The 72,089-nt window shown below is 42.9% G+C and overlaps 3 protein-coding genes across 11 annotated transcripts in view; 2 read left to right on the top strand and 1 right to left on the bottom strand.

Moving 5' to 3' along the window:
• Positions 1-12,137, bottom strand: part of LOC109898897 (phosphatidylinositol 4-kinase type 2-alpha) — a 12,662-nt gene extending 525 nt beyond the window's left edge. Inside the window, exons 1-10 of one of the 4 annotated variants that reach the window (XM_031835472.1) lie at positions 11,582-12,137; positions 5,412-5,612; positions 4,817-4,948; positions 4,170-4,323; positions 3,967-4,028; positions 3,722-3,821; positions 3,491-3,624; positions 1,472-1,531; positions 1,169-1,274; positions 1-243 (exon numbers count right to left, since the gene is read on the bottom strand). The exon at positions 1-243 is cut by the window's left edge and continues 525 nt beyond it. In XM_031835472.1, coding sequence (XP_031691332.1) covers positions 167-243; positions 1,169-1,274; positions 1,472-1,531; positions 3,491-3,624; positions 3,722-3,821; positions 3,967-4,028; positions 4,170-4,323; positions 4,817-4,948; positions 5,412-5,612; positions 11,582-11,905 — 1,350 coding nt within the window. In that variant the 5' untranslated portion in view covers positions 11,906-12,137 and the 3' untranslated portion in view covers positions 1-166. Of the gene's footprint in view, positions 1,275-1,471; positions 1,532-3,490; positions 3,625-3,721; positions 3,822-3,966; positions 4,029-4,169; positions 4,324-4,816; positions 4,949-5,411; positions 5,613-11,581 lie in introns of all 4 variants that reach the window. The other 3 variants (XM_031835474.1, XM_020493955.2, XM_031835473.1) reach the window with 3 other exon arrangements.
• A 19,975-nt stretch (positions 12,138-32,112) lies between these two features.
• LOC109899844 (phosphoglycerate mutase 1) lies at positions 32,113-42,523 on the top strand. The gene is made up of 4 exons (XM_020495431.2): positions 32,113-32,391; positions 33,846-34,120; positions 39,738-39,918; positions 40,301-42,523. The coding sequence occupies exons 1-4, from the start codon at positions 32,253-32,255 to the stop codon at positions 40,468-40,470; spliced, it is 765 nt and encodes a 254-aa protein (XP_020351020.1). The 5' UTR covers positions 32,113-32,252; the 3' UTR covers positions 40,471-42,523.
• A 1,622-nt stretch (positions 42,524-44,145) lies between these two features.
• LOC109899845 (SMC5-SMC6 complex localization factor protein 2) lies at positions 44,146-62,744 on the top strand. Of its 6 annotated transcripts, none has more exons than XM_031835469.1 (17): positions 44,146-44,326; positions 44,778-44,849; positions 45,527-45,564; positions 48,043-48,563; positions 49,696-49,753; positions 50,218-50,380; positions 52,318-53,920; positions 54,306-54,385; positions 54,636-54,758; positions 54,939-55,106; positions 55,234-55,336; positions 55,524-55,753; positions 55,836-56,100; positions 57,523-57,843; positions 58,161-58,325; positions 58,489-58,557; positions 60,201-62,739. In XM_031835469.1, exons 4-17 carry the CDS (start codon positions 48,117-48,119, stop codon positions 60,939-60,941), a joined length of 4,536 nt encoding a protein of 1,511 aa, XP_031691329.1. In that variant the 5' UTR covers positions 44,146-44,326; positions 44,778-44,849; positions 45,527-45,564; positions 48,043-48,116; the 3' UTR covers positions 60,942-62,739. The 6 variants fall into 6 exon arrangements, with proteins under 6 accessions (XP_031691329.1, XP_031691328.1, XP_031691326.1 ...); XM_031835468.1 differs by having other exon boundaries at positions 44,778-44,885; XM_031835471.1 differs by having other exon boundaries at positions 44,147-44,326; positions 44,778-44,885; positions 53,176-53,920.
• The last annotated feature ends 9,345 nt before the right edge of the window (positions 62,745-72,089 follow it).

Raw genomic sequence — 72,089 nt, 5'->3', positions numbered from 1 at the left:
TTGACAATGGTGAATGCAGTGTTCAGTCTGGTCCAACCAGGCTACTGCAGTCAGGTTCTTCTGTATCAAAGAAAGAGACTCATTAAAATAAGGCCACAAACGCTGAATGTCTGACCACAGCATTCATACACTACAGGGTTGCAAAATTATTGTAACTTTAGGTTTTTCAAGTTGAAAGAATCCCGGAATCAGAAGGACATAAGCAGGGAATCCGTAATTCTCCAACCAGGATTTCTGGAAAACCTAGGATTTTGGGAAAGTTACTGGAATTTTGCAAACCAAATGTCAGGACACTTGACTTCATATCTGCTTGCTAGCTACAAGCCATGGTAATGCCGTACTTCCATAAGAGACGCTACTAAATCTGTAACTTGGTAAGGAAAATGAAGAGTTGGGGCTGAAATGTTTAGCCTTAGGTAAAAACTTTTTCTGTGCACTTGGATGGATTTGATTGGACTACCATATATTGACATTTTGTACATTATGTCACTGAAGGAGAATGCTACCATAGAACCATCAATTGGGAACCTCTACTATAGTTGGAGCCTTTCACAGTTTTTAGTCTCTATAATCATATTTCAGCCAGCTACCAGTGTAGGGCTACCCAACTGTCTTAATATACCATACTTCTCTTCTTTCCCCCCCCCCACCCCCCCCCCCCATTCTGAATATTGACACTAGACAAACTAATCTCTTTACTCAATGTAACTCCATCTCTCTTTCTCCACCCTCCCATCTTTCTGGTGAATGTCTGTAGTTAAAGCACAACTGTGAATGTGATGGATTCCAGGGAAAGTGTAAACATACCTGGCTCCCTATTGGCTATGGAGCGGGAGAGGGGAAGAGCTTTACAGGCTGATGAAACAGGACTACGGCAGAGCTTTTTGGACCAAGCTCTTCTCCTCCTCTTTCTCTCCTTTTATACCCTTCTACTTGGCCTTTGTCTCTCTACTCTTCAGTCTCTCAATCTGGTTCATTCCTCCTATCAATTCTCCCTTTCTCATCTTCCTCCCCCCTCTTCCTCTTTCTGATCCTACCATATTCATTCTTCCTCCCTCCTGAGTCTCCTTCACTCCCCCTCTTGCCTCCTCTTCTACTTGGCCTCCTCTCCTCTACCACCAGGTAAAGAAGGGTTTCCTGCTCTGGAAGCTCTGTGTGTAGGACTCACTGTTGGCTCTCTGTGGTGCTCTGGCTGTCTCCACTATGACTGGGGGCATCTGAACCAGGTGTAGCGGGGTCCTACTCTCCTTCAAGGCCTGGCTCAGGTTCAGGATCTGGTGGTAGAGACAGAGTTTCAGCATAGGTTTACACAAACAGACAGACTTACATAATCAAGTTCTGGTGACAGAAACATACAGAGCTTCAGCACAACTTAGCATACACACACGTACAATTTCACACACTCAGGGTAACAGTCTGACAATATAAAGACAAATACTGACACTGTCCAGGTATTCCTCCAACCACTCACCTGTCCCCTCATCACAGCTATCTGTTTGTGAAACTGCCCTCTGTCAAAACCTGGATCCTTCTGTAGGATACACACAACAACTTCAATAACGCTGGCATGATTCATTCAGTGCTGTGAGGATGACAGAATAGAGTAGAATATAACTTTGTTGTGACGTTAAAAGGCCATTAAAAAACACCTTGGTCCCAGATACAGTGGGGCAAAAAAGTATTTAGTCAGCCACCAATTGTGCAAGTTCTCCCACTTAAAAATATGAGAGAGGCCTGTAATTTTCATCATAGATACACTTCAACAATGACAGACAAAATGAGAAGAGAAAAATCCAGAAAATCACATTGTAGGATTTTTTATGAATTTATTTGCAAATTATGGTGGAAAATAAGTATTTGGTCAATACCAAACGTTTCTCAATACTTTGTTATATACCCTTTGTTGGCAATGACAGAGGTCAAACGTTTTCTGTAAGTCTTCACAAGGTTTTCACACACTGTTGCTGGTATTTTGACCCATTCCTCCATGCAGATCTCCTCTAGAGCAGTGATGTTTTGGGGCTGTTGCTGGGCAACATGGACTTTCAACTCCCTCCAAAGATTTTATATGGGGTTGAGATCTGGAGACTGGCTAGGACACTCCAGGACCTTGAAATGCTTCTTACGAAGCCACTCCTTCGTTGCCCAGGCGGTGTGTTTGGGATTATTGTCATGCTGAAAGACCCAGCCACGTTTCATCTTCAATGCCCTTGCTGATGGAAGGAGGTTTTCACTCAAAATCTCATGATACATGGCCCCATTCATTCTTTCCTTTACACGGATCAGTCGTCCTGGTCCCTTTGCAGAAAAACAGCCCCAAAGCATGATGTTTCCACCCCCATGCTTCACAGTAGGTATGGTGTTATTTGGATGCAACTCAGCATTCTTTGTCCTCCAAACACGACGAGTTCAGTTTTTACCAAAAAGTTATATTTTGGTTTCATCGGACCATATGGCATTCTCCCAATCTTCTTCTGGATCATCCAAATGCTCTCTAGCAAACTTCAGACGGGCCTGGACATGTACTGGCTTAAGCAGGGGGAGACGTCTGGCACTGCAAGATTTGAGTCCCTGGCGGCGTAGTGTGTTACTGCTTTGTTACTTTGGTCCCAGCTCTCTGCAGGTCATTCACTAGGTCCCCCCGTGTGGTTCTGGGATTTTTGCTCACCGTTCTTGTGATCATTTTGACCCCACAGTGTGAGAACTTGCGTGGAGCCCCAGAACGAGGGAGATTATCAGTGGTCTTGTATGTCTTCCATTTCCTAATAATTGCTCCCACAGTTGATTTCTTCAAACCAAGCCGCTTACCTATTGCAGATTGAGTCTTCCCAGCCTGGTGCAGGTCTACAATTTTGTTTCTGGTGTCCTTTGACAGCTCTTTGGTCTTGGCGATAGTGGAGTTTGGAGTGTGACTGTTTGAGGTTGTGGACAGGTGTCTTTTATACTGATAACAAGTTCAAACAGGTGCCATTAATACAGGTAACGAGTGGAGGACAGAGGAGCCTCTTAAAGAAGAAGTTACAGGTCTATGAGAGCCAGAAATCTTGCTTGTTTGTAGGTGACCAAATACCTATTTTCCACCATAATTTGCAAATAAATTCATAAAAAAATCCTACAATTTTTATTTATATATTTATTTAACTTTTATTTAACTAGACAAGTCAGTTAAGAACAAATTCTTATTTTCAATGACGGCCTAGGAAGAGTGGATTAACTGCCTGTTCAGGGGCAGAACGACAGATTTGTACCTTGTCAGCTCGGGGGTTTGAACTTGCAACCTTCCGGTTACTAGTCCAACACTCTAACCACTAGGCTACCTGCTGTACCTATGATGAAAATTACAGGCCTCTCATCTTTTTAAGTGGCAGAACTTGCACAATTGGTGGCTGACTAAATACTTTTTTGCCCCACTGTATGTTTGTGCTGTCCATAGGAATTGGTAGAACTGACAAACAGATCTGTGACCAGGCAAATTAAATCCCCTACTAACCTTAAAGAGTTCGTAGAGGTCTTCCTCCAGGTCTTTGATGAAGTTGGGGTCAGCCAGTTTGGGCAGAACCAAGTCCCTAATCTCCTGAGAGAAAGGAACCTTAGCCTGGGACAGCCACACCCAGTAGAATGGATCTACACAGAGGAGGAATAAAGTTGTTTTGTGTGTGAGTGTGTGTGTGTGTGTGTGTGTGAGAGAGAGTGAGAGAGAGATAGAGAGAGTGAGACTCACAGGCTCTCCAGGAGTCAGGGTGTTTGATTGGGAAGGCCAAGCCATTGTCTATGGCTGCCAGTCTGATGATAGGCTCCTTTACCACCACCCAGTCTGTGTCCTACACAAACAGACAGAAGGATATGAAATGTGACATTCTAGTTTACCATTTAAAAATATATTTTAAAAAAAATGGAGGTTCCTATAAAAGTAATGCGGCAGATTGAAATCTCTAGGTTTAAATAAGGTTTTATATGTCTACTCACCCGTTTCCCTTCCGTGTCCATTGAACAGTCGTATTTTAACAGCCAGTTGTCATTCCCCCGATCTGCAAGCATCAACAGCATCATCATCATTAAGCAACAATAAATCAAATTCAGTCATACATCCTCCCCACCACAAACACACACGCCTTTGTTCCTGATGATGAAATACAGAACCACCAGTTCTTCTGTGCACGCACACACACCTGTGTTCCTGATTATGTAATCGAGGACCACCAGTCTCTCAAACTGAAGTTGCAGCTGCCGATTGGTGTTCTCTGGAAGAGGCTCCACCTCAAACCGTCTCAGCCAATAGTCCGCGTCTTTGTAGCCCTCCACAAACAACTGGAATGATCCCACCTGAGTCAAATGTATTATGTATAAGCATTATTCTAAGACATTATAAAGGATCATACATGCTTATAAGAAGTTAAACCCTGCAGGTGTAATAATTTAAGTGTTACAATAGTATTTACTTTCAGGGCAGTGTTCTTCAACTCTGGTCCTAGGGACCCATGGAGGGTGCAGGATTTTTTTTCTAATCCAGCACTAACACACCTGATTCAATTAGCCGTTGAGCCGTTGATTGGTTGAATTAGTCAACACTACATGAGGCATGAAGTGCTGTCTAAACTTTAAAGCAGAGACAGAAATCACCCTATCACAGGGTCGTGTTCATTAAAACACTGTAGCAAAACATTTCTAAACATTGTACAATGGAAAACTAAATGAGTGTTTCTTATTGGACAAGTTCAGGTAGTACTTTACTGTTTCGGACTGCTTTCTCCAGTTTCATGCCTAATGAACAGGACCCAGTTGTAGGTTCTGAACCCTAGGCAGAAGTTGTACCTACCTTAGGAGGGAGGCCTATTCTGTGGAAGCGCTGTCCCACTTTGGGAACTTTCTCCAGAGCTAGCCTCTTTCCCCGAGACTTGACTCGGTCTATAGCATTGTAGTTAAACGTATCACTGGCCAGGTACACCACCTAGAAAAGAGAGAGAGAGAAAGAGATGGTGGTGAGAGGGAGGGAGGTGGTAGAGATAAGATAAGAGTCAGAGAGATCAGTCAATTATCAGTGCATACCCTTGTGTGTGTGTGTGTGTGTGTGTGTGTGTCTGCTAGAACTGGGCGATATGGACAAAAATCCATATCACAATAAATTGCCTGAATTATCAAGATAACGATACATTGAACGATACTTATGAAATGAATAAGCACCAGTTACTTGTTTATATTACCCTTAAAACTATTCCTACTACTTTGAATGGTATTATTGTCCTGTGAGCAATAACCCCATATGAGCAAACTTAGGCATACTTCATTTCAAACTTTACATTCCTCTAGTCAAGGCTACTTGACTGCGTTATCATTGATAAATTGTTGGTTTGTTCGGTGTAGATAATTGTCGGTTTATCGTCCCAGCTCTGTCTGCCTGTAACCCTTCTTACCTTGGTCCGGGGCACGATATTGAGCTCTAGTTTTTGGTCGACCAGACTGGCCCCGGCCTCAGACAGATAGCCCTGGTTCAGGACCAGACAGTCCCGTCCGAAGCAACAGGGACAACACAACTTCTGGAGCCACTTGGTCCACTTTGGGTTCAGCTGACCGTACGGCTCCTCAGTTTTAGGCTTGAACACACCAATGACCTTCTACACACAGACAGATTATTATTACTGGTATTTGTTACACGCAATTAATATTCTTTATTTGTAGCGTAAGAGAGAGAGAGAGAGAGAGAGAGTGTAAAACGCACCTAACATTATCCTATAGCTATGAAATATTAGATTTTTTTGCACAATAAAATACAATCTCGTCTGAAACCACACTACAGTTTTACAGCAGTACAAAGTTGGACAGAGCACAGTGGCTCACTCATCTACTATTTTTAGATTAACCCAAATCTTCACGACAATCTAATGTTGGTTCAGGCACACTGTTACTGTGTACAAAGACTGCTCAGGAGGATCATATGATAAACAAAGCATTTGCTTGATAGAAACCTAGGTATCAAAATACTGCCTGTGTTTCGCTGATTACCTGAGGCCTGCTGATGACCCAGAGTATCAAACTGACACTGATCTTAAGATTTTTTTAACATTTTCCCTGTAAATGGTTAAGTTTACAGTAAAGGAATGAAAATCTGACCCTTGATCTGTGCCTACAGGCAATGTCTACCATGTCATTCTTCTAACCATGACTCAGTCCCCTCAGTCCTTAATACATCAAATGTGAGTGGTGATGTCAGAGGAAGTGACATCACACAACATCTGCCATCAGAGGGTGATTCATGGTACAACAGAACCTGCAGGCTGGGGCTAACGAGCTGGAATGAGAATGGTTTCGCAACCCATTAAAGTCAATCAGATTAACTTAAGTTTCCTCACATGATTGACTGTGGAAGGAGAAGCACAGGAGGCCAAGTACAGAGACTGTGGCTAGCTTTTTAATTCTATGGGCACGTTCCAGGTAGTCTTAAATGTAGTCACGCTGTCTGTGTCAGATGATCCGATAACACCTGGATAAGTGTTAAGGCATTGTGGTTCCAGAGATGCTAAACTATTAGACAAAGAGTAAATTCCCTCTTGGGCCGAGGGTGACACTGATTTGTGTAGCAGCAGGCAGAGTTACCTCAACATGAAAAAGTGTCAGTCCGTCTCGCCTCCACTTCATATGGGTGATTCCTCATGAACAAGATTTAATCCATAGAATGGTCCTTTGGAGGAAGGATTGTTGACATAACTTAAAGCATAACTGAGAATTAAATAATTGAAGTTGGAGTTTTGGCAGATTTGGAAATCACAGTTGGGTCACCTGCTACAGTCCTCCCTTCCACAAGCATATTGTTATGTTCCGCTCATAATGTTTTTTTTTCTATTTCTGTTGTCTGGTGGTCAAAGCAAGACTGAAAACAGTCTGGACAACCCCTCCCTCTTTCCAGTTAATGTCACTTCTCCCGGCTCATACTGACACCTACCACCTTTCCATTTACTATACGGAACAAAAATATAAATGCAACAATTTCAAAGTTTGACTGAATTACAGTTCATACGAAAATCAGTCTAGGCAAATAGATTCCTTGTACATATATTTGTATATTTGTTAAACTTGGGAATCAATGTTTATTGTTTGGCAAACATTTTAAAAAGTAACAAATCTGAGTTAGAGCGCAAATCCGTTAACGTTCCATGACCATTTAAGTTGACATTCGACAGAGGGTGGACTGGCAGTCATCTTTGTGGTAGTAATTATAAGTAAACATGTTTAATTCATTTTTTTTGTTGTCAATGGTGTACTAGCTAAATTTCAGTCTTCTGAAGGGGTAGGTCCAGTCTATGAAATCTATATTTCTATGATTGAATACAGGGTTGGTGTCATTTCAGTAGCATGCTGTCTCAACCGATGGCGGGCACAACACAAAAACCTCAGATGATGTGAAATAGGGTCTGAGCTACAACATATGCGAATATGGAAGAAACATTACGTGTTTTTAGATCATTGAAGGTTTAAAAATGACATTGTGATTTGAAACTTTTTTTTCAATAAATAACTTTTGTTGACAACACTGTTGTGTGTGGACACCTGCTCGTCGAACATCTCATCCTAAAATCATGGGCATTAATACGGAGTTGGTCTCCCCTTTGCTGCGATAACAGTCTCCACCCTTCTGGAAAGGCTTTCCACTGGATGTTGGAACAATGCTACGGGGACTTGCATCCATTCAGCCACAAGAGCTTCAGTGAGGTTGGGCACTGTTGTTGGGCAATTAGGCCTGGCTCGCAGTCGGCATTCCAATTCATCCCAAAGGTGTTCGATGGGGTTGAAGTCAAGGCTCTGTGCAGGCCAGTCCATTTCTTCCACAACAATATCGACAAATCACTTCTCTATGGACCTCTCAGTGCACGGGGGCATTGTCATGCTGAAACAGGAAAGGGCCTTCCCCAAACTGTTGCCACAAAGTTGGAAGCACAGAATTGTCAAGAATATCAATGTATGCTGTAGCGTTAATATTTTCCTTCACTGAAATTAAGGGGCCTGGCCCGAACCATGAAAAACAGCCCCAGACCATTATTCCTCCTCCACCAAACTTTACAGTTGGCACTATGCAGTCGGGCAGGTAGCATTCGCCAAACCCAAATTCCTCTGTCTGACTGCCAGATGGTGAAGCGTGATTCATCACTCCAGAGAACATGTTTCCACTGCTCCAGAGTACAATGGCGACAAGCTTTACACATTTGATGAACTAACTTGTTGGAAAGGTTGCATGCTTTGATGGTGCCACGTTGAAAGTCACTGAGATCTTCAGTAAGGCCATTCTACTGATAATGTTTGTCTATGGAGATTGCATGGCTGTGTGTTCAATTTAAAAAAATGATTTTAAAATCATTTAAATTTAAATTTGCTGTCAAAAAGTAATTGAATTCCAATGGATTTACCCAGAGGAAACATTATGTTAAAGGACGCCTGGATAAAGGCAAAAATGTCAGAAATATTCCAAATGATTTCTCAATTATACTGTAAAATACAAATGTCAATAATCCTTCCTCAGATTACATTTTGTGAAAATCCCCCAAAAGAATCATGGTATTGTTTTGTCCCATGACTGCAGTAAAGACACCCTGGAACACAGCCTATGTAACCTTGGCTGAGACAGTGCCTGGATAGAAGGTTATATCTGTTGCCTTTAATAGTTCACTGGTCCATAGGAGAGTAACAGAACTGTGTTAATTGAGCATGTGGAGAGGAGAGAGAGAGAGAGAGAGAGAGAGAGAGAGGCTAGGAAATGGAAATGAAGTGGCCATCTTCAGAGAGTGTGAGGATGCTTATTACTAGGCATACCTCTGGAGAGAAAATGGAGACTTCTACCTTTAGCAATTCATATTGCTAATACATGACCTCTCCTGAGTTACGACATCTTCACACAGATAGTAGCCTACATGGCACCCAAACACACAGAGTAAGCTAAATTGATTTTCTATGGGTTCAAAAAAAGACTGACAGGTCTAGGGTTGATCTAACTTACATGTGAACAATGCATAGAATGTCTGTACAATTCTCTCCCAGCCTGCTTCATTTAAAAAGGAACTAACAAGCTGTATAACAGGATATCTCAACCTTTTCGATACAGGAATGGCAGCAAATTACAATTGTTTTAGGCCTGAGAACTGATAGTGACAGCTAATCTCAGAGATTGGGCCTGTGTGCACTTCGCACCACACTTTGCCCAAAGGCACGTCTAGGATCTTACAATGTCTCTATCCTTAGACCAGTGTCTGGGGGCAACTTCTTTCTATTCTATGCATTATGCAGGGCTGGCAGCCCACAGATTTGTTTTTCCTAGCCTGACTGCCAATGACCCTGAGCTTTGAGATGCCACCTTGTCACACCCCCAGCCTAGCATGGTTGAACTACACTGAACAAAAATATAAAATGCAACAAGAAACAATTTCAAAGATTTTACAGTTCCAGTTCATATGAAGAAATCAGTCAATGTAAATACATTAATCAGGCCCTAATCTATGGACTTCACATGACTGGGAATACAGATATGCTCTCTCCAATTCTCTCTTTTTTTCTCTCTCTCAGAGGACCTGAGCCCTAGGACCATGCCCCAGGACTACCTGACATGATGACTCCTTGCTGTCCCCAGTCCATCTGACCGTGCTGCTGCTCTAGTTTCAACTGTTCTGCCTTATTATTATACGACCATGCTGGTCATTTATGAACATTTGAACATCTTGGCCATGTTCTGTTATAATCTCCACCCGGCACAGCCAGAAGAGGACTGGCCACCCCACATAGCCTGGTTCCTCTCTAGGTTTCTTCCTAGGGAGTTTTTTCTAGCCACCGTGCTTCTACACCTGCATTGCTTGCTGTTTGGGGTTTTAGGCTGGGTTTCTGTACAGCACTTTGAGATATCAGCTGATGTACGAAGGGCTATATAAATAAATTTGATTTGATATGCGTTGGTTGGTCACAGATACCTTAAAAAAAAGATAGGGGTGTGGATTAGGAAACCAGTCAGTATCTGGTGTGACCATTTGCCTCATGCAGCGCGACACATCTCCTTCTCGTAGAGTTGATCAGGCTGTTGTCCTACTCCTTTTCAATTGCTGTGTGAAGTTGCTGGATATTGGTGGTGAATGGAACACACTGGAGTACAAATTTGGGATGCTCTGGATCAACATGCTCTACAGGTAACATGTCTAGTGAGTATGCAGGCCATGAAAGAACTGGTACTTTTTCAGCACCCAGCAATTGTGTACAGTGACATGGGGCTCTGCATTGTCATGCTGAAACATGAGGTGATGAATGGCACGACAATGGGCCTCAGAATCTCATCAAGGTATCTCTGTGCATTCAAATTACCATCGATAAAATGCAATTGTGTTAATTGTCTGTAGCTTATTCCTGCTCATACCATAACCCCACCACCACGGGGCACACTGTTCACAACGTTGACATCAGGAAGCCACTCGCCCACACAACGTCATGCATATGCCATCTGCCCAGTACAGTTGAAACCAGGATTCATCGGTGAAAATCACACTTCTCAAGCTCGCCAGTGGCCATCGAAGGTGAGCATTTGCCCACTGAAGTCAGATACGATGTTGAACTGCAGTCAGGTCAAGACCCGGATGAGGACGACGAGCACACGGATGATCTTCCCCGAGACTGTTTCTGACAGTTTGTGCAGAAACTCTTTGATTGTGCACAGCCAGTTCCATCAGCTGTCCGGGTGGCTGGTGTCAGACGATCCCGCAGGTAAAGATGCTGGATGTGGAGGTCCTGCGATGGCGTGGTTACACGTGGTCTGTGTTTGTGGGGCCAGATGGACGTACTGCCAAATTCTCTAAAATGACACATTGGAGGCAGCTTATGGTAGAGAAATTAATATTAAATTCTGGCAACAGCTCTGGTGGACATAACTGCAGTCAGCATGCCAATTGCACACTCCCTCAAAACGAGACATCTGTGGCATTGTGTTGTGTGACAAAACTGCAGTTTAGAGTGGCCTTTTATTGTCCCCAGCACAAAGTGCACCGGTGTAATGTCCATGCTGTTGAATCAGCTTCTTGATATGCCACACCTGTCAGGTGGATGGATTATCTTGGCAAAGGAGAAATGCTCACTAACAGACGTAAACATATTTGGTCACAACATTTGAGAAAATTGTACATTTCTGTGGTATTTTTCAGCTCATAAAACATGGGAACACACACACACACACACACACACACTGATCTACTATATGGCAAGGTCTACCATGGCTAGAAACAAGCCACAATGTGAAAAATGCTCACCTCAACTCAAAAATCAACACTGCAGATACATGCTGGAACTCAATACAGAACATGATGACATCACTGCACAGTCAGTGCTAGAATCAGCAACAGCAGGTTGCCAGAGCAGACAGACAGTAAGCAAAATCATGTGATGTTGTTGCTGCATGAAACTGAATTATATGATTTACTTGAAAACAAAGGACATTTTCAAACATGAGAGATGGCATCCTCTCCCTATTCGTCTCCCTCCCTGTTTATCGGACTGTGTTTTTTACATCTCTCCCTCTCCCTCTGCCCCTCTAGAAAGAAAGACCATAGAAGCTTGTCTGTCTCACCCCTTGAGAGTCTTTGACGAAGTAGCTACCACTGGATCCTTGGCAGATCCTCTCTGGAAATATTTCTTCTTCTATGGCTTGTTCTGCTTTCCTCACGATCTCCCTAAACTCCGGGTCGTCCGGAAACTCATTCCTGTGTGGATCCCGCGGAGAATTCCCTCTGTCCCGGTCCAGAAGCGGCTGTCTCTCACGGCTGCGTCCCGGGCTCCCAGCCGACACTCGCACAACAGAACCCGGCGTTCTCGGATTGGTGGCTTCGCTCTGGCAATAGTTGTAATCTATGGAGTCCTGGAGAGTGGAGACGAGGGGGCTCGTTTCGTCCATCCCAAAGTGGGATGTGGGGTATAACAAGCGTCGGCGAATGGACAGATAAGAGCCAGGACGAGGGACACAGACGAGTTATTTCTACGCTGTCGTCTCAACGCTGCTGATTCTGGCCTACCGCAAGCTTTCAAACAAAACAGTGTCGTCTTTCCGCGTAAAAACACGCCCACTTGGAATAGAGACTCGCGATTGGCGCTTTCCCTGCCCAACCTCCTAGATGTCTAATGCTGCATTTATAAGCAAGTGAGAAGGTGGCAATTACCAGTTGTGAAGGCTTAAATACCAGTTGGATGCATTCACTTGTTATCAACTTGTTATGAAACGCTGCGTCAACCATAAACTACAAGTGCAGCTTTCATGCTTGTAAACAAAGCGTTCAAAAACCATAATAATATATTTTTATAAATAATGTTTTGTAAGTTGCAATTAACTGCCGAAAATGCTGTTATGAGGTAATTTACTTAGTAGTTGACCTCAGAGTTCAGCATGTGTGAGAAGTCAGAGCTCAGGCTTGACCCCTCCACTAGTAATTGCCAGTTGGAGGGGAGTTCAAATGGATTTATCCCAGTTGTATGTGGTTATGGACCAACTATGTTGAAATGTGGTTGGGAGGGGGGAATCTGGTAATACTGAACTTTTACAGCCTGTGAAAACTGATCAGGGTTGTGGTAAAAAATACTATCTTGCTGTAGCTGTTGGTTTGAGTTAAGGCTATTGTGGTGGAGTGACCATTCAAACACAGATGGTGGTTAGCAGTTCAAATGGCAATTATCTGGTTTTCTTATTTCAGTTTAATTGTTGAAGATAATGATGACAAGGTTGAGGATGTAAGGATTGATGGTTAACTAGGAAACAAAAACATACATGTTAGTGATTTCATATAAATCAAGTGCAGATCCACAAATATACTCATGAATCTCAATAATATTACATTGAAAAAACATTAGGCTACAGGTTTAAACATGAGTAAAAGATGGCGTAGCAGTAAGTCGTCCTGTCGTGTCGTGTCCCTGTATATTTCGTTTATTTTTCGTTTTTTACATATTTTTCGTTTTTTACATAGCTATCCCTTTAAAAACATTTTGCTAAACCTAAGCTTCCAAATACTCTCCTGCTACCCGCCTCACCCAGTGTAGCTATTTTTCCTAAAGTATTTATATTTATTTCGGAACCCCTCAACTGAAGCTAGCCAGCTAACCACCAGCTATGCTAGCGGTCTTCAGCTAACCGGTCATCAGCTAACCTGTAGTTCGGAAAGCTCTCGCCAGTTCGAACAACGCGACTCTAACCAGAGCATAACGGACCTATTTATTTTTCATCCCCGGATTCATCCCCGGATTCCCACCGCAAACGGAACATTTTTCAGCTGGATTTTTCAGCTGGATCTTCACAACTAGCTATCTAGCTAAACCGCAACCCCGGATGATTACCCCTGGCTAGCGTTTCCACCCACTTAGCTTGAAGCTAGCCCGGCCTGCGCTACCACCGTAGCATATTCCTGAGCTACAATACCCGGGCCCACGACCGGTCTATCGATGTCACCGCATGAAGAGGAATAAACAGACTCACCCCATCGCGACGTCCCCCAAAGGCTTACTCTCTAGCCCTCGCTATCTCCCTGCTTGCTAATTCGGCCTGCTAACTGCTAGCTTGTCCAGCTCCGGTCCGCTAACTGCTACCTTGTCTAGCCCGGGCCTACAAACTGTTAGCTTGTTAGCACGGGCCTGCTAACCGCCTGAATCGCCGCGTCCCAAACGCTCACCGGACCCATATTTACTTTCTATCTCTTTTGACTTTTAATTTGTTTATACCTTCCGGAAACCTGCCTCACCCAATGTGATACGGAATCTCTATTATTTTTTTTTTAAATTCGAACACACTCAAGAACCTCCAGAAGCTAACCAGCTAACTAGCTTCAAGCTATTTAGTCATTGTTAGTTTTTTTAACCTGGATAACACTCGCCAGTCCAGCTTCCCTGCCCCATCCACCGCTGCCCCCTGGACACTGATCTCTTGGCTACATAGCTGATGCACGCTGGACTGTCCATTAATCACGGTACTCCATTCTGCTTGTTTGTTTTATCTGTTGGCCCCGTTGCCTAGTCTACGCCATTTTACCTGCTGTTGTTGTGCTAGCTGATTAGCTGTTGTCTCACCTACTGTTTTAGCTAGCTTTCCCAATTCAACACCTGTGATTACTGTATGCCTCGCTGTATGTCTCTCTCAAATGTCAATATGCCTTGTATACTGTTGTTCAGGTTAGTTATCATTGTTTTAGTTCACAATGGAGCCCCTAGTTCCACTCTTCATACCCCTGATAACTCCTTTGTCCCACCTCCCACACATGCGGTGACCTCACCCATTACTACCAGCATGTCCAGAGATACAACCTCTCTCATCATCACCCAGTGCCTGGGCTTACCTCCGCTGTACCCGCACCCCACCATACCCCTGTCTGCGCATTATGCCCTAAATATATTCTACCATGCCCAGAAACCTGCTCCTCTTATTCTCTGTCCCCAACGCTCTAGGCGACCAGTTTTGATAGCCTTTAGCCGCACCCTCATACTACTCCTTCTCTGTTCCGCGGGTGATGTGGAGGTAAACCCAGGCCCTGCATGTCCCCAGGCACCCTCATTTGTTGACTTCTGTGATCGAAAAAGCCTTGGTTTCATGCATGTCAACATCAGAAGCCTCCTCCCTGAGTTTGTCTTACTCACTGCTTTAGCACACTCTGCTAACCCTGATGTCCTTGCTGTGTCTGAATCCTGGCTCAGGAAGGCCACCAAAAATTCAGAGATTTCCATACCCAACTATAACATCTTCCGTCAAGATAGAACTGCCAAAGGGGGAGGAGTTGCAGTTTACTGCAGAGATAGCCTGCAATGTAATGTCATACTTTCCAGGTCCATACCCAAACAGTTCGAACTACTAATTTTGAAAATTACTCTCTCCAGAAATAAGTCTCTCACGGTTGCCGCCTGCTACCGACCCTCCTCAGCTCCCAGCTGTGCCCTGGACACCATTTGTGAATTGATCGCCCCCCATCTAGCTTCAGAGTTTGTTCTGTTAGGTGACCTAAACTGGGATATGCTTAACACCCCGCCAGTCCTACAATCTAAGCTAGATGCCCTCAATCTCACACAAATCATCAAGGAACCCACCAGGTACAACCCTAACTCTGTAAACAAGGGCACCCTCATAGACGTCATCCTGACCAACTGGCCCTCCAAATACACCTCCGCTGTCTTCAACCAGGATCTCAGCGATCACTGCCTCATTGCCTGTATCCGCTACGGAGCCGCAGTCAAACGACCACCCCTCATCACTGTCAAACGCTCCCTAAAACACTTCTGTGAGCAGGCCTTTCTAATCGACCTGGCTCGGGTATCCTGGAAGGACATTAACCTCATCCCGTCAGTTGAGGATGCCTGGTCATTCTTTAAAAGTAACTTCCTCACCATTTTAGATAAGCATGCTCCGTTCAAAAAATGCAGAACTAAGAACAGATACAGCCCTTGGTTCACCCCAGACCTGACTGCCCTCGACCAGCACAAAAACATCCTGTGGCGGACTGCAATAGCATCGAATAGTCCCCGTGATATGCAACTGTTCAGGGAAGTCCGGAACCAATACACGCAGTCAGTCAGGAAAGCTAAGGCCAGCTTCTTCAGGCAGAAGTTTGCATCCTGTAGCTCCAACTCCAAAAAGTTCTGGGACACTGTGAAGTCCATGGAGAACAAGAGCACCTCCTCCCAGCTGCCCACTGCACTGAGGCTAGGTAACACGGTCACCACTGATAAATCCATGATTATCGAAAACTTCAATAAGCATTTCTCAACGGCTGGCCATGCCTTCCGCCTGGCTACTTCAACCTCGGCCAACAGCTCCGCCCCCCCCGCAGCTCCTTGCCCAAGCCTCTCCAGGTTCTCCTTTACCCAAATCCAGACAGCAGATGTTCTGAAAGAGCTGCAAAACCTGGACCCGTACAAATCAGCTGGGCTTGACAATCTGGACCCTCTATTTCTGAAACTATCTGCCACCATTGTCGCAACCCCTATTACCAGCCTGTTCAACCTCTCTTTCATCTCGTCTGAGATCCCCAAGGATTGGAAAGCTGCCGCAGTCATCCCCCTCTTCAAAGGGGGAGACACCCTGGACCCAAACTGTTACAGACCTATATCCATCCTGCCCTGCCTATCTAAGGTCTTCGAAAGCCAAGTCAACAAACAGGTCACTGACCATCTCGAATCCCACCGTACCTTCTCCGCTGTGCAATCTGGTTTCCGAGCCGGTCATGGGTGCACCTCAGCCACACTCAAGGTACTAAACGATATCATAACCGCCATCGATAAAAGACAGTACTGTGCAGCCGTCTTCATCGACCTTGCCAAGGCTTTAGACTCTGTCAATCACCATATTCTTATCGGCAGACTCAGTAGCCTCGGTTTTTCGGATGACTGCCTTGCCTGGTTCACCAATTACTTTGCAGACAGAGTTCAGTGTGTCAAATCGGAGGGCATGCTGTCCGGTCCTCTGGCAGTCTCTATGGGGGTGCCACAGGGTTCAATTCTCGGGCCGACTCTTTTCTCTGTGTATATCAATGATGTTGCTCTTGCTGCGGGCGATTCCCTGATCCACCTCTACGCAGACGACACCATTCTATATACTTTCGGCCCGTCTTTGGACACTGTGCTATCTAACCTCCAAACAAGCTTCAATGCCATACAACACTCCTTCCGTGGCCTCCAACTGCTCTTAAACGCTAGTAAAACCAAATGCATGCTTTTCAACCGGTCGCTGCCTGCACCCGCATGCCCGACTAGCATCACCACCCTGGACGTCTATAAGTACCTAGGTGTCTGGCTAGACTGCAAACTCTCCTTCCAGACTCATATCAAACATCTCCAATCGAAAATCAAATCAAGAGTCGGCTTTCTACTCCGCAACAAAGCCTCCTTCACTCACGCCGCCAAGCTTACCCTAGTAAAACTGACTATCCTACCGATCCTCGACTTCGGCGATGTCATCTACAAAATGGCTTCCAACACTCTACTCAGCAAACTGGATGCAGTCTATCACAGTGCCATCCGTTTTGTCACTAAAGCACCTTATACCACCCACCACTGCGACTTGTATGCTCTAGTCGGCTGGCCCTCGCTACATATTCGTCGCCAGACCCACTGGCTCCAGGTCATCTACAAGTCCATGCTAGGTAAAGCTCCGCCTTATCTCAGCTCACTGGTCACGATGGCAACACCCATCCGTAGCACGCGCTCCAGCAGGTGTATCTCACTGATCATCCCTAAAGCCAACACCTCATTTGGCCGCCTTTCGTTCCAGTACTCTGCTGCCTGTGACTGGAACGAATTGCAAAAATCGCTGAAGTTGGAGACTTTTATCTCCCTCACCAACTTCAAACATCAGCTATCTGAGCAGCTAACGGATCGCTGCAGCTGTACATAGTCTATTGGTAAATAGCCCACCCTTTTCACCTACCTCATCCCCATACTGTTTTTATTTATTTACTTTTCTGCTCTTCTGCACACCAATATCTCTACCCGTACATGACCATCTGATCATTTATCACTCCAGTGTTAATCTGCAAAATTGTAATTATTTGCCTACCTCCTCATGCCTTTTGCACACATTGTATATAGACCCCCCCTTTGTTTTCTACTGTGTTATTGACTTGTTAATTGTTTACTCCATGTGTAACTCTTTGTTGTATGCTCACACTGCTATGCTTTATCTTGGCCAGGTCGCAGTTGCAAATGAGAACTTGTTCTCAACTAGCCTACCTGGTTAAATAAAGGTGAAATAAATAAATAAAAAAGAAAAGCATGAAGTAAATGTTCTTCAATTGGTAATATAAAAGAAGAAATAAAAACAAACTTGGTCATAAACATCCAAAATACACAAAGGGAAGGTTTACAAGAGAAAAAGTGTCTTGTAACAAAACACTTGCAAACTGAAACAGTGAGGTCTGGCACACTGATTAGTGACTGGTGGGGGTATTTAAAGGTGGTGAAGGAGCTTGAGTCCCAACTCTGCTTGAGGGGGATTGGACAGGCTATGGTGGTTGGTGATAGTGTGAGGGGACTGTTTGTATTTATTATTGATCCCTATAAGCTGCTGCTAAAACATTACAATACATTAACAGATTTCACAACGTATTAAGTGTGTACCCTCAGGCCCCTAAACTACTACCACATTTCTACAACACAAAATCCATGTGTACGTGTGTGTATAGTGCGTATGTTATTGTGTGTTTGTATGCACGTATCGTGCCCTCTTCATGACTGAGTGTACATTTACATTAGATGGCGCATTAAGTATATATATATAAACTGTGCAAACAGATCACTGTACAAACAGACTGGGTTAGATACTAATAGAGCCGTTTGGTGTGTGTGTTGCCCATAGTTGTCCCGGTGTCGTGTATCTGATGAAGTCCGGGTGGATTATGAGTTGTAAAGTAGTGATTCAATTTCTAGTACTTGGATAATGATACAGTTATATAGAAAATTGACAAATAGACATGTTTCTGTCTCTCGTGTTTCAGAACCGGGTAGACTCGGTCATTATTTATTTCTCGAGCGAGGACAAAGAGGCAGCCGATTGAATTTTGAGGACATATTAGCAGACCAAGCAATAATTCTCGTTTCCCTGCATTTTCAGTAGTATGGGTAGGGCACAGGCGTATCTTTATCCTAAAATTACTGCGAGTTCCGGTAACTTAGGGCTAGCAAAGAAAATCGCTGAGAAAGGGTTGAATGTAAGACGTTTCTAGTAAAACCGTTCCCTTGTTTAAGGGGATCCTATGTTATGCTTGAATGTGTACAAAGTAGGACTCGCTTGCACGAGATGCTAGAACTAACAAGTTGAGCAGCCATTTTGTTTTTCCTGTTTCATGTTGAAATTCCTCCGTCTTGGGCGACGGAAGTCCCGCCCTCTGTATTTCTGTTTGATTTCAGCTTTTTGCAATCACTGACTCCTGGTGGTGAAGAATCGCCAGTAATATTTATTTTTAAATAATTAGTTCTATGTGATATCGACCATATGCTCACGTGTATTGAAATGGGGTACTGACTTTAAACTGTTTGGATATGTCTCATTCATTCTATTTGCCTAACAAAACTTTTCAGGTGGAACTTTTAGATAATATTGGTTTCTACATTAACCTAGATCAACAATGCTGTCAGGTTAATTAAAGTTGAATTCCCAAATAGCCTATACAGGTTTGATTTATCATTAACACTGATTAATCAATTACATTTGTGTTTGCAAGCATTAAGCCAACTCCTACATTACTGACCAGTATTGATGAAAGTTCCCCCTTTGCGGGAATCCCATTCAGCCCTCAGGGATAAGTGATCCCTGGTGTAACAGAATCGATTAAAAAATATATATATTCCATTGAGGTCCACCGTTGTCCTACAGTGCTAACAAGTGGTTACTCTTCTGATATCCAGCCAAACTACACGGATTGGATATCGGTCTCATTCAATTTAACTAAGAAATTAAAATTGCTTAACTTTTTCAAATGGACATTTTAAATCATTTCCAAATTGATTGGTTTCTACAAATGAGACCATTTAAACTCTTCCACATTAACCTTGATACAGCTACTGGTTCATTAAAGTGTAAATCCCAAATAGCCTATATTGGTTTGATTTATCTTTAATTTTGATTAATCAGTCAAATTTGCTTTTGCAAAGCTTATTCGGGACTACCCAGTACTGAAGGAAGTACCGCCTTCACGGAAATCCCATGTGGCTTTGGCGTTAGGGAGAAGTGAACCTAGTTTTGAATGTACCAACATTTGCTCTACTGGTTACACTTATGATAATCCAGACAATCTCAATTGACATCATCGTCTCATTCAATTTAATAAGTTAAATTGTCGAACATACATTTTCAGGTTCTTCCAATTAAAGGAGACATTTTAAACGTTCCCATATTAACATAGATGAACCAACTTCTTAGGTTAATTAAAGTTCAGTTGCCTATACAGGTATGATTAATCATTATCATTGATTAATCAAGTCAATTGGCTTTTGCAAATTCATTCACCTCCAACTCCCACATTACTGATACAGTACTGATGATTTATTAACATCTATAAATAGATTAAAATTGTCTTTGCAGCTTCCAACAAATTACCAACCCAAACTTTAGAGAAAAAAATGAAAATTTTTCAAATAATGTGCAAGCTATCAGAGGGGGTGGTCCCCACTCCTCCGTTAATTAGTGAACCTCCACCCATAAAAGGATTGATTTCTGACCTCAGCAGTGATACCAACCCTAACTATGCCATTAGTGGAAAAACAGCAGAAATTGCGAACGCCCTCCAAAATCAACCATCGAACGCAGGCTTTGCAACGGTTCTATCCACTTCAGCCCTTATGTATCGCCATCAAAGATTGGCATCGGTACAATACCGCAATGCACAACTGAAGCACGTGCAAGATATGGCTGACATGAAGGGACAGGTGGAGAGAACCAAGCAACTATTGACAAAAGCAGGAAATGAAAACATTCTGCTCGCCAAGGAACTGCGTTTGAAATCTGAACAATTAAAAGTAATTGAAAATACTCATGATGATGAACGAGCACAAACTCTTCAACAAAATCATTGTCTACAGGAACAACTAGATTTAGCCAAAACTACGATGTAGTCCACTGCAAACTAGATACATCTGTGGAGTTATCTACAGACAGGAGCGCTCAACTTGATAACATGCAGGCAGTTTTGTTGAACGTTACTCAAAGTAACAATGTTCTACTCCAAACGCTGCAGACCAAAGACCATCAGTTAATGAACACAATGACTAAGTTGGATGACAAATCAGCAGAACTCATTGATGTCGCTGACCAAATGAATGATGAGAGAACGCAGGTGATGAGGATGGAAATATGGATTTCTAAGCAAGCAGAGGAAATCTCATCACTGAATCTCACGCTCTGTACTCAAGACCTCTTTCTGCAAACCATGACAGATAAGTTTGAGACCGAAAGGAGCAAGTGCAACACTCACGTGTGCAAAATTAGTATTCTAAGCTCTCAAGTGGACTCTACAATGCAGCAGAATAACACCCTTAGGTACAATCTGGTGGAATTCCAGAAATGTTACGCGCTACAGCGTGACTACCCAACCAAGCAACCGGAGCCCGGTACTCAAAGGAGTGAAGAGATGGAAGGTTTCAGACATTGCCTCCATCATGTGTCCCTCAGTCTTCTCCGCTTGGCCATTCAGCACTGAGTAATATGGCACCTCTTCGCCAACAAAGCCAAAGCTCGGCTTCTCCTCTTGGCCTTTTGCCCCAATTTCCCCATAAGATGAAGCCAACCCTCTCTGCCCACTTGGTGCGGAACGCCTTGACAAATTCGTCAAAGATTTCCTCACCTTTGAGTGGAACATAGAGGACGCATTGGATGGCTACCCGAACACTACAGGTTCTGACAGGGTTTACCTATGGAAGCGAACGTCAAATAAACACGTGACGAGGTCCATTCGTCTATAACAGCAACACGTGCTAAACGACCACGGTAAACTTGCCACAGCTTTGAAATTAGAATTCAGTGGTTCTGCGAAACACAATAGCTCACTGGCAAACACTGTCAAACAAGCTTGGAATGAACACGCACAAGCTTACTATCATAGGCTTCGTTCAACTTATTCACTACTCACTGAAACAGGAATGGAAGAGCTGTTACCATTCAAACAAATGTTTCTGTCGAACATGTATCCCACCTTCATTACCTACTTGGGCCCTACAGCCAATGTTGGTTTGCCTATCTTACAACTCAGAGAGCTTGCAAGCACAGCTTTTGAGGCATCAACAGCTTGCAACGCTAAGAGCCCTGACCAGGAGCACTCAAGTTTGACCAGGAGCACTCACTCCAGTTAGAGGGTGCATTATCAGGTATTGGAGCGTTGAGAGATGACGCACAAGAACGGTTTCTACCACAAAACCATGAATCCAATAACCACCGCAGTCGAAATAACTGTAAAGTACTTCGCCATCGAAACAACTACCGTTACAATCGACCTGTTCGCTACGTTCCTGCACCCAACCCACAAAAAGTGTTAGAGCACAAGGGTAACAAAGGGTTGAAGGATGATCAAAACGTAGACCAATGTTCTCTGGAATTTCCACTAGGTGAAGAACCTAAGCGAGAACAATTTGAGTAAAGGGTAAAAGAAAAGTCACAAGAACTAGACAGGAAATTGCCGGACACCAGGTCGGCAGGAATTAACACCCTTAGCAAGGAAGTTAAAAATCTAATTTTTTATCCAGGGCCCGCTTGATCAAGAAACAAGCCCACAGACTTTGTCTATAGACTCTGATAGAAAGGTTGCAAAGAAAAAGGCCAAAAGCTTCATTAATGCCAAGCCCACTCAAAATCCGAAAAGTCGATCTGCTTTCACCTTGAACAGGAATGGCACTACCACTCCACCATGGGGAATATGTCCACTAAACGCGATTCTAAATGGCCGTACCTGGAAACAGTCAACTAGTCAACTAAACGTTGGTTAAAAGTGGAACGATGTGACATTACACTTTGAGGTTTCACTCAGACTACTGCGCCTCTCACAGTGAGAGTCATGCTGAAACACTTCCAGGACGTAACGCTCGTTCACCCTGTGTATGTTACTAACCTCGAATCTGATTGGAAAACCAACCATGTATGGTCACAGGTCCCAGTGCCTTCTCCACTGACCACACTGTCCTCTCCTAACACTAGCTGCAATGCAGTCATCCACGAGGGGTATCTGTCGAAAGCACCCCGTGGGAAAAATACATTTTGAAACCTCTTGGTGCAGAATCCTATCCAAGGACATATTACGATATCTCGACACATTCCATCAGCAAACCCGATTGACCATTCTTTTCATGATTTTGAGCCAGCTGTATCTGTGAATTACCAACTTCCCTCCTCCTTGAAGTCGTGCAATACTGTAATTGAGATGAACTTCTCTTGCCCTTCGGACACTTCCGCAAGCACTGCGGCCATCTCAGCAAGAAGAACATTGATGAGCAGAGTGTACTCTGCTTCCGAGGATACATCTCCGCTTTGTGGGGACTGTCACCCCTTACAATGACACTAATGGCGTCAGTCCAAGGTAAACCACTAGAGGGGGACCACAACAGGGATCACCAACTGGACATCCACTGCCCATCCTTGTGTTGGATTGCTCCGCTTTCAGAGAGCCTACCAATGTCAACCACCAGAGTGGGGACCGCAACAATGATCCCCAACCAGGACATCACGTGGTCATAATTGTTTTTTTAGTTTGCAACCTGCAGGATAATCACAAGATTCAACCCACCAGAGGGGGACTGTCATGATGTGCCCTGGGGGAAGGATCAGGACCACCACCCCCCCCCCCTCTCTCCACAGTTTTATGACTTTACGACTGGTCATAAATACCTGGTAGAAACTGCCATGCAGTATTGAGAGAGTCTAAGAGAACAAATAACCTCTCTTGGCCAAACTCTAAATCCCCAAAATGGGAGAATTAAACAATATCTCTACTTTTGAATGTGGAAATGGTCCATGGACACTTAGGGGACAGTTATGATGAGTGTGTTTCATTTGGTGATCTCATGAAGGACAGGAAACACACACATAACGGTATCTCTTAAAGTGTACAGGTTTACATCTAAATATTGAGAAACATATGTGATTAAACATGAAACTATTTGTGAAAAGATGTAATGTGATGTTAACCTTCTAAATGAGGGTTTGGGATTTTCATATAAAGTTAACCATTTCAATGGCCACGCAATAGACATTACGTCGGCATCATGGGACCGCCATTTTCTCTGAAGTGTATAAAACCCACTCGTGATGCAATTCACACCAGACCACGCAAACCACGGTGTAAACTAAGGTTGCAAACGGTTGAATTTCTAAGACTAGAAAACATGCAGATGAAGCTACGTGTGAAATGGTTTAAAACTACAAGACCAGAAGACAATACCATGTCAACCATCTGAGACTATCGATCACTACAGAATAAGTGAGAAATTCTAGATGACGAATTACTAGTCTGCAGCTAGAAATTACGTAAACCTTGGACAAGAATACCGACAACCGCCGAAAACACCTAAGAACATTCCTGAATGGTGCTCTGAAGTATCCATTCTAACCACCTACAACTTTGATCTTCTAGAGAAACGCAACCAGAGACTTTTCTGTCAACTCTCTCCAGCAGATGGACCAGCGACCACAGAGAGAGACAGCAAGCCATACACTCGTAAATATGTAAATTGCATTTTATTTTTGAATGAGCGATCGTTCATGTGAAGTATTAGCAATTTCTATGAGTGTAGTTATCCATTCTGTTCTCCCGCTCTTTCTCAGTCGCTACCCCTTTCCTTTGTCTACCAAGCCGTCATATCGGCTTAGCCCACTAGGGACTTTTCTATCATGTTATCAATGCATTGTGTTAGTAACCAATATCTCATGTTTGTTTGTTATGCATTTCTGTGATTGACTAAGTTAGTTAGTAAATAAATAATTAAGCCAATTTGTATTTCGCTGATTCATAATTTATGCTAGGGTTCGTGCAGATAACCAATAATTTTACGTTTGGAATGAGACTAACAGAAGGTAAAGATTAATAATCATTAATAGAAGACTGTACTCAATAAGATATGAAAATATCTGAAGAGTCAATTCTGGTAATAGAGACTCTATAAAAAAAAAATCATGGTGCCTTGACTTCCTAGTTAATTAAAGTTTACGTTATTATTTTGATTGGTAATAATAATTACACCAAGAGAATTGATTTGAAAAAATAACGGTCTTCATATTTGACTATAGTCCAGACACAACAGTACATCCAGAAGACTTGGATTATAGGAAACATCTGAATCGAGGTAAAGGCTAGAGCTGCCGCTTTCATGTCTAGGACCAAAAGGCTTCTTAACTGCTTCTACACCCAAGCCATAAGACTGCTAAATGGCCACCAGACTATTACATTGACCCCCTTTCCATTTGTTTTGTACACTGCTGCTACTCGCCGTTTATTATCTATGCATAGTCACCTCACCCCTACCTACATGTACAAATTACCTCAACTAACCAGTACCCCCTGTATATAGCCTCATTATTGTGTTACTTTTTATTATTTTATTTTATTTTTTACTTTAGTTTATTTGTTGAATATTTTCTTAACTCTTCTTGTTGATTAAGGGCTTGTAAGTAAGCATTTCATGGTAAGGTCTACACTTGTTGTTTTTGGGGCATGTGACAAATAGAGTTTGATTTGATGTGTGTGTGGCTATGTTTGTATTGCTTCACAGTCCCCGCTGTTACATAAGGTGTGTTTTTATCATAAAAAAATTTGAATTTTACTGCTTGCATGAGTTACTTGATGTGGAATAGAGTTCCATGTAGTCGTGGCCCTATGTAGTACTGTGCGCCTCCCATTGTCTGTTCTGGAGGACTGATGAGACCTCTGGTGGCATGTCTTGTGGGTATGCATGGATGTCTGAGCTGTGTACCAGTAGTTCAAACAAACAGCTCAGTGCATTCAACATGTCAATACCTTTCACAAATATAAGTAATGATGAAGTCAATCTCTCCTCCACTTTGAGCCAGGAGAGATTGGCATGCATATTATTCATGTTCTATTCTGTGTGCATTCAAGGGCCAGCCGTGCTGCCCTGTTCTGAGCCAATTGCAATTTTCCTAAGTCCCAGTTTGTGGCACCTGATCACACAACTGAACAGTAGTCCAGTTGCGACAAAACTAGGGCCTGTAGGACTTGCCTTGTTGATAGTGCTGTTAAGAATGCAGAGCAACACTTTATTATGGACAGACCTCCCCATCCTAGCTACTGTTGTATCAATACGTTTTGACCATGACAGTTTATAATCCAGGGTTACTCCAAGCAGTTTAGTCTCCTCAACTTGCTCAATTAACACATTATTTATTACAAGATTTTGTTGAGATTTAGGGTTTAGTGAATGATATGTCCCAAATACAATGCTTTTCGTTTTTTTTATATTTAGGATTAACTGATTCCTTGCCACCTATTCTGAAACTATTTGTTAAGTGTTGCAGTCATTTCAGTCACTGTGGTAGTTGATGTGTATACTGTTTAGTCATCCGCACACATAGACACTCTGGCTTTACTTAAAGCTTGTGGCATGTCGTTAGTAAAGTTTGAAAAAAGTAAGGGGCCTAGACAGCTGCCCTGGGGAATTCCTGATTGTTGGAGAGGATTCCATTAAAGAACCCCCTCTGTATTATGTTAGACAGATAACTCTTTATCCACAGTATAGCAGGGGGGGTGTAAAGCCATAACACATATGTTTTTTCAACAACAGACTATGATCGCTAATGTCAAAAGCCGCACTGAAGTCTAACAGCCCCCACAATCTTTTTATCATCAGTTTCTCCCAGCAAATCATCAATAATTTGTGTAAGTGCTGTGGTTGTTGAATGTCCTTCCCTATAAGTATGCTGAAAGTCTGTTGTCAATTTGTTTCCTGTAAAATAGCATTGTATCTGGTCAAACACATTTTTTTCAAACGTTTACAAAGGGTCGGTAACAGGCTGATTGGTCGGCTATTTGAGCCAGTAAAGGGGGCTTTACTATCCTTAGGTAGGGGAATAACTTTTGCTTCCCAACAGGCCTGAGGGCACACACTTTCTAGTGGACTTAAATGGAATATGTGGCAAATAGGAATGGCAATATCGTCCACTATAATCCTCAGTAACTTTCCATCCAAGTTGTCAGACCCAGGTGGCTTGTTATTGTTGATAGGCAACAATATTTTTTCACCTCTTCCACACTTACTTTAAGGAATTCAAAATTACAATGCTTGTCTTTCATAATTTGGTCAGAAATACTTAGATGTGTAGTGTCAGCATTTGTTGCTAAATTTGCTAATCTTGCCAACGAAAAAACAATGAAAGTAGTTGGCAATATCTGTTGGTTTTGTGATTGTATTTTTTATTTATTTTTTATTTAACCTTTATTTAACCAGGTAGGCTAGTTGAGAACAAGTTCTCATTTACAACTGCGACCTGGCCAAGATAAAGCATAGCAGTGTGAACAGACAACAACACAAAGTTACACATGGAGTAAACAATAAACAAGTCAATAACACAGTAGAAAAAAAAGAGTCTATATACATTGTGTGCAAAAGGCATGAGGAGGTAGGCGAATAATGACAATTTAGCAGATTAACACTGGAGTGATAAATTATCAAATGGTCATGTGCAGGTAGAGATACTGGTGTGCAAAAGAGCAGAAAAGTAAATAAATATAAACAGTATGGGGATGAGGTAGGTAAATTGGGTGGGCTATTTACCGATGGACTATGTACAGCTGCAGCGATCAGTTAGCTGCTCAGATAGCAGATGTTTAAAGTTGGTGAGGGAGATAAAAGTCTCCAACTTCAGCGATTTTTGCAATTTGTTCCAGTCACAGGCAGCAGAGAACTGGAAGGAAAGGCGGCCAAATTAGGTGTTGGCTTTAGGGATGGTCAGTGAGATACACCTGCTGGAGCGCGTGCTACAGGTGGGTGTTGCCATCGTGACCAGTGAACTGAGATAAGGCGGAGCTTTACCTAGCATGGACTTGTAGATGACCTGGAGCCAGTGGGTCTGGCGACGAATATGTAGCGGGGACCAGCCGACTAGAGCATACAGGTCGCAGTGGTGGGTGGTATAAGGTGCTTTAGTAACAAAACGGATGGCACTGTGATAAACTGCATCCAGTTTGCTGAGTAGAGTATTGGAAGCTATTTTGTAGATGACATCGCCTAAGTCGAGGATCGGTAGGATAGTCAGTTTTACTAGGGTAAGTTTGGCGGCGTGAGTGATGGAGGCTTTGTTGCGAAATAGAAAGCCGACTCTAGATTTGATTTTAGATTGGAAATGTCATTCAATGAATGATGGAGTGGAGTTTGCCTTTTTGCCCAAAAGTTAATTTAAGGTGCTCCAAAGCTTTTTACTGTCATTCTTTATGTCAATTGTCTTTGTTTCATAGTGTATTTTCTTCTTCTTTTTATTCAGTTTAGTCACATGATTTCTCAATTTGCAGTACATTTGCCAATCGGTTGTACAGCCAGACCTATTTGCCTTTTATTTTTCCTCACCCTCTCAACCATACCATTTTTAAATTCCTCGTCAATCCATAGGGATTTAACAGTTTTACAGTCATTTTCTTAATGGGTGCATGCTTATTAGTAATTGGGATAAACAATTTTATAAATGTGTCAAGTGCAGTGTCCGGTTGCTCCTCATTACAGACCACGGACCAACAAATATTCTTTACATCATCAACATAGGAATCGCTGCGAAACTTATTGTATGACCTCTTATACACTATATTATGCCCAGCCTATAGAACATGGTTTTCCTAGATATGGCTACTATATTGTGATCACTACATCCAATGGATTTGGATACTGCTTTCAATCTAATTTCTGCATCATTAATAAAGATGTGATCAATACATGTTGATGATTTCATTCCTGTGCTGTTTGTAACTACCCTGGTAGGTTGATTGATAACCTGAACCAGTTTGCAGGCAGTAGTTACAGCTTGAAGCTTTATCTTGAATGGGAAGCCTGATGAAAATCAGTCAATATTTAAATTGCCCAGAAAATATACATCTCTATTGATATCTCATACATGATCAAGCATTTCACACATATTATCCTGATACTGACAGTTAGCACTTGGTGGTCTATAGCAGCTTCCCACCAGAATGGGCTGTAGGTGAGACAGATGAACCTGAAGCCATATTACTTCAACAGTATTTAACATGAGATCCTCTCTAAGCTTTACAGGAATGTGGTTCTGAATATAAACAGCCATACCTCCACCTGGCAGTTCCGTCTTTTCTGTAGATATTATAACCATGTATTGCTACCACTGTATCATCAAACGTATTATCTAAGTAAGTTTCAGAGATTGTCAGAATATGAATATTACTAGCAAATTATTGATTTCATGAACCTTGTTTCTTAAGCTACATATGTTAACATATGGGATGCTTGAATGTTTTTCTTGCTTTACTGGGAAGCTTCGCAGAGGTAGACATGCTCAGGTTATTTATGTTAGTGCAGGATGAACTACACACAGTGATTACTGCATGCAATAGCTGTAGGATCAGCAGAGGCATTGACCCAGTTAATGGGATGGATCTGCTTTGGCTCTTCCTCTGATCTCGAGTTCATTGGCAGGCAGATGTAATTGGGAGGTTTAGGAAGAATCTACAGGGGTTAGTGATCCCTACCCAATCATGTGTTCTGTAGGAATGAGGGTGGAAGGTACAGCAGATTGCGTCGTCTATGGATCTGCTGGGATGGTATGCAAATTGGAGTGGGTCTAGGGTGTCTGGGATGGTGGAGTTGATGTGTGCCATTACCAACCTTTCAAAGCACTTCATGATTACATGATTACAGATCAAATCAAATTTTATTGGTCACATACACATATTTAGCAGATGGTATTGCGGGTGTAGCGAAATGCTTGTTTTCTTAGCTTCAACAGAGCGGTAGTGTCTAACAATTTTCAACAATACACACAAATCTAAAAGGAAAAAAATAGAATTAAGAAATATATAAATATTAGATTGAGCAATGTTAGAATGTTAGAGAGACTAAAATGCAGTAGAATAGAATACAGTATATACATATGAGATGAGTAAAGTAGTATGTATGTGAGTGCTACAGTGTGGTAGTAGTTGTGGCTGAAGCCTTAGAGTTCTTGGGAACAGAAATAAAAGTAGTCATTTTAAGACATGGGGATTATAGGCTGGGACAAGGAGAGGATGAAAATTACATTGATTATGCCTGCCAGTTGACCTGTGCATGCTCTGATAATCTGTCCTGGAATATATTCCGGTCCTGCGGCCTTGCGAATGTTGACTTGATTAAAGACCTTACTCATGTCGGCCTCGGAGAGCGCGATCACCCAGTCCTCTGGGTGGGTGGGGGCCCTCACGCACAACGTTATTGCCGAAGCATACATAAAATGCATTGAGTTCATCTGGAAGAGATCGTTGGGCAGATCATGGCTGGGTATTCCTTTATAATCCGTAATGGACTATAGCCCGTGCCACAAGCGGCGGGAGTCAGAGCCCACCTTATTCCTATATTGTCCTTTGGCTCATTTGATGACTCTGCAGAGATCGTAACAGGACATCTTGTGCTTTTTCCTTTCCTCGGCCATAGCCTCAGGGTTATCTGCGATAGCACTGCATGTGGGAGCACTGTCCTTTATTTTAGCACCAAACTCTGTGTTAATCCAGGGCTTTTGACTGGGAAAGCAGCTAACCTTCACTGTGGGGACAACGTCGCAGATGCATTTCCTTATGAAGCCGATGATGGAGGATGTTAGCTCGTCGATGTTATAGGCGGAGTCTCTCAACACTTTTCAATCAGTGTTAGCAAAGCAGATCTGTTGCATAATCTCTGATTCTGATTACCATTTCTCAATGGAGTTAGAAACCCAGTGTATTCAAAAAGTATTTAGACCCCTTTTACTTTTTTCACATTTTCTTACGTTACAGCCTTATTTTAAAATGGATTACATTGTTTTTTCCCCTCATCAATCTACACACAATACCCCATAATAACAAAGCAAAAGCAGAGTTTTTGAAATTTTAGCATACAAGATCCCCAAAATTTTCCATACACACAAAAAGATACTTTTTCGCAACTTTTGTGAACAAATTTGTTTACATCCCTGTTAAATAACATTTCTCCTTTGACAAGATAATCCATCCACCTGACAGGTGTGACATATCAAGAAGCTGATTAAACAGCATGATCATTACACAGGTGCACCTTGTGCTGGGGACTATAAAAGCCCACTCTAAAATGTGCAGTTTTGTCACACAACAAAATGCTACAGATGTCTCAAGTTTTGATGGAGTGTGCAATTGTCATTCTGACTGCAGGAATGTCCACCATAGCTGTTGCCAGATAAATTAATGTTCCTTTCTATACCATAAGGCGCCTCCAACGTTGTTTTAGAATTTGGCAGTACGTCCAACTGGCCTCACAACCGCAGATCACGTGTAACCACGCCAGGGCCTCCACATCTGGCTTCTTCATCTGCTGGATCGTTTGAGACCAGCTACCCGTACAGCTGATGAAACTGTTGCTTTGCACAACCCAATGATTTTATCAATGGCAATTTGAATGCACAGAGATACCGTGACGAGATCCTTAGGCCCATTGTCATACCATTCATCCACCACCATAATCTTATGTTTCAGCATGATAATGCATGGCCCCATCTTGCAAGGACCTGTACACAATTCCTGGAAGCTGAAAATTACCAGTTCTTCCATGGCTTACATACTCACCAGACATGTCACCCATTAAGCATGTTTGGGATGCTCTGGATTGAAGTCTACGACCACATGTTCCAGTTCCCGCCAATATCCAGCAACTTCGCACAGCCTTTGAAAATGAGTGGGACAAACATTCAAGCCACAATCAACAGCCTGATCAAATCTATGCGAAGGGGATGTGTCGCACTACATTAGGCAAAAGGTGGTCACACCAGTTACTGACTGGTTTTCTGATCCACATCACTACCTATCACTACATTTTTTAAAGGTATCTGTGATCAACAGATGCATATCGGTATTCCATGTCATGTGAAATCCATAGATTAGGGCCTAATTTGTTTATTTCAACTGACTGTTTTCCTTGTATGATCTCAGTAAAGTCTATGAAATTGTTGCATGTTGCGTTTATAATTTTGTTCAGTGTAAAACGGAATCATAAATGAAAAAAATGTATCAACCCATTTGACATCAAAGATGGTTGAGAATGCAGTGATGATTACTTAAACTGTCGCGATGACTCTGAATTATTCTGAATTATCCGTATTCTGAATGATCCACCCAATTGATCAAAGGAATGTGACAAATCAGGCGAGATTGGGGTGCTGGTACTTAAGTATTCTTTCATAACATTTACAATCCTTCATCATTTTCAGTCCAAATTCAGTGGTTGTTTTTGATGCCACTGAAATGTGGTAGTAGTCACATTGTAGGTATCAAACTACAAAACAGCTATAAAATACCTGTTCCCTATGAAGGTCATGGGACCTTGTGCCCGCCTACCTTTATTTCATTGGTCGAGAAATATTCAGGAAGTAGGTCTACTGCAGCGGGATCCCATTGGATTGGTGTGAAACACAGAGTGAGAAAACATCCAATCGTATCACTCATATCCTCTAGCGTCAAACGTAGCTAGCTGGGTCCTGCCATTCTATTGCTTCTTTTCAACTTGAACAGCGGCGTTTCCTCCTTATATACGGAGCTTGTTCAAATTAAGATACTTCTATCACTATGGCCGCCTACAAGCTGGTGTTGATCCGCCACGGCGAGAGCAACTGGAACCAGGAGAACCGATTTTGTGGTTGGTTCGACGCCGATCTGAGTGAGACTGGAGAACGGGAGGCGAGGAGAGGAGGACAGGCCCTGAAAGGTGGATTCTAGTTCTATTTTATTTGACCAGCTAGTTACTTACATTGTATGACGCTATACCAGACACAACACATAAAATGTGTCCTCACTAATGCAATTGACTGATTGTACATTTCCATTTTCTGTTTATCGAAAGTCCTGTGGCAGCAGCGACTACAGCAATTTCAAAGGCTGAGTGCCTGCACATTTGACATTTTTTGCCGCTTGAAGGGATCTCAACTATTATTGGTGATTTTCAATCAAACATGTAGATGTAAACTACTTTTTTTTACCAATACCAGCAACGTTACGTGACAACTCCATCGATTTGACATAGGATGGAGGTGTGTTTTGGTGGTCTCCCGGTTTTCAATCACGCCCTCATTTCCACTTTGACTATGCCCGGTTCTAATAAGGAGTCCATTAAGTGCACCCGGCTATGGCCTATTGCGTGAATGGTCAAAAGCGGTGAGGAAGGAGCGTCTGTCTCAAATCGAACAGCAATCTTCGGCTCTCGTTCATGTTGTCAACAAGGCAGCATGATTCACTGGGAAGGCAGATAAGCTTTTGTATCAAATGCAATCACTTTTGCATATGAAAACACAGAATCCTACTCATTACTCAACGTGCTGGTGGCCAAAACGGGGTCACCTTGCTCACGCCCGGGACGCAGCCGGTTCCAAATCGAATGCAATCAACGCTAACCCGGTTCGCTCGGGATATTAATATAATGCCCTCTGGTGGCCTATTAGTTCAGCCCCCTTTCACTGGACAAATGAGCAACGGAGATCCCGACTCCACCGCTTTTGACGTCAGAGCTTTTCCGAAGGACGTGAACCTGCAGTTCTAGACGTGCTGCTTCGTACAAGTAATAAAATCAAGCCTTAAGGTATTGGTTAGGGAAATATGTGGTGTTTCTGACTAAAGTCATATTTGGCCCAAAACGAAGACTTAGTAACCCATGCTATGTCAGCTGATGAATTTAACCAGCGATGTTTTTTTTAAATGTATTTTTTTATTTAACCAGATAAGCTTGTTGAGAACAAGTTCTCATTTACAACTGCGACCTGGCCAAGATAAAGCCAAGCAGTGCGACACAAACAACAACAGTTACACATGGAATAAACAAGTGTACGGTTAATAACACAATAGAAAGTCTATATACAGTGTGCAAATGGCATGAGGAAGTAAGGCAAATAGGCCATAGAAGCAAAGTAATTACAATTTAGCAAATGAACAATGGAGTGATGGATGATGACACTGCTTGCTTGAATTATGTAACAGCAGTGTCCAGGTGTTGTACTCTACATCATATCTACTCCTGGTCCTGTAGACCTAGCATAAGCTTTTGTCCCAACCCAGAACTTGACCATTGGTTTATTTCCTAGTCTTACTCTGTTGATCTATCTGTCCATCCATCCACCCACCCACAAATCATCATGAATCAAATGCGATCACAACCTTTCTCTTCCTTAGATGCTGGCTATGAGTTTGACGTATGCTACACCTCAGTTCTGAAGAGGGCCATCCGCACTCTTTGGCTGTGTCTGGACAGCATTGACCAGATGTGGCTTCCTGTCCACCGGACCTGGCGCCTCAACGAACGTCACTACGGTGGCCTGACTGGGTTAAACAAGTCAGAGACTGCTGCCAAGCATGGAGAGGCTCAGGTGAAGATCTGGAGGCGGAGCTTCGATATCCCTCCTCCCTCCATGGACCCAGACCATGACTTCTACACTATCATCAGCAAGGTGAGGGACGCACAGACACGCATTCACATACACTCACTATTATGGATAAAAATTTGCCTGATATATGACAGACAACAGAATATAAATATTTATTTAGGCCTGCTCACTCACACATTGGGAAGAGCCTATAGTGGAAGTCTTGACAGATTTAAATGTTGTTGACGATTGGGTTTCTCCCTGTGCTAGTATGTTTCTGAGGGCTACAGTAAAGCACGTCTCAAAGTATCACCATGTGTTTTGCCCAGTTCATTGATGCACCGGCCTCTTAACAGGAGAGCTGATCAGAGTATGGGCTGTCTGATTACGTAGATGCCAAGGCATCCGTCATGGCAACCCAGTGTTCTGTGAGCGTGGTAGTACCAGAGACTTATGGATTGTGTGTTCTGCTGAGGAGAGCGCTTTATTTGCTTTTTGGCAAACTCCAAGTGCGCTGTCATGTACTTTTACTGGCGCCAACAGAGATGGCCGCTTCGCAATCTTAGGAAACTGCAGTATTAAAAAATAAAAAAATAAAAAGTGTTATTTCTTACACTGTTACCCCGGGAAATCTTAAGTCTTATTTCATACAGCCGGGAGGAACTATTGGATATAAGAGCAACGTCAACTTAACAACATTACGACCAGGAATATGACTTTCCCCAAGCGGATCCTCTGTTTGGTCCACCACCCAGGACAATGGATTGGATCCCAGCATGCGACCCAAAACAACAGCGCCGCAGAAGGGGCAGACGGAGCGGTCTTCTGGCCAGGCTCCGTAAATGGGCACATCGCCCACCGGTACCGAGTATACTACTTGCCAATGTCCAGTCTCTTGACAACAAGGTAGATGAAATCTGAGCAAGGGTTGCCTTCCAGAGAGACATCCGAGATTGTAACATTCTTTGTTTCACGGAAATATGTCTCACTCGCAATTCAGTACAGCCACCTGGTTTCTTCACGCATCGCGCCCACAGAAACAAACATCTCTCTGGTAAGAAGAAGGGCGGGGGTGTATGCCTTATGATTAACGAGTCGTGGTGTAATCATAACATACACACTCAAGTCCGTTTGTTCACCTCACCTAGAATTCCTTACAATCAAATGCCGACCGCATTATCTACCAAGAGAATTCTCTTTGATTATAATCAGTCGTGTACACCCCCCTCGACGGCCCTGAAAGAACTTCATTGGATTCTGTAGACTGGAAACAACATATCCTGAGGCTGCATTTATTTTAGCTGGGGATTTTAACAAGGCAAATATGAAAACAAGGCTCCCTTAATTTGATCAGCATATCGAATGTGTGACCCGGGCCGGCAAAATCCTGGATCATTGTTACTCTAACTACCGCGATGCACACAAAGCCTTCCCTCGCCCTCCTTTCGGCAAATCTGACCACGACTCCATTTTATTGCTCCCAGCCTATAGACAGAAACTAAAACCGGAAACGCACGTGCGCAGGTCTGTTCAATGCTGGTCCATCCAATCTGATTCCATGCTTCAAGATTGCTTCGATTACGTGGACCGGGATATTTTCCTGGATAGCGTCGAACAACAACATTGATGTATACGCTGATTCGGTGAGCAAGTTAATTAGCAAGTGCATCGGCAACATTGTACCCACGGTGAATATTAAAACCTTCCCCAACCAGAAACCGTGGATTGATGGCAGCATTCGTGCAAAACTGAAAGCGCGAACCACTGCTTTTAATCAGGGCAAGGCGACCGAACACAAACAGTGTAGCTATTCCCTCCAAAGCAATCAAACAAGCTAAACGTCAGTATAGAGACAGAGTTGCAATTCAATGGTTCAGACACGAGAGGTATGTGGCAGGGTCTACAGTCAATCGAGGACTACAAAAAGAAAACCAGCCTCGTCGGGGACCCCAATGTCTGGGAGCAAGACAAACTAAACAACTTCTTTGCTCACTTTGAGGACAATACAGTGCCACCGACACGGCCTGCTACCAAAACCTGTAAAGTAAAACATTTAAATGTTTTAACCCTTGCGAGGTTTGCCGGCCCAGACGGCATCCCTAGCCGCGTCCTCCAAGCATGCGCAGACCAGCTGGCTGGTGTGTTTACGGACATATTCAATCAATCCCTATCCCAGGCTGCTGTTCCCACATGCTTCAAGAGGGCCACCATTGTCCCTGTTCCCAAGAAAGCTAAGGTAACTGAGCTAAACGTCTATCGCCCCGTAGCACTCACTTCCGTCATCATGAAGTGCTTTGCGACTAGTCAAGCATCATATCACCTCCACCCTACCTGACACGCTAGACCCACTCCAATTTGCTTACCGCCCCACTAGGTCCATAGATGACGCAATCACACTGCCCTAACCCATCTGGAAAAGAGGAATACCTATGTGAGAATGCTGTTTATCGACTACAGCTCGACATTTAACACCAAAGTACCCTCCAAACTCGTCATTAAGCTGGAGACCCTGGGTCTCGACCCCGCCCTGTGCAACTGGGTCCTGGACTTTGAAGGGACGCCCCCAGGTGGTGAGGGTAGGAAACTACATCTCCACCCCGCTGATCCTCAACACTGGCCCCACAAGAGTACAGGAAAAGACGCACCATCTGTTCACCCATGACTGCGTGGCCATGCACGCCTCCAACTCAATCATCAAGTTTGCAGACGACACTACAGTGGTAGGCTTGATTACCAACAACGACGAGAAGGCCTACAGGGAGGAGGTGAGGGCCCTCTGAGTGTGGTGTCAGGAAAGTATATGTATATACTGTACTCTATACTATCTACTGCATCTTGCCTATGCTGTTCGGCCATCGCTCATCCATAAATGTATATGTACATATTCTTATTCATTCCTTTGTTGTGAAATTGTTAGATATTACTGCATGGTCGGAACTAGAAGCACAAGCATTTCGCTACACTCGCATTAACATTTGCTAACCATGTGTCTGTGACCAATAAATTGGATTTGAAGAGTGGCTTCCGTCTGGTCACTCTACCATAAATGCCTGATTTAGTGGAGTGTTGCAGAGATGTTTGTCGTTCTGGAAGATTCTCCCATCTCCACAGTGGAGCTCTGTCAGAATGACCCTCAGGTTCTTTGTCACCTCTGACCAAGGCCCTTCTCCCCCGACTGCTCAGTTTGTCAGGGCGGTTAGCTCTAGGAAGAGTCTTTGTGGTTCCAAACTTCTTACATTTAAGAATATTTGAGGACTCTGTTCTTGGGGATCTTCAATGCCGCAGACATTTTTTGGCACTCTTCACAAGATCTGTGCCTCGACACAATCCTTTTCTCGGGGCTCTACAGACAATTCCTTCGACCTCATGACTTGGCTTGGTTTTTGTACTGACATCCACTGTCAACTGTGGGACCTTATAAACTGGATTGTGCCTTTCCAAATCATGTCCAGTCAATTGAATTTACCACAGGTGGACTCCAAGTTGTAGAAAGATCTCAAGGATGATAATTTGAAACAGGATGCACCTGAACTCTCATAGCAAAGGGTCTGAATACTTATGTAAATTAGGTATTTCTGTTAGATTTTTTTTGACATTTCTAAACGCCTCATGTTATTGTGTGTAGATTGAGGAAAGAATGTATTGTAGAATATGGCTGTAATGTGGAAAAAGTCAAGGGTACTGAGTACTTTCTAAGTGCACTGTACGCACTGGCCCAATGCACCTGCTTTTATCTCAAAATCAAATCACTTCTGGGTAACAATTAAGTACCTTACTGTGATTGTATTCATCAATGGTTAACAATAAATAATTGCTTCTTAGCAGGAGCAATTTCTCAAGCAAGAATTTTGGTCTGAGTGGGGAGGGGAAAACTAGCTGTTATTATCAGAGGTTTGGAACTCTTTCTTATTGGTCTTAATTAATTTACCACATGGTGATGTCACCAGACAGACCAAAATTCCATCCCACCAAAACGAGCTGAAATGAAAGGCCGTCTTTTCAAACCGATCTTACACTAAAAGGGCATTATCACCATATTCACAGTATTATTCCAATCTCATAGTGTGGAAATATGCACTCAGTGGCCAGTTTATTAGGTATCTTTGCCTCCAGAACAGCCTGAATTCTTTGGGGCATGGACAAGTTACTCAATTGGTGTCAAGGAAAACATTCCCCACATCCCTGCCACCAGCCTGTACTGTTGACACCAGGCAGGATTGGGCCATGGACTCATGCTTCTTACGCCAAATCATGACTGCCATCAGCATGACGCAACAAGAACTGGGATTTGTCAGACCAGGCAGCATTTTTTTCACTCTTCAATTGTCCAGTGTTGGTGATCGCGTACCCACTGGAGCCGCTTCTTGTTTTTAGCTGATAGGAGTGGAACCCGGTGTGGTTGTCTGCTGCAATAGCCCATTTGTGACAAGGATGACGAATTAGGCGGTCCAAGATGCCGTTTTGAACACCACTGTTGTACAGTGACATTATTTGCTTGTTTGTGGCCTCTTGTTAGCTTGCACAATTCTTGCCATTCTCCTTCGACCTCTCAACAGCTCGTTGATTTCACCCACAGGACTGCTGCTGACTTGTTTTTTTTATTGTTGTGTGTGTATATATATATTTTGTATTCATGGTGCTCTTGTATATCACAAGGTCTTTTGGTGTTTCAACTCTGAGTTAATCTATTGCAGAGGAGTGTGATATAGTTCAGCTGAGATCAGAATCAATTGGTGACCAAGTAGGACTAGCAGAGGCATGGGCCTACTGGTCTTTATATGCTAAACGTATGGAAATATGCAATGAATTTGTCTGACTTGTTCAATGTAGAACCAAAAGCACTGGACAGTTGGTCTTTTTGGTCCCCAAATTGTTTCATTCTTTATTTCTATTGTACCCTTAATTTACCAGGTAAGTAGTAGGAGAACACATTCTCATTTACAGCAATGACCTGGGGAATAGTTACAGGGAAGAGGAGGGGGACGGACGAATGAGCCAATTGGAAACTGGGATGATACCTCTAGCCACCTGGCTAGTTATAAAATTGCTATTTCAGGCTGTCAATCAACTTGAGTTAGACAAGCTAGCCACTATCTTAGCTGTCCACTATCTTGGTTGTCCAGCTCAGTTGGTAGAGATGGCACTTGCAATGCAAAGGTTGTGGGTTTGATTTCCCACAGGGGACCAGTATGAAACTGTATGCACTCACTACTGTAAGTCGCTCTGGATAAGAGCATCTGCAAAACTACTAAAATGTAAAGTGTTGGTAGACTTTAAAAAAGCAAGAAATTACTAAATAAAACTCTCATTCCTTTCAATCTCTTAACCAGATTTGAACAGAGAAGCGTATTTAGTAAAAAAAAATCAATAAAACCCCATTCAGTAGAATATAGACAGCTCAAGAGATATGCAGAAAAATGAACAAATTTAAGCATAATGGTTATGACTCCAACTTCCAGCCATCAAGTTATTTGTACCCCCTGAGATTTGGGGTGCAATTCTGATGTCTTACTAATTGGTCTTTTGACCCATCAGTTATTTTGCCAATAATTGGGCAAAATATCAGAATTGGGTGAAAAAGGGCTTTATAAATGCAATTGATTGACTGAAAGCAATATGGTGGTATGAGGGTTTAGGCCCAGGTTGCTGTTAGGCATTCTTCTGTTTGTTGACATACTAAATATCTCCATCTTTTATTTAGGACCGTCGTTATGGAGACCTGTCGGAAGAGCAGCTTCCATCCTGTGAGAGCCTGAAGGACACCATCGCCCGGGCACTGCCCTATTGGAACGACGAGATTGTGCCCCAGATCAAACTGGGCAAGAGGATTCTCATCGCTGCCCATGGCAATAGCCTCAGGGGCATTGTCAAGCATCTTGAGGGTAAGTAGTAAGAACTGCCTAGAACTGTGATCTCTGGAGAGCCACAGGATGTGCAGGCTTTTGTTACAGCCTTTCACTAATACACCGGTTTTGAAATCATCAAATGTTCATGAACAGAATTAGTCAGATCAGGTGTACTTATGCTGGGCTGAAACGAAAGCCTGCACACAGTTTCTCCCCAGGACTGGAATTTATTCTGCTTGGTTTCTAGGAAGTACTGGTCTGTGGTAGTATCGTTTTACTTCCTACACATTCTAATCTGCACATATGAAATGTGAGTGTCCATCTGTGTGCTCCTTATTTTTTTTTACACTTTCTTTGTGATTGTTTAATTTGTTGTCGTCACTGATTAGCCATAACCCCTATGTGCTGCCCCCTGCAGGTATGTCTGAGGAAGCCATCATGGAGCTGAACCTGCCCACAGGCATCCCCATCCTGTATGAGCTGGACAAGAACCTGAAGCCTGTTAAGCCCATGCAGTTCCTGGGTGATGAGGAAACTGTCAGGAAGGCTATGGAGGCTGTGGCAGCCCAGGGCAAAGCCAAAAAATAGAGGGAGCACTGTGCATCGTGGAGTAGGAAGTTGTGCTTATTTACAGATCTAGGATGAGATTTTATATTAGCCTCCCATCAATTCCTAACCTTCCAGAGGAAGCATGTAAAACTGACCTTAGATCAGTATTTCTGGGAAGCTTCATTCTACTCCATGTGGCACAGAGTAGGGGTAAAGGGATATGGGTTGGAGGAGGTTAGTAATACTACAGATCTCAAAGGAGCACACACACACACACACACACACACTGTACCTGCAGTCCAAGAAACATAGCTACTAAGAATGTGTTCGTATTCAACCCTACTGTGCATAGAAAGTCTAACAAATGTGGATTATAAAGTAACTAATAAATTAGTATAGATTAATATTGACCAAGCCACTTCTATGGGGACAACTGACTACACTATCAAATCCGTCATCATTCCACTGGCTTATTGTGTCTTTCCCTGTTTAACAATGGATCATTGAGATTACAAATGATGATGAAGCCTAATTTTATTTGAAAATATTTAGTCCTGCGTTACCATACTTCCTAGTTTCGCTAAAAAATAGTATATATTTAATGTTATAGAAGAATATTTGCACTTTAAAAGTAAAGTTATTTACACTAAACACGTAAGGTTGTACTGGTTCTTTTATTTTCCAATGTGCTCTGTCTCTGGTCGTACAATTCTCTGTAGAACCACTGTATCAGTAGTTGGAAGACTGTTTCCATCTCCTTCAAGAGCCATGGCAGAGACTAAATGCCTTTTTCTCCTCTGCCCCCCTAGCCTTCGATGCTACTTCTGTGTCTAGTACTACTGTGTGTGACATGTCTTTCCATCCCATTTCCTGGTGACTATTGTGGCACATGGCTACTGTTTTGTCAGTGGGATCAAATGTTTGGGACCTGCAATGTCAGTCTGTTTCTGCTTCATCAGTGGCATTCAGGGCTAAACATTCATATTTCACAACACAAAATAGATTGAACACGACAGACCAACTCTCCTCTTCTATGTCCAATCGAGCTGATTCTAAACATTACATTTTTATCTGCAACTTTGAGCATTCCACAACCTATGAATAGGCTTCATGGTGGAACATGCATTTTACTCTAAGTTTACTTTTGCTACCCTGAATGCTGCTGGACCCCTCTAAATGGGGAAACTGCAGTGTAGGTACCTGCTCCTATAGGATATGCCACTTATATCCTTCCCTACCCATTCCCAAGGCTTTCTCTTTTGAAATGGTTGGCAATCTTATGACTGAAAATAAGATCATTTGGAATAATGTAATAATTGCAATGTACTTTTTAGATGTACAGCACTGAAACCTGTGCTGAACCAATAAATGTGTGTGGGAAGAAACATGATTTGGTCAGTTTACCTTTTTTTAAATTGTATTTTTATTTAATTGTATATATTTTTTTATACATGTTATTGAAATCGAATGATTGTTTTAGTATGAATTTCACTGCAGGGGTTTATTCATTACTCTGATTCTGTTGCAAAACATTTTGCAACAAACAAGAGTTTCTATTGGACAAATTTAGGTGGGTCCCTGCTCGTTTGGTTCTAAAACACAAGTTTCTGTTGCAAGAGATAATGAATACATCCCACAGTCGTGTTCAGCAGGACCATGTTTATTTTGTAACGTTCAGACAACGATGTTATGTAGTAGAAAACCGCCTCCGATATGTAGAACAAGGAGTCATGTATAGGCTCTATTCGACAACGTTTGGCTACTGAACATGCAGTTAAGTGATAATGCCAGAGAAGCCAGTGTTTGGAGGATATATTTGGCACGGGTGTTGTCGAGGGCAGGCAAACCATGCATTATCACTTTTTTTTTAATACTGGTTACTGACATAGTCAAATGATTTTTTTACATATTTTCATATTAATTTATTCAGACTACACAAACATAGTGGTGTAAAAATATTTAAGTAGTTTTGGGGGGTATTTTTCTGTTTTTTAACTGCACTGCTGGTTAGGTGCTCATAAGTAAGCATTTCACTAAGGTCTACACCTGTTGTATTCGGCGCATGTGACTAATAAAATGTATCTGTACTTTACTATTTATATTTCTGACTACTTTTACTTTGCTACATTCCTTAAGAAAATATTGTACGTTTTACACCCAAAAGTACTCATTACATTTTGAATGCTTAGCAGAATAGGACAATAGTCAAATTCACACACTTAGCAACCGAACATCCCTACTGCCGCTGACCTGGTGGACTCACTAAACACACATGCTTTGTTTGTAAACTGTGTGTTAGTGTGCCCCTGGCTTTCTGTAAATTAAAAAAAAAAAATTGTGCCATCTGGATTGCTTTAATTTAAGGAATTTGAAATGATAATTTTATTTAAACCAAATACTTTTAGACTTTTACTCAAGCAGAATTTTACTGGGTGACATTTGTCATTTTCTATTAAGATCTCTTTACATTTACTCAAGTATGACATTGGGTACTTTTTCCACCACTACAGAAATATAAACGCAAGTGCTGGTGCCATGTTTCATGAGCTGAATTTAAAAATCCCAGACATTTTCAATACACCCAAAAAGCTTATTTCTCTCGTTTTGTGCACACATTTGTATACATCCCTGTTTTGTGAGCATTTTACCCTTTGTCAAAATAATCCATCCACATGATGGGTGTGGCATATCAAGAAGCTGATTAAACAGCATTATTACACAGGTGCATCCTGTACTGGGGACAATAAAAGGCCACTCTAAAATGTGCAGGTTTTTCATGCTACAGATTTCTTACATTTTGAGGGAGCTTACAATTGCCATGCTGAATGCAGTTATGTCCACCAGAGCTGTTTCCAGATAATTACATGTTCATTTCTCTACCATAAGCCGTCTCCAATGTCATTTTAGAGAATTTGCCTGTATGTCCAAATCGGCATCACAACCACAGACCACGTGTAACCTCGCCAGCCCAGGACCGAGAACAGTGATCTCTGGAGAGCCACAGGGTGTACAGCCTTTCACTAATACACCTGTTTTGAAATCATCAACTGTTCATGAACAGAATTAGTCTGATTTCCTCATATGAACTGTAACACAGCAAAATATTTGAAATTGTTGCGTTTATATTTTTGTTCAGTATATTGCATCCTTCCACAAGGTATAATCCGGACAGAAATCTAGGGTTGCTACCCAAGAGACACGACCCAGTCAAATCTTCTTGCTCTGTATCTATGGACAAGACCCAGTTGTTCGTTCTAAATGTTCCATTGCCATACTGGCTGGTAAAGTTCTTATCCCTTGCTTTGTTAGCTAGCCAACCACGGCGAATTTACAGTCACGTCATTTCATTGTATATATATCCATAAAAATTATGCTGATTCATGATTTCGACTGCCAGACACATTCATTACTATGCAACAGCTGGAGATCGAATTTGAATATTGAAACAATGTAGCAAATGTCAAGAGACAAGACAGCAAGTTTTATACAAATCTCCGCGGTTGAAAACGAAATGTGAGAATGTCTAAATGGTTTTTACATTGGAGATCAAGTTTATAAATGGCCTGGATGTGATGATGAGACAGTGGATTGCGCAGTCAGATGGAACAGTGTAAATAGGCATTTTCATATAATAGATTTAGCCGGTGGTAATTTGTGGAATAGACACTGGTTTAAATGCGGTTTTAACCAATCCGCATTCATGTTTAGACCCACCCATTGTGGAAATTAACAAAAATGGCGGGTATCATAACAACTTTACTGCAGGCGGGAGAGTGAAAGGAAGTAAAGTATCATTATTGATAGTCTGATACGGAAACAAATACATAGCGAAGTCAATTTAAATGTTAACTTGTTCTGTCATAATGAGAAAAATACAATCTGAAGGAAATGGGAGGTAAGAAACTAACTGCGTTCCAGAAGATATAGCTAGCTAGCTAAATAATGCTAGCTAACGCTACCTAAGATTGTTTATAACTAACAAAAGATATACCACTAACTGTCCTTTCCAATGGGAGCACATGAATGATAGTGGGCAGAACAAGCAAGCTGGTGGGCAGAGCCAAGCACGAGCTAGCAAGATCCTATTGGGGCGTTGCACATTTCCGTTAGGGAACGCCTACTCTGATGTATGCGTGTGCAATAATCCAATTGGAACGTGCACTCCTAAACAACGCACTTTTTATACAATTTGGCAAAGGGTAAAGTCTACTTAACTTAGCCCATTGTGTTCGTAACAGGTAGTTTTGGCTAGAGAAAAACTGTATCGAGATCAAATGTTTCATCGATGATAACTTTGTAGGACGGCCAAAATTAATTTCTCCCACTCTGCCACTGGTCTTCCTCAGTGGAAACGTCAACCGGATGCTTCAGATTTACACATCCGGGGAAACATCTGTCTCATTGTTCTATCTGTGACGGTATTGTGCAACAAACTAACCACCAAGCTAACCATTGTGAGCTTCTCAAAACTTTTTGACTTGTTAGTGATTACTAGTAATTACTAGCTTTGTATGTTAGTCATCTCACATACAGATGTGTAACCTAGCTAGCTAGATGTTCCTGGCGGAAGTCTAATTAACATTGGGAGCTATCTAACGTCACCTAGCTAGTGGAGTGCTAGCTAGCAATATATTACAAGTCGACAGAATATTTGGTTGCTAGAGTAGCAAGCTAAAAACCCAAACGTGTTGCGTTGTAGACGATTTTTTTTTAAATGCTAAGACTAAGTTAACGAGTGAGAAACATTGCTTTGTAGACTTAATGTGTTATTGTCAATTAGGCCTAACTAGCCAACTTACTATTAGTGTCCTAGTTAATGCACAAGTATGTGAGCGAGACAGATTTGACAGGTGTAACCCATCTACTTCAGTATAGGTCGTCATTGCAAATAAGAATTTGTTATTAACTGACTTGCCTAGTTAAATAAAGGTTAAATAAAAAATGAAATACTTTGCCACGGTCAGGTTGCTCTTTCCATTGTATGAATGACTTGTTGTATGCCATTTTCAATGTTTAATTGACTAAAATAAAGCATAATGTTGACCCTGACTTTTTGGGGAATAACTTCTTGACTGACTTTTGTCTGTTGTTACAGATCAATTGCAGACTACTTGTCTCCAAAGGGCAGTATTGGTGAGTTTCAGATCTTGACAACTGATGAAACAACACTGAACTCAGGCAACCTATTTATATACAAACACACATGATTTCACTACACGCAGATAACTGTGGTGCCTGCTGCTTCTTGTGGCTGCCCCAGGCATTGTCACATGCTAATGTAACGGAGTGAGATTGTACTTACAGTTGAAGTCAGAAGTTTACATAAACTTAGGTTGGAATCATTAAAACTAGTTTTTCAACCACTCCAAAAATGTCTTGTTAACAAACTATAGTTTTGGCAAGTCAGTTAGGACATTTACTTTGTGCTTGACACAAGTCATTTTTCCAACAATTGTTTACAGACAAATTATTTCATGTTTAATTCACTGTATCACAATTCCAGTGGGTCAGAAAATGATGTCATGGCTTTAGAAGGTTCTGATAGGCTAATTGATGTAATTTGAGTCAATTGGAGATGTACCTGTGGCTGTATTTCAAGGCCTACCTTCAAACTCAGTGCCTCTTTGCTTGACATCATGGGAAAATTGAAAGAAATCAGCCAAGACCTCAGAAAATTAATTGTAGACCTCCACAAGTCTGGTTCATCCTTGGGAGCAATTTCCAAACGCCTTGAGGTACCACGTTCATCTGTACAAACAATAGTACGCAAGTATAAACACCATGGGATCACGCAGCCGTCATACCGCTCAGGAAGGAGACGCGTTCTGTCTCCTAGAGATGGTGTACTTTGGTGCAAAAAGTGCAAATCAATCCCAGAACAACAGCAAAGGACCTTGTGAAGATGCTGGAGGAAACCGGTACAAAAGTATCTATATCCACAGTAAAACAAGTCCTATATTGACATAACCTGAAAGGCTGCTCAGCAAGGAAGAAGCCACTGCTCCAAAACTGCCATAAATATAGCCAGACTACGGTTTGCAACTGTACATGGGGACAAAGATTGTACTTTTTGGAGAAATGTCCTCTGATCTGATGAAACAAAAATAGAACTGTTTGGCCATAATGACCATTGTTATGTTTGGACAAAGGGGGAGGCTTGCAAGCTGAAGAACACCATCCCAACCGTGAAGAACGGGGGTGACAGCTTCATGTTGTTCGGGTGCTGTGCTGCAGAAGGGCCTGGTGAACTTCCCAAAATAGGTGGCATCAAGAGGATGGAAAATTATGTGGATATATTGAAGCAACATCTCAAGACATCAGTCAGGAAGTTAAAGCTTGGTTGCAAATGGGTCTTCCAAATGGACAATGACCCCAAGCATACTTCCAAAATTGTGGCAAAATGGCTTAAGGACAACAAAGTCAAGTTATTGGAGTGGCCATCACAAAGCCCTGACCTCAATCCTATAGAAAATTAGTGTGCAGAATGGAAAAAGCGTGTGCGAGCAAGGAGGCCTACAAACCTGACTCAGTTACACTAGCTCTGTCAGGAGGAATGGGCCAAAATTCCCCCCAACTTATTGTGGGAAGCTTGTGGAAGGCGACACGAAACGTTTGACCCAAGTGAAACAATTTAAAGGCAATGCTACCAAATACTAATTGAGTGTATGTAAACTTCTGACCCACTGGGAATGTGATGAATGAACTAAAAGCTTAAATAAATCATTCTCTACTATTATTCTGACATTTCACATTCTTATATTGAAGTGGTGATCCTAATTGACCTAAGACAGGGAATTTTTACTAGGATTAAATGTCAGGAATTGTGAAACTGAGTTTAAATGTATTTGGCTAAGGTGTATGTAAATTTCAGACTTCAGATGTATATAGAATCTTTTATTTTACCTTTATTTAACTAGGCAAGTCAGTTAAGAACAAATTCTTATTTTCAATGACGGCCTAGGAACAGTGGGTTAACTGCCTGTTCAGGGGCAGAACGACAGATTTGTACCTTGTCAGCTCGGGGATTTGAACTTGCAACCTTCCAGGTTACTAGTCCAACGCTCTAACCACTAGGCTACCCTGCACCAATGCGGGTGAGAAACAGATAATGTCTTTGTTTTTTTATTGGGTTGTGACTTGGAGCAATAACAGGCTACAGCATAATGCTTCATTGTTGTGTCATTTGGTGTTATGGTTACACTAACCCTTGAACTGCGTCAAAACCCTGGCTGCTTCTGCATGGTGTCTGTTTCTTTGTCTCTGGCTTTGTGGATTTTGTTTGACACCTTGGCACAATAACCATAACAAACTATATAGCTTACATGATTATTCTGGGCTCAAACTCAGAACTATTACTTGCTCACGACCCCTGTATTCTGAAAATACTTGATTTGAGTTATTATTAACCAATTTATGGTATCTTGTTGCCCTTCGTATAGTGGTGGGCCACAAAATGCTTTTGGGCTGTTAACCTGCATTAATACAGTGTACGGTTTTTTTGAGCAAACTTGTGGTGCACTGGGAGGGGATGGTTCATCCATATGGTGCTGGGTTATATCTCTGCTGGTTTATTTGCTCACACCTGTGTCGTTCTTCCTCCTGTGTTTGCAGTCAAAGACGTCATCCCTCTAGGGTTGCCTGGTCCCAAACCCTCCCCAGCCGCCTCCTACCTCCAGGTGACCCCCATGAAACCCTCTCAGCCCCGCGGATGCCTGTCCAACCCGAACACTCACCCCCTGCCAAAACGAGTGCCACCCTTGACAAGCCCAGGACTGGACCCAGTGAGGGCCAAGCCCTCTCCTGGACCTTACCCTCCCCAACTGCCAGGGGTGCACCACCGAGCTTCTGGGGGTGGAGGTGGGGATGAAGCCAAGGATGGCAAGGCCAACTTAACAAACCCCATCACCAGGAAGATACAGACTTCCCACAGCCCCTCTAGGACTATAACCTTGGACCCTAGGGTTGGTACGGGAACAGGCATCAGTGATGTTGGGAGCTCTAGCGCTCTGTTTACTGCTGGCTTGCCCCTCCAGTCTACCCCCCAGTACACAGCAGGTGACGACAGGAAGGACACAATGAAGAACGGTTGTCCACTGTCACACACCATGTGTAGCCCTGTCAATCCACAGCAGGTAGATGGATAAAGATCTATATTGATCCCGAAAAGTGGTGTCAGCAGCAGATACAAACACAGACCATAATCAAAACTCACCTTACACAGTTCAATAATTACAATTCAATGATAAGGTTTCCATCCAACCTTTTTTATGTGGAATAAAAAAACATTCACGACAGACTTGATGGAAACAGCACATTTGTCGGTAACCTTTCCAAATGTTTATAAAACAAAATACGCTATACAAGGTGGGATCTTTTTGTGAAATGGAGGTGGAAAGTCCTTTATGCACTAATATTGATGTAATAACCATCATATCGAAGTAAATTTGGAGTTGGGCAATGACATGTCTGGTCCTCCCTCTACGACTTGGGAAGGCATGCAGTTTATTAGGCTACAGATAAAATAAGTTATGATGAACTTCACAGGGTGGTGAAAGTGCACAGTGATGAGCTTGGTGCTCCTTGCCAATAAATATGAAGTCTTATTCTGGTGACATGACGATTGATGCTTGGCTGCCGTTTGACAAATAAAAATTATCTCATGTTGGCAACTTACCCGCACTGTATCTGCAAGCTGTTGGCTAGGGGTTCCCAAAATGTTTCACCCAGGTCCCCCTTCCAGCATTGGGGAACATCCAGCACCCCACATCTATTTCTATGGGCACAAGCACTGTTCATGACACACTGTGCCCCGCCCCACAGTCTGGGAACCATTGGGTTAGAGAGCACCTATCAAGACCAGAGTGGGCACCTTTGCTATATAACTCAACATTTGTTATGACAAATGGGATGGAAACCCATTTAACTTGTATATTTTATTTAACTGCAAAAGTTATTTTATGTGCACTACGTCGTCACGCACAGCCTTTTTATCGGCAACAAGTCAATTGGATGGAAACACCTCTATTGGAAAAATGTGACTATTGGTTTTAATGCAGATTTGAGAATATTTGCGTGAAATCTGTCACCATTTGGAGGGAAATCCATCTACTGATGTTGATATTGGCTCAGTTGGTAGAGCATGGTGCCTAAAACACCAGGGTTGTGGGTTCGATACCCACAGGGGACCAGTACAAAAATGTAGGCACTCACACCTGTAAGTCGCTCTGTATAATATAAATGACTAATATGTTTGTTTTTCCGCAGAGTGGTGGTTCCCTGGACAACAGAGGAACCACTCAAACTAGCAAAATGTTCACTCCAGGTACAAATTATACCTAACTTATGTAAAATAACAAGCACATCCTAGACCTCTTAGTTTAGATTGCTGAATAGATTACTGAACCTGTGTAAATGTAGTCTATAAACAAATCAGTAGGGTAACCATCTCCAAATTATGTTTCAATGTTGTTTTTATACAGTAACAATGCTGATGCAGACAAGTATAGTAGTTTTTGATGCCCCTCTGTCATTTGACTAATGATTTGTTGAGAGTATGAAGTGCAGCAGTTAGCTGATGGAAAAATAGAGTTGTAATCTAGTGGGACTCTGTTTTATTGTAATGTGTGTTAAATGACTTTTTCCCCTCGTTTTATGAAAAATGTAATTTTAACGTTTTCACATCTATTGAAGGGCCTTTCTAGAACCCACTTACTCATTCTATAGTATTTTACTTTTTGAACTATTTGAGTTGTTGTTTTTGATGCTCCTGCTGCTTTCTCCCACCAGTAGGCACCAAATCCCTGTCGCAGAAGAGGGGTAGAAACCCAGACTTGGAGGAGAGAACGAAAGGGGAGGAAATGGCCAATAAGAAACTGCGTCCGGAGGACTATAGGCCAAACTCAAGCCCATCCCCTATCAGTACCAGTCACCCACCCTATGGAACAGCCAGGTGAGAAGGGTAGACATTCAACACAACGTGGACCCTCTCTTTCTAAAAATTATCCGCTGAAATTGTTGCAACCCCTATTACTAGCCTATTCAACCTCTTTCGTATCGTCTGAGATCCCCAAAGATTGGAAAGCTGCCGCGCTCATCCCCCTCTTCAAAGGGGGATACACTCTAGACCCAAACTGTTATAGACCTATATCCATCTTGCCCTGCCCTTTTTTTAAATCTTTGAAAGCCAAGATAATAAACAGATCACCGACCATTTCGAATCCCACTGTACCTTCTCCACTATGCAATTTGGTTTCCAAGCTGGTCATGGGTGAACCTCAGCCACGCTCAAGGTACTAAACGATATCATAACTGCCATCGATAAAAGACAGTACTGTGCAGCCGTCTTCATCGACATGACCAAGGCTTTTGACTAGTCAATCACCGCATTGTTATCGGAAGACTCTTGGCTTCTCAAATGACTGCCTCGCCTGGTTCATCAACTACTTCTCAGATAGAATTCAGTGTGTCAAATCGGAGGGCCTGTTGTCCGGTCCTCTGGCAGTCTATGGGCGTGGCATAGGGTTCAATTCTCAGGCCGACTCCTTTTCTCTGTATAGATCAATGTTGCTCTTGCTACTGGTGATTCTCTGATCCACCTCTACGCAGACGACACCATTCTGTATACATCTGGACCTTCTTTGGACACTGTGTTAACAAACCTCCAAAAGAGCTTCAGTGCCACACAACACTCCTTCCGTGGTCTCCAACTGCTTTTAAATGCTAGTAAAACTGTTCATGCTCTTCAACCGATTGCTGCCCGCACCCTCCCGCCTGACTAGCATCACTACTCTGGACGGTTCTGACCTAGAATATGTGGACAACTACAAATACCTAGGTGTCTGGTTCGACTGTAAACTCTCCTTCCAGACTCACATTAAGCATCTTCAATCCAAAATTACATCTAGAATCAGCTTCCTATTTTGCAACAAAGCCTCACACGCCAAACATACCCTCATAAAACTGACTATCCTACCTATCCTTGACTTCGGCGATGTCATTTACAAAATAGCCCCCAACACTCTACTCAGACTACATCCAGTTTGCTATCACAGTGCCATCCATTTTTATCACCAACGCCCCATATACTACCCACCACTGCGACCTGTACACTCTCGTTGGCTGGCAATGACTGGAACGAACTGCAAAAATCTCTGAAGCTGGAGTCTTATATCTCCCTGTCTAACTTTAAGCATCAGCTGTACACAGCCAATCAGTAAATAGCACACCCGACTACCTCATCCCCATATTATTACTTACCCTCTTGCTCTTTTGCACCCTAGTATCTCAACTTGTACATCATCATCTGCACATCTATCACTGCAGTATTAATGCTAAATTGTAATTATTTTTGCCTCTATGGCCTATTTAATGCCTTACCCCTCTACTCTTCTACATTTGCAAACACTACATAGACTTTTCTATTTTTCTTTTCTTTTGTGTTATTGACTGTACGCTTGTTTGTGTAACTGTTGTTTTTGTCGCACTGCTTGGCTTTATCTTGGCCAGGTCGCAGTTGTAAATGAGAACTTGTTCTCAACTGGCCTACCTGGTTAAATAAAGGTGAAATAAACATTTTAAAACTTGGTTTGTCCCCATTGGGCAATTACTATTAGGGTTAACTTTGCATGAAGTGTACTTGCTGAAAATTGCTACAGAAAGACAGACAATGGAGTAAGCCAACCTTATATTTTGGGTTCTGATAAGTTAGATAATTGTACTATCTAGGCTCATAAGGCATTTCTAAGTAATTTTTTACATGAATCAATGAATATATCATTAATTGAAATAATGATTGAAAAGCTGTAAATCTTGCTGATTGTGATATTTTGTCTATTTAGTCTGGTTTGCGATGGCTAAATGCTCTGTTGTAAATACCACCCCCCCCAGCCCATCCTACCTGAAGAAAGTCTTCATGAAAAACAGTCTGAACTCAGGTCCTATTCTGAGTTTGAAGGAGCGTCTCACCCCTAAGAAGACGGAGGGAGGGATGGCGAGAGGGATGGAGATTGTTCCTACTTCTCCACTCCCTTCACCCAAGCCTGCGAGGCAGGTCTTTAACAACCGAGGACAACCACCATGCAGGAACAGTGTGAGGGAGAATAGCAATCCTCAGTGTAGATACAGTGGAATGAATCACCAATCTGTCAACCCTCAATCTGTTTATAGTGGTAGTAATCTCCAATCCGGTCACCCAGCGAACTTGCCTGTCAAAAGTGCTAGTAGAGGAGAATGCAGCAGAGGGAAAGAGGGCAGAGCAAGAGCGCCAGAGAGTAGAGGAAGAGAACCGACAGGTCGCACCGACAGAAGAACCCCCAAACCTGTCTCGAGGTCTCACAGCTCATACTCCAGCTGCTCTAGTTCTCTGCGCCATCTCGGATTGGCACAGAACCGAAACGTCACTCGCCCACGGGGAATGTCGGCCTTGCCGGATGACCTGAGTGACCTTTTCACTCCTGACCCCATAACCTCTAGCCTGTCGAGAGCAGCGATGACCTTTTCCTCCAGTCCCCAGAGAGGAGACGGGTCGCCCTCTGTACACAAGGTTCTTGTGTCTGGTGTGTCGGCTACAGTCTGTGGTGCTTCTAAAAGACTGCGGCCCACCTCTGTAACAAGCCCCAGAGAAATCCCCCAAATCTCCCCCTCGGAGCGAATCTCTGGCCCCAATATCTTTCCCTGTAAGGTAGCGGCAGTGGACCCCTCTAAACTACTCCTGGGCCCTAACATCTACTCTCCCTCTTTTTTAAGGCTGGAGTCGTGCGGGACTGACTTGACTAAATTAAAGACCGCCTCGTACAGGACCATCACCTGCACTTCCTCAGGGAAGCCATCATCCCCTAAGGATGAGTCTGTTACGATGGAGGATGTCGCGTCCAAACTGAAAACAAGTCCTACTTTTCCCGCTGTGAGACGGTTTGCGGACGAGTCTTTTAAGACAGAGGCAGGACCCAGATCTCCTGATATTCCTTCAGCAGGCTTGGAGTCACCTATGAATGAGTATGCCAACCTCAAGAATGAGTCTTCCACCCTGAAAACTATCCCCCTCTCAGCCTCCGCAAAGTCCTCATCCTTGTGTAAGGACGAGTCGTTTAACATGGGGACTGCAGACTTCAAAGCCAGCACCCGCTCTCCCTTCCTCCCTTCTCCCACCTCACGACTGGACCGAAAAGGAAAGGAGGGTGAAAAGAGGAAGGAAGGAGACCAGAAGAGTTTATCATTCCTTGAAGAAGGAGAAAAAAGAAGCAAGATGGACAATCCCCAGAAAAGTCTGATATTTCTGGAGGAGGACCCTCTAGATGTGGAGCTGGGCCTAGGCCTCGACCTGGGTCTAGAGTTGGAGCTATCTCAGGCCAGCAGCAGCAGCAGCAGTGAGGACGAGCTGCCATCCCTGCAGCAGATCCTGGACCGTACCGCCCGCCCCCCAGACACCCCAGAGAAAGGAACCTTCACTGCACCCAGCACCCCTGTTGGGCCCCGACACCACAGCCAGCTGGTAAAATGCTACTTTCTTAGGGCTGTGTTCCAAATTGTGTCCCTATGGACCCTGGTCAAAAGCAATGCTCTATGTGGGGAATGGGGTGCCATTTGGGACTCAATATTATTGTTTAAATGTGTATTTACTCATTGTAATTTTCCAGTTTTGAAGTAGGCTTAAATGTGCAGTATAGCAACAGTGTAGCAGCTAATTTCTAGCATGTCGTTTGGTTGTGTTTCGTTAACCTACAGTAGAAGGTTAGAAAAATTAAAATGACTAATTTGAGGTGCAGAAAAATAGTGGACTACATATCCCAAGTCGTCACTAACAATATTACAGTGTGTTACACTAGTATGAACTCTGTCTAAATGAGGTGATGACGTTTGTGTGTTCTCTCTGGCAGCCTGTGACGTCTAAAGCCAAACCCACGAGTTACAGGAACAACCTGGACGAGATGCTGAAGGAAAAGGAGAGCATTCAAAGGTATTGCTTGATCATACCTGACTATTATAGGTGCTATTTTCTCCATGTGGGTCAAGGTGATGGCAAAATCACTGCATTGCTTTAAAATGACAACGTGACATGACATTGTTCTGTCCTTGTTGTCTCCACCCCCCCACCCCCCTTGTTTAAGGAGATGTAGAGGTTTCTGCATTGCTTCAACAAGACTTCTATGTCATATCGTATGCATACGATGTCATAATGTGTGCAATGTCATGGGTATTCCCCCAAGGTCTAAGGAGATGGAGACCAAGCTGCGTCTGTCCTGTGAGGAGAACCTGCTGAGACTGGCGGAGGAGGAGGAGGAGGATGAGAGCGCAGAGAACATGGAGGCGGCCATCTCCCACCAGCAGAGGTAACAGCACATACGCTTAACACACACACACACTTAAATGCAGAGTAGGAGAGCACCGAGAAAATAGAAGAGGCCATTTCACACAAACGAAAGTAAGAACAGAGGAGGCACGACAACAACAGTTTGGAGACCACTGGGGAAGGGTGAAATGACCACAATTCCACATTCTTCTCCTCCCAGGGAGTTTCTGCAGCGTTTCTCGGTGGTGTCCAGTGCCATCCGGGACCTGCACCCTGGCGAAGCGATGTTTAGCCTGGACAACTTTGGCCGTCTTTTCAGCCAACACACACTGCAGCTGAGACACTGTAACGTCTCCCCTCGAGACACCGCACAGAAAACACTACTCTGGTAAGACCTTTTGTGTGTGTGTGTGAGGGAACAGGCTGAAAGAGAGGCAGTTCAATGTTTAGTTCTAACCTCTCTTGCTCCCATCACCCTCATTTTCTCTCTCTCCCTCCCCCTTGGTATCTCGCAGGTCCACTCCAGACCAGTTCAGGTCCCATGTCAGTTCCGAGCTGATCCAGAGAGCCTACCGCTCCTCCCCCTGCCCTCCCCAGGTGGCCCGTTGGCTCTTCCAGGTACTATTCCACACCCCCTTTTACAAATAGATTTGTTTGAATAATTTCTTGAATTAAATATTAATGGATGGATCTGTCTTTCTCTCTCGTGGTATGCAATGTGTTTTTAGGGGAGGGGGGTTCATCAAATGAGGATGGCTTATTAAAGAAATCCTTTTGACTATCTATCTTTCCCTCTCTCCTGTAGATGGTGTCAGTCCACTCAGACAAGCTGACCTGTCATCAGGTACTTAAGGCCCTCAAAGATATTGCCTGCTCTGCTGCTGAACACATGATGCTGAATAAGAATGAGCGCTTTGAGGTGTGGGTGCCCAGTGTTGGAGACGTGACCCTGGTCTTCATGAACATGGGGGTTCCCTTCGTCACCCTGTTCCCCCTGGAGAACCTACAACCCCCCTTCACTGAGGGAGACCTGCTGTAAGCATGTGTCAATATAAACTTTGTTCATAAAAATGTGATGATAGACTGATAATAACTACCTGTATGTTTGTCTGCGTAGAGAGGGCTTCCAGATCAGCACAGAGAGCCTGTCCAGTAAGAAGGAGCTCAGCACTTTCCCTGAACACAACTTTGATAACGTCATCAAGTACCTGTCTCAATGTACGTCGTTGTGCCCGCGGGCCTACAGTGACAGAGAACTGTTGTTACTCCTGACGGTGATGAGCAGAGTGGGCTTGGACACACAGCTCACCCTCCAGCCCACTGAGCACCTCCGCTCTCTACTGCGCAACCTGATCAGCAGCATCAGGGACTGGGACGTCATGGTCAGTCAACCTTTAATTTCTTTCTCCTGTGTGGTCCAGTAGAAAACAGTCATGTACAACCCCGATGGTTGTGGGTTCAGTCCCCGCCTCAGCCTTTCAAACTTAATCTCCGATTTGCCTGTGTCAGCCGTCTAATTAAGCGTAACGATACTTAAAGGGCAATTCCACCACTTTCCAAACTCTAATTCATTATTTCCAGCACCATACATGTGAAAACATCACATCTGTTTTGTAAAGATAAAGATTTCTATTCAATCGGTATCGCTGAAGTTCAGCGAAACAGCACGATCGAAATATAAAGGTCATTTCCGATTTGAGCTGACATATGCATTGTTTACCGTGACTGCCGTCTCCGCTAATGTGGGGAGCATTACCTTTTACATTTCTATCGAGCTGTAGTGCAGCTCTTCAGCACTACTGATTGAATTGAGCCCAAAGTGAAAAAGTTCAATATGATGTGGTGAAAGTAAAAACATTTGAATAAACTTGTGGTTACATGGGGAGCAGGGAAATGACCTCCCTCTGGCTGGAAAGCATTGCGGGTTTTGAAAATCACTGGCCATGTCTGAATACTCGTACTTCCGTTATAAACAATAGGCATTTTGGGAATACAAAAATTGAATGTTTTTATCGTATGTCAAATTGAGATGTTTGAGTACTTTAAATTCCAGGATGTCAAACTCATTTCGGCTTTTCATCTAATAGAATTTGGAGCACAATATGGAGGAATATAATTATTTCCAGACCCACGGCAGGTAGTCTAGTGGTTAGAGCGTTGGGCCAGTAACCAAAAGGTTGCTAGATCGAATCCCTGAGCTGACAAGGTAAGGCAGTTAACCCACTTGTTCCTAGGTTGTCAGTAAAAATAAGAATTTGTTCTTAACTGACTTGCTTAGTTAAATAAAGGTAAGCTGACAACAGCTGATAATCACAGGATGACACGCTATACCCAAATGAACAAATGGCGGGAATCGATGCAATTGCACATTTGATGCATTCTCAGAATGAATGAGCCTCGTATGTTATGTGTTGCTTACTGCTTTCAATTTAACTCCACAGTATGATGTAAGTAGTAGCCTATGTTGTATGATACACAGCATGTAGTTTCAGTAAGTAGTAGGCAAGACCGATTTCGGACGCTGACATTAAAAAAAATCCTACTCTATGATCATGTCTTCGAGGCCTTGTTTAGGACCTTATCTTTTTAGCTGCTGAATGTAGACATGCACCATTTTCACAAAAGTAGACACTGGTGATTTAATACATGAGGTTGAAAAGGGAATTCCCCTCCTAAACCAAGACAATGTCACGATTTTGTTCTTCTTTCTCTAGGTTGACCTTTCTTTCCTTCGCTTGGTAAACTCATGTCACTTTTGTGTGTTTTTTTTCTGATGTTGATCTTTCTCCTGTTTCATCCTGTAGCTGCCCAGGATCTGCATGTCGCTGATTGACCTGAGTGATGACCACCACAACCTGCGCTGGTTGGTCCAGCTACTGCCAGACAACATTCGCGGCAAGCAACTCAGGAGACACCTCAGTGTGTCGGCCATCTCCAAGCTGCTGAACATCAGATGCACTTACAGGCCCTCCAATACAGAGTTCCAGCTGTCAGACCTGCGTCGGTACCTCCCCCGCATGCGCCCATCCTCACTCCTCCGGGGCCTGGCCACCTTCAGGAGGAGTCAAAACGCACACAGAGAGAGGGAAGAGGAGGAAGAGGACTGTGCCTCTCTGGACCAGCAGGTCAGCAAAGGGTTATTTACCAGGGTCTATAAGGGTCATTTTGCAACAGAAAATGTTTATGCAACAAAACACGTTTCTTATTGGACAAGTGCAGCAGCTAGTCACTCCCATCTTAGGTTTGTTTGCTTCCGTCTGGTTCCTAATTAGTACACCACTGTTCATGTAAATCAGGAGTACTAGGGTTTTGTTCATTAGGGCAGACAATGAACAGTGATTTCAACAAAAATATTTTTTTATTGGACCAATAATCCAAGTAGTCCCTCCCCGGTTCAGTCAGTGTACTTCCGTTTGGTGCCTAATGAACATGTTGTTTTCAGGCTTACTACCTCTGCTACAGCCTCCTGGCCCTGGCTAATGAAGCCACCAACTTTGAGTTCTTCCCTCCGGAGCAGAAGAACCAGTTGTTGTTGCTATGTGCTGAGCTGGAGAAACATATCAAGTGTGACATCAGGGAGAGTGAGAAGATGCTGTACAGGAGCAAGGTATGTGGTCACTCCTTCCATATAGACATTTCAATGGATCTGTAACCCGCATTAATGATATGATCTCTCTGGTTAAACTGCTCTTAACCCCCCCCCTTTCGCTCACTTCCTCTCTCTCCGCTCTATCTTTCTCGTCTTTCTTTCTCCCTCCCCCTCTCTCCAGGTGAAAGACTTTGTAGCCAGGATCTACACCAAGTGGCAGGTGCTGGTCCAGAGAACCAGGCCTCTCCAGGTAGTCCATGGCATAACTACAGTACATAAAGACATAGCTAGAAGTGTTCTAAACTCAGCAAGAAAAGAAACATCCCTTTTTCAGGACCCTGTCCTTCAAAGAAAATGTGTAAAAATTCAAATAACTTCACAAATCTTCATTTGTAAAGGGTTTAAACATTGTTTTCCATGCTTGTTCAATGAACCATAAACAATTAATGAACATGCACCTGTGGAACGGTCATTAAGACACTAACAGTTTAGACAGTAGGCAATTAAGGTCACAGTTATGGAAACTTAGGACATTAAAGAGGCCTTTCTACTGACTCTGAAAAACACCAAAAGAAAGATGCCCAGGGTCTCTGCTCATATGTGTGAACGTGCCTTAGGCATGCTGCAAGGAGGCATGAGGACTGCAGATGTGGCCAGGGCAATAAATTGCAATGTCCGTACTGTGAGACGCCTTAGACAGCGCTAAAGGGAGACAGGATGGACCTCTGATCGTCCTCGCAGTGGCAGACCACGTGTAACAACACCTGCACAGGATCAGTACATCCAAACATCACAGCTGCGGGACAGGTACAGGACGGCAACAACAACTACCCGAGTTAAACCAGGAACATACAATCCCTCCATCAGTGCTCAGACTGTCCGCAATAGGCTGAGAGAGGCTGGACTGAGGGCTTGTAGGCCTGTTGTAAGGCAGGTCCTCACCAGATATCACCGGCAACAACGTCGCCTATGGGCACAAACCCACCGTCGCTGGACCAGACAGGACTGGCACAAAGTGCTCTTCACTGAATAGTCGCGGTTTGGTCTCACCAGGGGTGATGGTCGGATTCGCGTTTATCGTCAAAGAAATGAGCTTCACTCTGAGGCCTGTACTCTGGAGTGGGATCGAGGTGGAGGGTCCGTCATGGTCTGGGGCGGTGTTTCACAGCATCATCGGACTGCCTGCAATGACAACAAGCTCAATCTCAACGCTGTGCTTTACTGGGAAAACATCCTCCTCCCTAATGTGGTACCCTTCCTGCAGGCTCATCCTGACATGACCCTCCAGCATGACAATGCAACCAGCCATACTGCTCATTCTGGGCTAGGGCCATTCCCCCCAGAAATGTCCGGGAACTTGCAGGTGCCTTGGTGGGAGAGTGGGGTAACATCTCACAGCAAGAACTGGCAAATCTGGTGCAGTCCATGAGGAGGAGATGCGCTGTAGTACTTAATGCAGCTGGTGGCCACACAAGATACTGAATGTTACTTTTGATTTTGACCCCCCCCCCCCCCCTTTGTTCAGGGACACATTATCCAATTTCAGGTTAGTCACATGTCTGTGGAACTTGTCAGTTTATCTCTCAGTTGTTGTATCTTATGTTCGTACAAATATGTACACATGTTAAGTTTGCTGAAAATAAACGCAGCCAAAATACTTGACAGTGAGAGGACGTTTCTTTTTTTTCTGAGTTTATATACTGCTGGGAAGTACTGCCAGGGTAAACGATGGTATCGCAGAGCTGTGTTTGGTTTAATTCGGTGTATTTACCATTGCAGAGAGCAACTGCTCTCATTATGTATGTTCCCTCCCTCCAGGATAAGCTGTAGTAATTCATGTTTGATAGCAGTGTGATGTGTTTTATAGTAATGCAATATTTCTGTTGCCTCCAGGGTAAACTGTATGACTACTGGCAGCCTCTGCCTGAGGACGCAGTGAGCAGCAGCCAGGAGAGCAAACACTCCCACAGGGAGAGAGAAGAGGAGAGAGAGGATGAGGAGACAGTCATGGAGTTGGAGGGAGAAGGGGTGGAAGGAAAAGCAGAAGACCAGGAGAGGATTGCAGAAAATGCTTTGTCCATGGAGGATGAAAGACGAGAGACACCAGAAAAATACTTGGCCATGGAGGATGAAGAGGGGAAAGTGGTGAAAGGAGAAGAGGAGGATAAGGAGGAGAGGATTGCAGAAAAGGCTTTGGCCATGGAGGATGAAAGAGGAGAGATGCCAGAAAAATACTTGGCCATGGAGGATGAAGAGGGGAAAGTGGTGAAAGGAGAAGAGGAGGATAAGGAGGAGAGGATTGCAGAAAAGGCTTTGGCCATGGAGGATGAAAGAGGAGAGATGCCAGAAAAATACTTTGCCATGGAGAAGGAGATTCTAGGAGTGGAGGAGAAGTTGCTAAAGATGGATGAGTTGGAAGAAGAGGAAGAGGAGCGGATGGAACTTACTTTAGAGGAGTCAGGTGAGGAACGAAATATGGAGGACATGGAGGAAAAATGGACAGCAGTCAAGGTGGAGGAGAGGGTCACAGAAAAAAGGGAAGCAGCAGCAGTGGAGGAGGGAAGGAAAGGACCGACTGAGGAGAGAGGCAATTTAGAGAAAGATTCAGAGATGGAGGAGAAAGGTGAAGAATGAAGGGAGACTGAGAGAAACCAGAGAAGAAGACTGCAACGGAAGACAACCCGGCTGCATCCATATAATTGTACCGGTCTAGGCCAACTGTCATCTAGACTGTAGACTAAAGCTGAATCCAAAATGGCGCCCTATTCCCTTTTGACCAGAGAATAGGGTGCCATTAACCCAACTGTCTGCGTGTTTTTTCTCAGGTAAATCACTTCAAGTGAAGAAACGTTACATTATTCGTTTTTTTTCATGCACTTTGTTGCACAATGCAAAAGACAAATCCTATCTACAGAAACTGAGGCGGTTCTATTAATTCATTTTACTATTTGCACTTGTTTTCTATTTTTGTTTGCACTCGATTGAAGTTATTTCTGTTTTTAGAACCGTTCGCTGACTGTGACCCCTCTGGTTATTTTTGTCACCCAACGTTAAACAGTTTGCATATATGACATGTTTTTGACGTATTTGTTCATTTTGGTGTTCAGCAGCATTCGGCAGTTTTTTTTTCCGACTGTTCAGCCAAATTTTTCTTGTGGCAAGCTGAAGTTTGCTAGCCGAAGTCTATGCCCCTTCGTCTGTGATTGGTCAACAGTAGGGAGTCTTCAATGAAGTGTCATTCAATTGCAGACTACTAGTTCATGGACATTTTTTAACTTGAGATATATTGTACCAATCATCTTGGATGAAAAGTTGCGCAACTAAGACCTCTGGAAAATTAATTACACATTTGAGTTATCTTAGATTCATTCGGACTAATTTGAGGAATGTACTGGCTATGGCGTCTTAAGAGTGACAAAAAGTAATATTGCCACCTTATTCTAGTTTTTATTCTAACGGAATATGCGAGCGCAGCCGTTCACTTCGCCTAGCCGAGTTCTGCTTGGAGCAAACCGAACCTATGAATGAGAACACCTTAACCGGGCGCTGTTCCAATGAGTTAGCCAGCTAACTGCCCAAAATGTATAAGAAAATTCATTTTTGCTAAATGTAGACTTAAAATGGATACAGTATATTTGACTCGACAACTTATACTAAAGAAAAAATTATAAATGCAATGTGTAAAGTGTTGGTCCCATGTTTCATGAGCTGAAATAAAAGATCCCTGAAATGTTCCATACGTACAAAAAGCTTATTTCTTTCAAATTTTGTGCACAAATTTGTTTACTTCCCTGTTAGTGAGCATTTCTCCTTTACCAAGATAATTCATCCACCTGACAGGTGTGGCATATCAAGAAGCTGAGTAAACAGCATGATCATTACACAGGTGTACTTTGTGCTGGGGACACTAAAAGGCATTTTAAAACATGCAGTTTTGTCACAAAACACAATGCTACAGATGTCTCAAATTTTGAGGGAGTGTGCAAATGGCATGCTGATTGCAGTTATGTCAACCAGAGCTTTTGTCAGAAAATGTTATGTTAATTTCAATTGACTGATTTCAAATTGTTGCATGTTGCGTTTATATTTTTATTCGGTAATGATAATGGCGGTCCGCAAACAAACATTAAAGGTGCATGCTGCTACCTACTTTACTGGAGTGTGTGGTCGTTCACGGTTTACAACATTGGCTCCAAATTTCAAAATCCTCCTACCTAACTCAGTACTTCTGAGAAAATAAAAAAGAGCCATACTAACGTCTTATAGACCCTGGCCCCATCCCCAAAATCCCGTCCAACCTCAATGACCCTACACTTCAATCTTTCCCTCTCTTCAACAATCTAACATGTTATTTTTGCATTAATATGTGTCACATAACAATTTGCAAACAATGTAAAAAATTATATATCAGAGTTAATAAAGCCACATACAAACATGGTCTCCTTTGTTTTTTGTTTTCTTAATGCAGCTCCAAATGCAGGTGTTTCAGCCTAGTTCAGTGCTTTCAAATACGGAGCGTTGCACCGTGATTGACTCAGTGTTCTGTCACTCATGGGGAATACATCACTGCCAAGTGTAAGAGGAGACCTTGAAAATTCTCTCCCTTCGGGTGTTTATATTAGCAGTGCCCATCCAAGAAGGCTCAAGGTCATTGGCCACAGATAAAATTACTTTAAATCATGTTATATGTAAAGTAGCTTTGATTGGACTGATCATGTCAACATACTAAGGTGGCAGGGTAGCCTAGTGGTTAGACTGTTGGACTAGTAACTGGAAGGTTGCAAGTTCAAACCCCAGAGCTGACAAGGTCATTCTGCCCCAGAACAGGCAGTTCTTAGGCCGTCATTGAAAATAAGAATCTGTTCTTGACTGACTTGCCTAGTTAAATAAAGGTAAATAATTTCACAATCTTAGCTAATAGTCATCATCATGAATCAACTCGACAATCTACTGGCTAATCCTTGTCATATGAAGAGAAGTTATAGATAAAACATATCGGTGCTCAAAGGCCATTGGACATAAACATTACACAAGTTGGGAATCGCAAATTCAACGAGTGGTTTGGAAGGAATCGGTGACTGGCTGTGTGGTCCCACATCTGGGATTAAGGGGCTCTTTTCAAAGTTTAAAATTATAAACATTTAACATTAGCCATGCTGTCAATGAAGCATGATTTGTGCCACGCTCAAAACGACTAACTCGGAACTGCGAAAACTTGACTTCACTTCGGTGAGTTCAAAACAACTGGGAATAAACAAGCTCCAACTGGGAAAATGTGTTTTGAACGGTCAACCAACTCGGAATTGTAAATCCAGCCTCCAGTTATTTTGAAAGCATCATAAATCCAGAGAATGCCAGACTTTGATAACATTTTCCCACCAAGGACTGCCGCGTCACCTTCCTGTTCAAGTGAGCACTGCACAACAAGGTGAGTCCAAAAATGTATTGTATGCTGCTGCATAAATTATGTAATATGCCAGGGAGATACAGTGGGGCAAAAAAGTATTTAGTCAGCCACCAATTGTGCAAGTTCTCCCACTTAAAAAAATGAGAGAGGCCTGTAATTTTCATCATAGGTACACTTCAGCTATGACAGACAAAATGAGGAAAAAAAATCCAGAAAATCACATTTTTTATTTCTTTAATCACATTCCCCGTGGGTCAGAAGTTTACATACTAATTAAGTGTATTTGGTAGAAATGCCTTTAAATGATTTAACTTGGGTCAAACGTTTCGGGTAGCCTTCCACAAGCTTCCCACAATATGTTGGGTGAATTTTGGCCCATTCCTCCTGACAGAGCTGGTGTAACTTGAGTCAGGTTTATAGGCCTCCTTGCTTGCACACACTTTTTCTGTTCTACCCACAAATTGTCTATAGAATTAAGGTCAGGGCTTTATGATGGCCACTCCAATACCTTGACTTTGTTGTCCTTAAACCATATTGCCACAACTTTGGAAGTATGCTTGGGGTCATTGTCCATTTGGCAGACCCATTTGCGATCAAGCTTTAACTTCCTGACTGATGTCTTGAGATGTTTCAATATATCCACATCATTTTCCTGCCTCATGATGCCATCTATTTTGTGAAGTGCACCAGTCCCTCCTGCAGCAAAGCACTACCACAACATGATGCTGCCACCCCTGTGCTTCACGGTTGGGATGGTGTTCTTCGGCTTGCAAGCCCCCCCCCTTTTTTCTCCAAACGATGGTCATTATGGTCAAACAGTTCTATTTTTGTTTAATCAGACCAAAGGATATTTTTCCAGAAAGTACCATCTTTGTCCCGATGTGCAGTTGCAAACCGTAGTCTGGCTTTTTTATGGCAGTTTTTGGAGCAGTGGTAAGCAGCCTTTCAGGTTATGTTGATATAGGACTCGTTTTACTGTGGATGTAGATACTTTTGAACCTGTTTCCCCCAGCATCTTCATGAGGTCCTTTGCTGTTGTTCTGGGATTGATTTGCACTTTTTTGCACCAAAGTATGTTCCTCTCTCTAAGAGACAGAACGCATCTCCTTCCTGAGCGGGTTGATGGCTGCGTGGTCCCATGGTGTTTGTACTTGCTTACTATTGTTTGGACAGATGAATGTGGTACCTTCAGGCCTTTGGAAATTGCTCCCAAGGATGAACCAGACTTGTGGATGTCTATAAGTTTGGCTGATTTCTTTTGATTTTCCCATGATGTCAAGCAAAGAGGTACTGAGTTTGAAGGTAGGCCTTGAAATACATCCACAGGGACACCTCCATTTGACTCAAATGATGTCAATTAGTCTATAAGAAGCCTTTAAAGCCATGACATTGTCTGGAATTTTCCAAGCTGTTTAAAGGCAGTCAACTTAGTGTATGTAAACTTCGGACCCACTGGAATTGTGATTAAGTGAAATAATCTGTCTGTAAACAATTGTTGGATAATTACTTGTGTCATGCACAAAGTAAATGTCCCAACCGACTTGCCAAAACTATAGTTTTTAACTAGAAATTTTTGGAGTGGATAATGACTCCAACCTAAGTGTATGTAAACTTCTGACTTCAACTGTAAATTGTGTAGTAAGATGTTAGTAGCCCATGTGCCTCACCCTAATAATTTGGTCTATTTACCCCTCTTCATTTTGCCTACCATTCTGAATGTTCTGCTGTAGCCTATAACCTGTTTTAGAGAAATTAATATTGTAAGAGCTTTCATTTTATGCTTATATGCCCCCTTTATTTATCTTACGGTTCTGACTTGGGGTACAGGGAGAACACTGTTAGAATGGCCCATGTTCTGAATCCTGTCACTGTACATTTCAAAAGTGCTAAACAAATAGTTATATTGACTAACGTTACTTCCATCCTAGCACGCTCATTAATGTCTTAATTGAAATTAAGGATGGCCTCTTATCCGCTTGTCATCCCCTTATGCCATATTTTGTACATCTCAATTGTCATTAGAAACCTCATTGGTTTAAGCAAGTCAGCCATATCAGCTATGTATTTTTAAAAGGCAGTAAATGAGACTGAATTAACTGTTTCGCTGCCAGATAAGGCTCTGCTGATATCCAGGTGTAGCAGCGGTAAGATGTTGGGACAGCTTTATGTAGGCCCTAACAGTTTGTGGACACCGTTTGTCACCATTAAAGTGCAATCAATGTATTGTTTAGTGTTGTGTTGTGTTGTGGCATGTGGCTTTTCTGGCATGCATCCCATTTTTTTTTTTTTTTTACCCCACCAAGATTTACATGCTAAGATCGCCACTGGTAAGAATACATTAAGAAGTAGAGATGCTGTTCTCACGAGAAAGGATAAAGGTATTGGATCAATTTTGGATTGTGTACATGTACTCTTGCATGTGTGAACTAAAATATTGTTCTTTGATGGCTAAATAACAAATCATTCATTCTCTCTTCCTCCCCACCCTCATTGGTTGCACTGTTGCTATGTAGTGGAAATAGTTTTCATATCTTCACACCTATATGTAAAGAATAAGGAACAGTAAAATACAGTAAAAAGTGCTGCCAACTAGAGATCGACCGATAATCAGTCGGGGTGATATTAGCACTTTCCTATCGGCCCTTGACTATCTCTCCTGTACTCTGTGCTGCAACATCTTAAAGAGTTCTACCATCCTGTTATGAAGCCATAACTTCTGGTGTGTGCGTGTTTTAGGATAAAAAAAACAAACATTTTTTATACTTGCTTGCCATTTCATACTTTTCCACATGGTGGTGCAGTTGTTACATAAAACCGACAATGTGTCCTCAACCAAAATACAGACAGACCCCAATACAGAGGCATCTCGAGGGCTGCGTTTAGACAGGCAGCCCAATTCAGATATTTTTTTCTCAGTAATTGGTCTTTTGACTAATCAGCTCTGAAAAAGATGTGATGTGATTTGAAAAGATCTGATGTGATTGTTCAAAAATACCAATTAGTGAAAAAATTATCAGAATTGGGCTGCTGTCTAAACGCAGTCATAGACTCATAAGCAAATGGGCAAAGACCACACATGGAACACTACTGCAGGTGGAATGAATGAAGGCCAAATTCACATTATTCACTGAACTTTATCACGGTATGGTTTTGATTTTAGCATTGTATAACACTGACTCAAATTCCTATAAATTATTTTGAATGCAATTTGGAATCAGCCAGTGACTAGACACACAATTAGACTGAGCAATATCAACTTTTAATACCAGTTAAATACAGATGATTTCATAATGTTGAAAGTAGGTATAAAATAAATACTGTGTATGGCTTTGGTGAAAGGCATGTTGATGCAGCAATGTTGAGGTGACATTTTTGTGGTAACTGAAGCCACGACTCCCTTCTAACCATTGCTATTACAATAGCATATTTAAAGCACATTCAACAACATTGGACAAATCCAGGGGCACAAAGTTATATCCACAGAAACTTCCAGTCAGGCACGCATACATTTTAGATATGGGTGGTCCCAGGAATCAAACACACAACCCTGGCATTGCAAGCACCATACTCTTCCAATTGAGCCATACAGAACCACATATCATGACAGAGCCCAGACAGATAGTTTCAATAACAGCACTAAGGAAATCTTAAGTGAAGGGCCCAACTTGAGAGTCTCCTTAACAGAAGATGGTTTCTTAGTGCTGCTATTGGCAGTGTCAGATTGGGCTCCATCAGCATCTTAAGTGGTCCAGCGCCTGTGTTTAATACAATAAGAGGCAATAGATCAGCTAGCAATGCAGCAGCCAGGGGAATACAGAGAGCCCACACAGAAGGGATCTGTTCTGTAACCCAAGGAAGAGTGTTCCCTGAACGTGCAAAAACAACCAAACACAGCAGGACTTAAACAGGTTATCGTCTAATTTTCAGTCGGTATAATGTGAACTTTCTCTCTTGTTTTGCTTATGCTGTGTAAAATAACTCCTGTCATCCCACAGGAGAGGGAATGAAGTAGTGTGTTATTAGTGATCTAGGATTTCTCTCCTTGTGCGTTTGTGTGTGTTCTGTGATACTGTGTTATTACTGAAGTAAGGTTTCCCGCTAGCCTCCTGTAAAACATCTCTCCCAGGACATGTTAGAGTGTGTTAGAGAGACATTAGGGTCAAACAAGAAGGATGACCCTTCTCCTCTTGCTTGGCCTTCATTTAATGAGTGCCTCTGGACAACTCACAATCAACCCTAACCCGATCAGGACCAGGGCCTTTGTTCTTTTAAGCAGAAATTAACACTTCATTCACCTTGGTCGGCAGAAATTCAAAACGGCAATATGCCTTGAAGATCCTCCCAGGGAGTAGAGGAGATAGTAGTGTTAAAACAGCTCCAAACTGAAACATGATTAGCTTGTTTTCTGGACAAATCAGCTAGTTGATGGCAGAGAGAAGTCTGGTGGATGAGATGATGTGTGGCCTGTAAAAATTGATCTAAGCGATCTCTGAGAGAGAGAAGCATTCCTAACGGTTGGGTAATCAGGATTCTTATAAGCAGGCTTTCGTCAATTCACAAGGTGTCATGACACGGAGTGAACATGGGGGCGACCTTCACTCTCATTCACACCAAAGTATGTGAGTGGAGCGGAGTGAGGAGTGGAGCGAGCCCAATTTGAGTGCAGAGCGAGTTTCACAAAGGCAAAAAATCTGATCTCTTAAAAGTTTTGTTCATTTTATTATCTATACAATAGTCCCTGTGCCCAAGGAAGTGAAGGTAGCACTCACGTCTGTAGCCACCAAGTGCTTTGAAAGGCTGATCATGGCTCACATCAACACCATCATCCCAGAAACCCTAGACCCAGTCCAATTCGCATACTGCCCTTACAGATCCACAGATGATGCAATCTCAATCACACTCCACGCTGCCCTTTCCCACCTGAACAAAAGGAACACCTATGTGAGAATGCTGTTCATTGACTACAGCTCAGCGTTCAACACCATAGTGCCCACAAAGCTCATCACTAAGCTAAGGACCATGGGACTAAACACCTCCCTCTGCAACTGGATCCTGGACTTCCTGATGGGCCGCCCCCAGGTGGTAAGGGTAGGCAACAACCAGTGGTGGGCCGTCAGGGCCAGCAAGGCCTTCTCTGCTGGCCTAAACATCATCAGAATATATATTTTTTTTAAATATATTTTCCCACAAATATGTATTAAATCATTCCCCAGAGTAAGAGTTACACTCTTCATTTCATAGCGTTCCTCTTGGTTGCTGCAATTCTCTGAATAAAAATGTCAATTTCAAGGTGACGCAACGCCTGGTTATACTGCGTTTCTGTCTAAATGTATAGTGTCTAGAGCCATGGCATCATAATGATGGTAATAAGAGGTGGATTAATTCGGGTGGGACTGTGTGGGACTTCACTGAAGGCCCAGGCCCCAGAACCACAGCACGCTACTGGCAACAACACATCTGCCACGCTGATCCTCAACCCCAGGTCTCCTCAGGGGTGCATGCTTAGTCCCCTCCTGTACTCCCTGTTCACCCACAACTGAGTGGCCAAACACGACGCAACACCATGATTAAGTTTGCTCAGGTAGGCCTGATCACTGACAATGATGAGACAGCCTATAAGGAGGAGGTCAGAGACCGGGCAGTGTGGTGCCAGGACAACAACCTCTCCCTCAATGTGAGCAAGACAAAGGAGCTGATTGTGGACTTCAGGAAAAGGTTGGCCGAACAGGCCCCCATTAACATCGCCCGGGCTGTAATGGAGCGGGTCAAGAGTTTCAAGTTCTTTGGTGTCCAAATCACCAATGAACTATCATGGTCATAACACACCAAGACAGTCGTGAAGAGGGCATGACACCTTTTTCCCCTCAGGAGACTGAAAAGATTTGGCATGGGTCCCCAGATTCTCAAAGTTCTACAGCTGCACCATCGAGAGCATCCTGACCGGTTGCATCACCGCCTGGCAACTGCTCGGCATCTGACCGTATCGCGCTATAGAGGGTAGTGCGTATGGCCCAGTACATCACTGGCACCAAGCTTCCTACCATCCTAGACCTATATACTAGGCGGTGTCAAAGGAAGGCCCAAAAATTGTCAAAGACTCCAGTCATCTAAGTCGTAGACTTCTCTCTGCTATCGCACGGCAAGCGGTACCGGAGCGCCAAGTCTAGGACCAAAAGGCTCCTTAACAACTTCTACTCCCAAGCCATAAGACTGCTGAACAATTAATCAAATGGCCGCCCAGACTATTTACATTGACACGTACCCCCCCCCCCCCCCCCCCCCCTTTGTTTTTACACTGCTGCTACTCGCTGTTTATTATCTATGCATAGTCACTTTACCCCTACCTACATGTACAAAATAACTTGACTAACCTGTACCCCCGAACATTGACTCGGTACTGGTACCTCTTGTATATTGCCTCGTTATTGTTATTTTTGTCTTACTTTTTATTTTATTTCACTATTTTTGCTTCAGTTTATTTCGTAAATATTTTCTTAACTCTTTCTTGAACTGCATTGTTGGTTAAGGGCTTGTAAGTAAGCATTTCACGGTAAGGTCTACCGTGTTGTACTTGGAGCATTTGACAAATACAATCTCCCAACGTCCTCAGACATGGATGGACATCGAATACTGACTTGTATCAAGGGTGACCTGGCTGAAATAATACATTTTCTTTCCTTCGCCTGACCTATTTAGCATATACAGTGGGGCAAAAAAGTATTTAGTCAGCCACCAATTGTGCAAGTTCTCCAACTTAAAAAGATGAGAGGCCTGTAATTTTTATCAGTGGTCTTGTATGTCTTCCATTTCCTAATAATTGCTCCCACAGTTGATTTCTTCAAACCAAGCTGTTTACCTATTGCAGATTCAGTCTTCCCAGCCTGGTGCAGGTCTACAATTTTGTTTCTGGTGTCCTTTGACAGCTCTTTGGTCTTGGCCATAGTGGAGTTTGGAGTGTGACTGTTTGAGGTTGTGGACAGGTGTCTTTTATACTGATAACAAGTTCAAACAGGTGCCATTAATACAGGTAACGAGTGGAGGACAGAGGAGCCTCTTTTAAAGAAGGTCTGTGAGAGCCAGGAATCTTGCTTGTTTGTAGGTGACCAAATACTTATTTTCCACCATAATTTGCAAATAAATTCATTAAAAATCCTACAATGTGATTTTCTGGATTTTTTTTTCTCATTTTGTCTGTCATAGTTGAAGTGTACCTATGATGAAAATTACAGGCCTATCTTTTTTTTGCTGAGTGAAGAGTGGTTTTTAGTGGAGCTGTTGGAAAGGACATGGTGCTGCGAGCAGCAAGCATCACTCAGTGAGTGATGAGCGGGATTTCAGACCGCTCAGCTCCACTCACATACTCTGATTCACATAGACCTTGCCTCCATATTTTTTTTATTTTAGTGACCAACCCTTTTCTAATCTCGATGTGGCATGTGATCCACTAGATAACCAATTGAAAAGAAATTAAAGTAATACTCATCACTATGCAATTAAGAGGGTCTTCACACTGACTAGACTTTTCACAAAAATACCCTCGGCTACACATTATTACTGCAATGTAAACTTGCGAACTTCTCAAGTCTCGACCACTACCTCTGGAGGTAGCGCATGCCACTAGCCCGACAGCTACCCCCCTCTAAGCAGGGCAGTGTATTATCTTGTTGAGCCAACACTGTTACAGTAAAACATGTATTAGCTGAGCAATTTCACAGCTAAAATGTCTTCTTTTTTTATACTAGTTTTATAGAATTTTACCAGAAATGTAAGTGTCAGTCTTGTTGTGAAGGGTCATGGCAGCCCTACAGGACTCCAATTGCTTCCAATTACCATAGGCCATGCCAAGCAGTTAAGAGCGCTGTGCCAGTAAACAAAAGGTTGCTGGTTTGAATCCCCAAGCTGGCAAGGTCGAAAAGTCTGCCGTTCTGCCCTTGAGCAAGGCAGTTAACCCCCCCCAAAACAACTGCTCCCTGGGTGCTGATGAAGTGGACATGGATTAAGGCAGCCCCCCGCACCTCTCTGATTCAGAGGGGTTGGGTTAAATGCGGAAGACACATTTTTGTTGAATTAATTCAGTTGTGCAACTGACTAGGCATGCCATTTCCCTTCAATACCTGCTCCCACTCCCTTCATCACCTGTCTTGCCTTTTTCAAACCTCTGTTCCCCATACAAGCAGCATGCTTCTCTCTGAGCACTATTTCACGACTTTGTCATGTCTGCACCTTTATGTTGATGTGTCCTAATGTTTTTCCTTTTGTATCTCCCTTCTAGACCACCACATCTTTCATATCACACCTAGAGGCCTTACCAGCCCAACTCCTAACCTCCATATTCAACTCCATCCAAACCCTCACCCCATGTGCCTCTGTATTGT

Source organism: Oncorhynchus kisutch, linkage group LG11, assembly GCF_002021735.2.
Source record: "Oncorhynchus kisutch isolate 150728-3 linkage group LG11, Okis_V2, whole genome shotgun sequence".
Taxonomy (NCBI): domain Eukaryota; kingdom Metazoa; phylum Chordata; class Actinopteri; order Salmoniformes; family Salmonidae; genus Oncorhynchus; species Oncorhynchus kisutch.
The sequence above is the reverse complement of the archived record's forward strand: the minus strand, read 5'-3'. Positions and strand labels throughout refer to the sequence as shown.

Bases quoted from the DNA above. Each gene is read 5' to 3' on its own strand.
- LOC109899844 (XM_020495431.2), top strand. From the start codon at position 32,253: ATGGCCGCCTACAAGCTGGTGTTGATCCGCCACGGCGAGAGCAACTGG. The intron at 32,392-33,845 runs GTGGATTCTAGT...TCTCTTCCTTAG, and splicing joins AGGAGGACAGGCCCTGAAAG to ATGCTGGCTATGAGTTTGAC. The intron at 34,121-39,737 runs GTGAGGGACGCA...TCTTTTATTTAG, and splicing joins TCTACACTATCATCAGCAAG to GACCGTCGTTATGGAGACCT.
- LOC109899845 (XM_031835466.1), top strand. From the start codon at position 44,274: ATGTTAACTTGTTCTGTCATAATGAGAAAAATACAATCTGAAGGAAAT. The intron at 48,564-49,695 runs GTAGATGGATAA...GTTTTTCCGCAG, and splicing joins GCCCTGTCAATCCACAGCAG to AGTGGTGGTTCCCTGGACAA. The intron at 56,101-57,522 runs GTCAGTCAACCT...TTCATCCTGTAG, and splicing joins TCAGGGACTGGGACGTCATG to CTGCCCAGGATCTGCATGTC.